Raw genomic sequence first — 72,089 nt, forward strand, 5'->3', positions numbered from 1 at the left:
GGTTTTCGGCTGATTTGCGAAGGGTTATAGGAGTTAATTGGGGCTGAGATGGAGGTTTTCGACCATTTTGCGAAGGTTAGAGGGTTAATCAGGGATGTGATGGAGGTTTTCAGCCGTTTTGCGAAGGTTAGAAGGTTAATCGGGGATGGGATGGATGTTTTCGGCCGTTTGTGAAGGTTAGAGGATTTTTTCAGGGCTAGCAGGTGTTTTAAGGGTGGTGGTTATGGTGGTTTCGAGCTGGGGGTAGGATTTGGGTTAGGGGGTGGTTTTAATTCGGGGGTAGGATTTAGGTTAGGGCCCTTAGGGGTGATCAGCGAGGTGGTTGTTTGTATTGGGGGTTAGGGTGGCAGCCGACCGGTTTTTTGGCGGGCCTAGGGTAAGGGCTAGGGTTTCGCGGTGGCTTGAGGGGCGGCTGGTGGGTGGTGGGTTTTTTTTTTGTTTTTTTGTTTTTTTTTTTTGTCTTTAACTTTTTTTATTTGAAGCGACATGTGGCTTAAAAAATAAAAAATAAAACATTTTAACTTGTTTAATAGGTTGTAGGTAAAAAAGTTCATTAAAAGAAGATGACATACAAAGGTGGGTTTGCCTCGTAAATATCAAAAGGGGGGTTTGTTATTTTCAGTTCGGGGAAAGGTAGGATTGTTTATTTCCATTTTTCCTTTTTATTTTTTTACTTATTTTTAAATTTTTTTTTTTATTATTTTTAGAAAAATTTAGTTTTAAAATTGTTAGTTAAAAGTTAATTAGTAATTAGTTATCTTTTCTTTAAAAAATTTATTTTCGACCAATCAATTAATGACACGTGTAAATTAAATTTATATATATATAAAAATTATCTATTCAACAGGCTAAAGGTTACTTGGGACCATTGGAAGAAAATGCACATTAAAGTCCGGATTATTAAAAAATAATCAAAAGTTGGGATTATTTTGGGCGAATTGAGCAAAGTTGGGATTATTCTTGTTAATTTTTCCTATTACTAATTCATCAATGAACTTTAGAAACTATAATATATTGTAATACGAAAAGCAACAAAGATATAAAATAAAAAAAGGCAAAATTTGTCTCCCAGGATATAATGGGTTTCGTTTCTTATAAAATGGTATTGTAATTATAAGAAACCAGTGAACAAACTAGTTTAGAGTAACCGCAACTATATGCATGTGCATTTAGATAGATTAATTAAAAACTAATATATTCAATCCCCATAAATCAAAACAACCAACAATTATATATAGACAAAGAAACATGGATGAAAAGGTGTAAGTAATGAAATGACACAATTATCCATTATAACTACTAAAGAGTTAATAAAATAACACAACTATTCACATTAACAATTATCAATGAAAAGTTACAATTATCCAAATATACAATCCGATATTCATACAAATTATCATACAACACGACTCTACATTAGGTAAGTAATTCTTCATTAATACAAAAAATATTTACAGAATAAATATCCAACAGTAAATACCAAAATAAGGTTTTGAACTTTAAAACCTTTTGAGGAAAAATTTCGTGAGATAATAACGTAGTGAAGGAAAAAGAATCAGTTGGGACAAAGGCAGGGTCAAAAGAAATAATAGTATAGCGCGCATTTTCTCCCCTTCAAACCACGTGTATTTTTTTTAAATGGATGAGAAATACTCTAACCGTACCTTAACTTTCACGGTTTTTTGATCTGATATTTGCAGGTCAGATATTTTAATAGTAAAAGGGGAAGTATAACAGATCCTCACCTATAAATTGTTTCATGTGAGGATTGAATCCCTAATCTTAAAGTTAAAAGGTGTATTTTTTCCCACTAAGAGCGTGTTCGGAAAAATATAATTGTGAAGGTAGCTGTCAGTTGTGTAGGTAGCTGTCACTCTCTCAATTGTCAACAAGCTGTTAGCTGTGAAGTTAGAAAATTTAGGTAAGAGTGTTCAGTAAAGTAGCAGTTGACTAGATGTTACATTTAAAAATCAATATTTCATATTTAATACTATAGATAAAATTTTCAATAGATACCTCAAAAGCTACCTCTAATTTCAAAAGCTAATATTTCTAACTTTTCTTAAAAACTACCATTACCACTAAAAGCTACCCAAACCACTACTTTGCTAAACACTTAGAGCACCCACAATGGTGGGGAGCACCCTCCCGACAACTTTCTCTCTCTCTCTCTCCTCCATTTGAGCTACCTCACCATTGTAGGAGGTGACTCATGGGTAACCCATAAGTTGGGGATGCCCTCTCTGGCGGGTCACTTGACGCCTCAACCCACGTGAAGTTGAATGTTGCGTTTCATATATTTTTGCCATTTATTGCTGAAAAACAATACCGTTTGATTGTTTTTAAAAAAAAAATTGAAATTTCTGACGTGCCTCAGGGAGGACGCAGTCCGCCAGATTTTCGCCATGTGTCCACTTACTTTTGTGTTGATTAAATTGAAGTCGTTGATTTTATAGTTGTTGGAGCTTATATTTTTAAATGAATTTTATCTCTTAAAAAACTTTCAACGGTAATAAAAAAAAATCTGCTCTGAATTAAAAAAAATAAAAATAAATAAATAAATAAATAAATTACCAACGACTTTCTTATATTTTTGCCTATAAAAAGAGACCAATATTGCCTATGTTATTCACACTCAAATTTTTTACCATCCCTCTACTAACCCACAAAAGATAAGTTATATATTATCTAAACCTAAAAAAATAATAGTAGTCCTAATTATGGATCCTAATATTCCTAATAATCAAGGAAATAATTTCTACTCCCCACATAACCCAAATAATCCAAATTACCAAATTAGTTCCTATTCTCCAAATTTTCAAGCTAATCTCCACTTTGATCCAAATGGTCTTGCTAATCCAAATGTTCAAAGAATTTTATATTATAACATTCCTAACCGACCAATTATAAATCTTAATTAGCAGTTTCCTAACCAGTTTCAACAACAATTTCCTAACCAATTCCAACAACAATTCATGAATCAAATTCCCCAAAATTTTTCTTCTGGTTTAATGTTCCCAATGTCTCAACACGTTGGAAACCAAGTGGAGAACAGTCCAACAACTCCCGGGGGAGATGGAAGTAGCAACAAAACTCCTCCTGAAAGAAATGTCAATGATGATGAAAATGACGATGATGACGTTGATGGTGAAGATCTGCAAGATAGCAACACCACCTCGTCAAATGCAAAGTGGGGTGCACAAGAAGACGATGCACTTGTCTCAGCTTGGATAGAATGTGCGAATGAAGATCCGGAGACAACAACTGATCAGAGATTGGCTATGATGTGGAAATCCATATATGATTTGTATGAGCAAGCTAGGAAAGACAATTCTTCCACTATCCGCCGCAGAACCTTGAGAGCTATGAAAGGTCGTTGGGGTAGAATAAACAAAGATGTAAGCCTATGGGTTGGGTGCTATGCTGCGGCACAACGTAGAAATGCAAGTGGTACCAACACTTACAATGTCATGACTGAAGCTCAAGAAATGTATAGTGCATCATGTAACGGAGCCCAGTTCACTTTAATCAGTATATGGGATGTGTTAAAAAAATCTGATAAATGGAGGCTAACAAACAAGCAAGTGCCGAATACTAGTGAAAGTGATAGCTCCAAAAGTTCAGATCCAGATACTCCAACGGAAGCAGGTCGGCGTGGACGTCCAGATGGGGTGAAAAAGGCAAAAAGAAAAGATAAATCTGTAGCTAGTTCTGGAATTAGTAGTTTAGATTCGTTTACTCAAGCCCTATTAGAGATGAATGTGATGAAAGAACAATACAAAAGTGTTGATGAGAAGCGAGCTGATGTAGCGCAACAAATGTTGGATTATCAAAAGGAGCGAGATGTTGAGAAGAAAAAAAGGAAAAGAGGTTCAAGTTATTTAGTGTTCTACTTGCAAAACCAAACCTCTCTGAGGACGACCAACAACTATTTCAGAAATTGAAAGAGGAGTTCAGCCACCTTTTAGGCTAGTTATTCATGTTGTTAGTTTAATATTATTTTAAGTTAGTTTAAGCTTCTTCAACGTTTGCCTTAATTTATGTTGTTGTTCATTTTGTATGATTTAACAATTGTTTTTAGAGCATATGTAAAACTTGTTTTAATTAATGTTATTTAAATATAATTGAAGTCATTGACTTGTCAATGAAGAAACTCTTTAATCTCATCTTCTAGAGATATGTGAACAAACATTGGTTTGCAGTGGGATGGAAATCTGCAAACCTTATCAGTAATCTCATCTTCTAGAGTTACGTGCCTATATAATAATTCATAATTGGATAGAAATTAGGATATATGATCAGAATGATCAGAACATCTCATCATCTAGAGTTGTGTGCCAATACATGCTTTGTTTTGTAATTGGATGGAAATCTGAAAACCTTATCAGAAATCTCGTCTTCTACTTTTTTGTGCCCATACATTATCTCATTTGTAATTGTTTTTAAATCATTTACAAATTTCTATATCAGGCCTATTCACTTTGTAGTTCAACACACAAACAAAAATACCCTTCCTCACAAAATAATCTCACATTAAACACTACTTTTACCATATATAAAAAATGAATTCTGACTTAAATTCATGTAGTTTATCAAGTTCAGGTATTTTCGATTATATGGTGAACGACTATGTTGAGTGGCATGAATCAATTACTCAGAGGCGTAAGGAAGAGGAATTAATTGAGGAAGCGATCAATTCAGCTGTTGTCCCCCTTGTTACCTCTACTTTTCAGGTCCCATTCACTCCCAATCCAAAGAAGCAAAGGTGGTACGTACCAAGAGATCGTGAAGATGATGATACACGGTTATATAATGACTACTTCAGTCCCAAACCACTTTATAATGACGATATGTTTCGTCGAAGATTTCGCATGCGTAAACACGTTTTCACGCGCATTGTTGAGGAGCTAAGTGAAAGTAACGAATACTTTCGACAAAGGGCTGATGCCACTAGAAGACTTGGTGCTTCGTCTTTTCAAAAATGCACTGCGGCAATGAGGATGTTGGCTTATGTTATAGCAACCGATGCAGTTGATGAATATCTCAAAATTGCGGCAAGTACAGCAAGAGATTGTCTCCAACACTTTGTTGAAGGGGTTAATTGTTAAATCATACAAAATGAACAACAACATAAATTAAGGCAAACGTTGAAGAAGCTTAAACTAACTTAAAATAATACTAAACTAACAACATGAATAACTAGCCTAAAAGGTGGCTGAACTCCTCTTTCAATTTCTGAGTACCTGAGGAGGGCAACACCTTTAGATGTAGAGCGACTTCTTTGTGAAAGTAATGTTCGTGGATTCCCCGGTATGTTGGGGAGCATTGACTGCATGCATTGGGAGTGGAAAAATTGTCCACGTGCATGGAAAGGAATGTACCAAGAAGTAAAACTGCGACCATAATTTTAGAAGCTCTTGCTTCCAAAGACTTGTGGATATGGAATGCTTTTTTTGGCACACCTGGTTCACTAAATGATATAAATATCCTCCAACGGTCGCCAATGTTCGATGATATTTGTGAAGGTCGAGCCCCAGAAGTGAGTTTTAATGTGAATGGAAATAGATACAATATGGGATACTACCTTACAGATGGTATATATCCAAAATGGGCAGCATTTATCCCAGCCATCAAGCTTCCACAAACTGCTAAGCAAAGATTATTTACGAGGAAGCAAGAAAGTTATCGCAAAGATGTTGAGCATGCCTTCGGAGTGTTACAAGCTCAATTCGCAATAATACAACCAGCTCTCGCATGGTCGACAGAAATCCTATGGGAAATTATAATGGCATGCATTTATCATGCACAATATGATTGTTGAAGATGAGCGAGAGAACTATTTGCATTACGATGCATCTGAATTTATTACTGATCAACCTCAAAATATAGCCGGGTCTTTAAACCAAGATATTAACCAACCATTCACTGTGAGAGAAGGACGACTACGTAATCTCAGTTTAGCGGGTTACATGGAAAACATAAATAATGTCCGAGACAGGGAGACTCATGTGTCATTGAAAAAAGACTTGGTTGAGCACGTATGGAGTCTTTTTGATAATGAATAACGATATCAAGTAGTCGGATAATTATTTTCTTATGTAATGTTTTTTTTTCATTGTTATGTTTTCCCATGTTCTTTTCAGTTCCGTAATGAATTAAATGTGATATTGTTATTTTACGAGTAATAATATTTAAGTCTTTAATATATTTTTTTAATAATATTTAAATTAATCATGTCATTATTACGAATACTTTGATAATTATTACTAAAAATTATTACGTAAACTAAATCAATGACAAATTCAAGAACTTATAGATGTCATTAGTTCGACTAATATGTTTATTAGAAGAATAATTAAACATAAACTCCATTGGTAGGAGAGACAAAACATGAAGAGGTATTGATAAAAGTAGGAGAGAGAATGGTGGGTGTAGACACCTAAAAATGTCTCCCCAAAACCAAACCCGATGATGAACACCTTTCATCACCATTATTGATCGAGTTGAGTATTTAATCTTTGGAGTGATTAAATCCATGTTCTATCCAATATATTTCATGAACCAATCCTATTTCTAGCTCATTTCCATAAACCATAACCTATTTTTCACTTTTCGTGTCCACATCGCAAAACCGAGAGAAATCGACTTTATGGCTATATAATTTTGATCAAATTATTATTATTTTTTATAGTCCTTGAAATAATCTTTCCAACCATATATCATAAGCCCAATTCCGAGCTATAACGAAAAAGATATGAGCAAAACTCTAAACTCGGCCCAAAATCGACACCCTTCCACTAAAACGGCCATATCTCAAAATATACAAATTATTTTGACCTGATTCTAATTGGGTTGGAAAGTAGACTTGATAAGATTTCCAATGATATATTATATGCCTTATTCTGAGTTATGGATCAAAAGTTAAAATGATTTTAAAAACGGGTAAAAAAAATTGGAATCACCGCGCACAGTGCAAAAGCACCGTGTCACGGGAGTGTGCCCCGTCTGACGGTGCCTTCCCCCTTCTGACGGTGGCTGGTGCCGTGACACGGTACTGTACATCGTGTCACGGTGCCATTTTTGAAGCTTTTTCGCGTCAAATTCCACCGTGGCACAGTACCTGTTACCGTGACACGGTACCTGCTGCCGTGACACGGTATTTCTCATGTCACGGTGCTTTTCCAGTGTAATTTCCGCATTTTCCCATACTGTGACACGGTGTACTGTACCGTGCCACGGTGCCATTTTTGAAGCTTTTTCGCGTCAAATTCCACCGTGGCACGGTACCTGTTACCGTGACACGGTACCTGCTGCCGTGACACGGTATTTCTCATGTCACGGTGCTTTTCCAGTGTAATTTCCGCATTTTCCCATACTGTGACACGGTGTACTGTACCGTGCCACGGTGGACACTGCCATGTCACGGAATTTTTCTCGTGTCTTTTCCGCGTAAACCCTTCACGCGTTTTCACTACCCGTAGGTCAAATATTTCCCATGTCACTCCAGTTGTCCACCGCGTCACGAGATTTTCCCCCGTCTAACGGTGCCTTCCCCCATCTGACGGTGCCTGGCACCGTGTCACGGTGTTTTCTGCCGTGTCGCGGTGTTAATTTTTAGGGTTTTTTTTTTTTTTTTTTTATCTTTTTAGGGTTCCGTGTGTTCCCTCTACTCAATTTCCCTATAAATAAGACCCTCATTTCTGCAGTTTGGGGCATCAAATCCTTCTCTCATTCTCTCTTTTACACCAAAAATTATTATATTCTCTCTCTCCCATATTCTAAGCTTTAAACCTATATTCCTAATTACACCATTCTTCCCTTAAGCACTCCAAGGAGTCCATACTTAACCCGAGGTTTCGTCCTTAAACCAAGGCATGAAAGGTACACATAACTGAGGGTTTGGACCAAATCAATTCTACTTTTTATTTAATTTAATTTCTGTTTGATTTATATATTTTATTGAAGTTACTAACAATTTATTCATGATGTAGCGATTTAAAGTAACGCGCGGAATGTGAGTAATTAATTAATTTAATTACTTATTTTATTTTTAATATTGCTAATATCATGATTAGGTTTATTATTATTTGATTTGACTAACACTATTATTGTTGAACTGCTTCCAATATTAATGTTTATTCTATTATTTTTATTGATCACCATATTGCATGTTTAAAGGAAATATGTAATTGAAAATCACGCCTAATAAGATAATTTGGACAACCGATTTAGGTTCCTTTTAATCTTGTTATTTAATTCAAGTGATCAAAAATATTTTAGAATTATGTGTTGCATTAATATTTAACCAATTTAGCCTAATAATAGTTTGGAGCAAATTCAATATTTTGTTTGTATGCCTTTGAGATTGTAGGAATCATTTTTCACTATAAGAATCGAGTAGAGGCCAATACGGGCGAATGTGACTCCATAACTCACTTCGTACCATCATCCTCGATCCTCCTTTCGTGCATCCGAACCACATGGAGTTAGTAATCTCATGGATTATGAATGGGGTGTAACCTTCACGGCTCAATCGTTGTTGTCTTTCGTTGTCCCTTAATCGTGGTTGCCTTTTATGATCCGTGAACGGTTTACAAGTTCCTTAAAAACTTGTTGGCGGCTCCCTACTTTCCTTGTCCCTAATCGTATATGTTAATTCTCACTTTCTATGAGTGTCAAGCATATTCACACATGCTTTAACGTAGGTACACTTCGAGCGACGCCTACAATGGAGTTACTCACCATTGTAGGAAAAATAAAGAGAGTGACTCAAGATAGTGGAATATGATGTGGAGGGGGAAAAGTAGGGAAGAGAAAATTGTGAGCCACCCCACCATTGTGGGTGCTCTTACATTTTTTTTAAGTTGTGGTTTGACCAAACCACTAAAAGCTACTCAAATGCTAACACCGAATATGTCCTAAACCAAGCTTAGCTTAATGAGCGGAGGAAGTAATTGTGTCCTAAACCAAGCTTAGCTTAATGAGCGGAGGAAGTAATTGCATATTTGCATACATACACAATCAAATGGACCAAATTTGAGTCTTTATCAATATAATCAGTGAAACTAATCCGAGAAGAAAAGAGTAAGAAGATAATTGGAGCCTTGTGAGCAGCTGTGGCCGCCTATATCCAAATAAAGGGATATACTTTGACGCGGTGACCCCCTGGTTTTATAAAGCTTTACTGTAAAAAAAAGAGATGAACCTATAAGCTTAAAGACAGATAGATGTGGGCCTTACAATTTGGACGACATTTCATTTCATTCCCTTTCATTCAAAATTGAACGCAACAATAATAAAGTTGGCAGTATCATATCATCACTTCTCACTCATTCACACACTCCTTCACTTTGCAATTATTAATTCATTATCCCACACGGTTACCCATTTCTTGTTTTTGGGTCGGATCCCATTTTCTCTCTCTTCAGGAACACTTCTTTTCTGGGTTAGTCTTTTCCTCACTTCATTTTTAGTACAGTACTAGTTTTGGCTGTTAATTTGTTTAATTTCAGATTTATGCTTGTTTTTGCTAATAATGGTGTTTGTTTTGGTTTATTTTTTCATATGTGTGTTTGAATGGTCACTGTTTTGCTTTGATTTAAAAGAAAGCTTTTTTTATTGTGGGGTTGAGGAAATAATTTGGTTTCAATTTTGTCCCCTTTAATTATTTGAATTTGATTAAAGTGATATCATGAATTAGAATTAATTTGAAGTAAGTTGGATAGTAATTATGTTGCATTGTCAAAGTTGTTCATTTGGCTCAACTAGTGAACTAGGTAGTAATTTCTGTTTGTCATGAAATGCCATTGAATTATTGATTTTGTCAAAGCTCGTTTTCATAATTTCATTATATTATGTCCATAAATTTATGGGTTTTACCAATTTGTTGAACTTGAATGCAACACTTTGAGCCCCTGGGTATTCTATTGCCTTTGTTGGATTTTAGGATATGTTCTGGTATGTTTTCGAAGAGATTTGGGTTGATAGGAATAAGTTAAATTCGATCCATTTTCGTGTTTTTGTTTATGAGACATGTAAGTAGTTTGCACTTTGTAGTTACATATACATTGGCCCTACAAGTAAAAACACCTGTGGTTGGTATTCTGCAAGACTGTGGGTAGGCATTTGAGTAGTTAATAAGGGTCATATATTGGCAAAGTGACTGTATTAGGGCATAAATCATGTTTTTTTATGCGTTACCTTCACATTTATGTTGTTGTTGCATACTAAATTCAATTTGTTTTTGGTATGCTTGTGTAGGATGGGAGGTGGAGTGAAAGAGTCCTGGTTTAGTAGTTTATGGGGGATTTCGCGAAGAAATGGTTCGCATTCTGAGAAAGCTGTAATGGGAATTCTAGCTTTTGAGGTGTCAACTTTGATGTCTAAGGTTGCTAACTTATGGAATTGTTTGAGTGATAATCATATATCGCAGTTGAGGGAAGATGTTATTAACTCGCCCGGGATTGTAAAACTTGTATCAGATGACGAAAACTTTCTCATGAACCTTGCTTTTGCGGAAATCGTTGAGAATTTGTGGTACGCTGCACACTCTGTCACTAGGTTAGGAAAGAAATGCTCTAATCCTGTATATCATTGTTTGGACCAACTTTTAAGCAGCCCTCTTGAGAACTCTACCGAATTGTATGGATGGGAATATAGATGGAAGAAGATGGAGAAGAAAGTTAAGAAACTGGAGAGTTTTGTTGCTGCTACTTCACAATTGCATCAAGAGATGGAGGTGCTGGTGGAGCTTGAACAAACATTGAGAAGAATGCAGTGCAATCCAGAAACCAGTCGAGTAAAATTGCTTGAATTTCAGCAGAAGGTCATTTGGCAGCGTCAGGAGGTGAAAAACTTACAAGAAATGTCCCCTTGGTCTAGGACATATGATTACATAGTGCAGCTTCTGTCAAGATGTCTAGTTACTATAATTGAGAGGCTTAAATTTCTGCTTGGAATTAATGAAGTGATATATTTGGACAGAAATCACACGACAGGGCTTCAGCCTACAGCTGGATCCCTGATACGGAGTCGATCATTTGTACAATCTTCTGTTTATCCCTCTGAAACTCATAGCTCTATCTTTTATTCAGGACCTTTGGTTAGATCGAGCTCTTTACTGGGATTGCCAACCAGAAGTAAGAGAGCTAGCAAAAGGCAACAGAGACAGACTCTTCAGAATGAACATAATCCACACAAAAAGTTCCCATTTTTAAACACAAAACGATTTGCTCAATCAGGGCCATTTAAAGGATGCATGATTGGTGGAAGTAATTCTCCAGTAGTTGAGAGCTGTATGCCAACAAGCAGTGGGCCTTCAAGTTCCGCAGCTATTGTGTTGAGTGATGTGGATGGAAAATTGAACAATTTGGATCCTTCTTCTCATGACAGCACATTTCCCACAAGTAGCTCGGTTTATCTTTCACAGTGTATATTGTCAAATACTCCTCCATTTTCTCTGGGAAGTGCTGCCTTAAGTCTCCATTATGCAAATATTATTATATTAATTGAAAAGCTTGCTTCATCGCCTCACCTGATTTCCCATGATGCAAGGGAGGATCTGTACGATATGTTAACAACAAGCATAAGGAGCATGTTGAGGGCTAGACTAAAACTTTACACCAAATCCTTTGCTTCCTCAGCCTATGATTCTGCCCTTGCTACGGAATGGAGTCTGGCTATAGCAAGAATGTTAGAATGGCTTTCTCCTCTTGCGCATAACACAGTTAGATGGCACTCTGAAAGGAATTATGAGAAGCAGCATATTGTTTCCCGTGGGAATCTTCTTCTAGTGCAGACTTTGTATTTTGCAAATCAATCAAAGGCTGAAGCTGCAATTATCGAACTTTTGTTGGGTTTGAACTATCTATACAGATTTGGCAGAGACGTGAATGAGATGGTTTTCTTGGAAGCGAATGGTAACCGAGTTTATGATGAATATGCAATTCAGGCAGATACTATTGCTTGCAATGCTTGATAAAATTGGGGCAGACCTTCTTGGTTTATCTAATGATAGTGGTACACATACAGAGAAGTGCTGTATTTTTGGAAGCTTCACTATAAGTTGGTAAAGGGCCATGCCGGACTCAGTTGTATGGAGAAACCTTTGTTTCACATAACGAGGAATCCATCAGAAATAGCAGATGAGTTAACCATCTTTTTATACAATAGCTATACATTGTTTAACTGTATCTTAGATTGCATAACTTGTTCTTCTCCCTTCTTCTTGCCAATCTGTAGCCATCATATTAGACTGTTGTAAAGCATAGTTTATATTTTACATGAGATGTGTGATGTGTAACCTCAGAATTTATGTTTGATGTCTTCTTCCTTTACATCCTTTACTTGTGTAAGTATCAGTCTGGCTTCTACTATGCAGATTTTCATCTTTTCTGCTCTTATCTTGTCAAATTCAGTTTATTTCTCATTTGAATATATATATTTTTGTTGGTTGAATGTTTTTAATGTGATGGGTAAAACAGGCTGATTTTTTTTGTTGGAAGGTGGAGATGGGGAGAAGGCCACATTTCATTTGATAGGAATAGAATGTCTTTTTAATTTTCAAACTCGGATGTTGAGTGGTGGTTTTTGTTTCTGTTGTAGACCTACATCATATAAGGCTTGTTCCACATGCCATCTCAGTTTTAGCGTTCAGTCCTTTAGTGGTTGTGCTGAGGCAAAAATGCCTTCTGTCTGGTGATGGTATAATGAGTTTTGTGAGCTGCCTTGTAGGTTTACATGTCCCAACTTTGACTGCTGTTTTTAGTACTAAGTTTTTGCTGATGAAGACCATTATGGTTCTCATTAAGAGAAGTGCATTTTTCAGATAGCTACTCATCTTTGTTGTTGGTCTCCTAGCTGTCTTGTTCTTTGGTTGGTTTAGTTTTGGATTGTCATGGACCTGAGTGTTTCTATAAATACTTTTTTTTTTTAAAGAATGTTTCTACTCATACTTTGTATATTATAATGTCTTTGGATAATTGTGCTTGAAGGGAAAGAAAGAGGAAGTGTATTGACAGATCTAAATTTCTGTATTTGGATATTTATTGGGGAAGAGAAGAAGAAAGAAAATTCAAGGGGAAATACAAACCTACTTCTCCCATCCTTCTCCTCCCTTTCCGTCAATTATTAACCAGACATACTATTTGTTTATGGACCTTAAGTGTATTAAAGTTTGTTGCAGAGAGCTCTGAAGCGGAAATGTCTTACAAAATTACTAGAATTACTACATGCCCCTAATTTTATCTTTTGAAATGTAAATGCCAACTTTCTTTATCTGCTTGATAATTATGTGAAAGATCACTTTTTTTTTAAGGGAAAGCTATAAGCCTAAAAGAGCATTATGTTTTTGCCTTTTACTTTCTTTATAAGGAAGAAACCGTAGACATGGTTTAATAGAACAAAGGGAGAGGAGTTGGTGCAAACAAAGTCTTATTATGTGGAATGAAAACTAGTAAATGTAGACCATATCAAGGTAGACGGATAATTCTCAATTTTTATTGTTATAACTTGCATCTTCAGCAATTTCGACATGTTTAAATTTGTAGCTTACATAACTCAATTAGATAGGCTCAGCACTTATCCCCTGTCAAACCTGTGATTGCCTAATTTATTACTCTTTTGATCCTAAATTGATATTCACACATGGAATTGTCACGTGACTTGAAAACCATTGTTAGAAGTAGAATTAAGATTGGATCGGGTAGAGAAAGAAAAGGCAAGAATGTTAGGAAAGGGTGTAAGAAGAAATGAGAAAAGTGTATATTTTGTTCTTTTTTGATGTTCCATACTCCTTTTGGGACTCGACGAGAGTTTGATCGTTACAGAAATGACTCATTTCCTGGTGCAATTTAGTTAGACATAATACTTCCTCGGTATCACTTTCAGCTGTACAAGTTTTCGTGCTGTCAACCTGATCTTATCCTCCCAATCAATTGTATCAGGGGGCTTTCAACTCTCTAGTTCCAGTCAAAATTGCGCAGTAGAGCACCTGATCTGAGATTTAACATTATTATGAGCTAGCAGATTCCTTGTACACATTCTTCTCCCTGCTCCAAAGGGTAGTAGTTCATATTGCTGCTCCTTTATTTTATTCTGTCATAATTTTACCCTATAAAACTCTCAGGCTTGAAGATAATGGATCATCCCAGCTTTCTGAGTCTTTCAATTCCGCATGTATTCACAAAAAACTTGTGTGCTACAGAAACCTCCTTTCTTGGTGCAAGCCTACAAGGAATGGGACTAGAGGATGTAATCAGAGAATTTCCTTGATCACTGCCTGTAAATATGGGAGATCGTTGATATCAGCCTCTTTCAACTGTCTTTGTTGTTCTACAATATGATAAAATTCCGATTACTTTAGGCATTGAATTGGGGTTTGCAAGGAGCTTTGTCATTGCCTTCTATTGTACTGGATTTTAACTCTACCAGCCATGAAATACTCCTGTAAGTCTTGTTTCACCAGTGTATAGTGGAACACTGAAAAAACTGAAGTTATGAAATTACAGTTTATTGAAGGCCTACATGTCTTGTGTATAAATGTATATTAAGTTGATAACCTTCCTAAGCTCCTAGTAATCTCAGATTTTTAGTACATGAATGTGTATAATTTTTTTTTTTTTTTTTTAACTTAACTTAGGATTTATAATTTCTATTTATTTAAAGAAATTGTAATGTCATTTTAATATTTTATGGCTCCGAACATAGTGTATATACTTTTTTCAAGGGTTAAAATTATATTGTACTCCATATTACTTTTTTTAGGTGTAAAAATTTTACTCCAATATATGCTTTTTCCTATTGCAAAGGGTCACTTTTTTTTTGGAGGGGTGAACATGTAAGAACTTTTTTCTTTTCCAAATCCAAGTGACCCAAATAGGGTTATTTACTAGTCCAAAAATGTATCGAATTAGACCATACTGAAGATTTATGATTTGAAATTTTAAAATTTAGAGAATGGACTAATTATGCTAGGATTAGATCTAATTGATTTGGATTTGAAGTAGAAATTCTATTTTGAATCTTTAAAAAATTACAACAATATGAAAAACCGAAAAAACAAAATGAAGAAAACTAATTGTTCAAGGCATATTTGAATACTTCATAATATAAAAACTTCCATGCATATTTGAGGATAAATTCACCTATTTTGAACGATTTGATACATAATTTTAATAAAAAAAAGGTCTAAAATTAGTTTAAAAAGATTTGGTATAGATTGGATGGAAGATAAAATGTTATAGTTTCAACTCAAGTATTATACATCCAATTTTCTAACTCCAATTGATTATAGCTCTATCTAATTGGTGAACACTTGCATTGCATTTATGGGAAGTTAATCTTCTGATTGATGAGCATGTTATATTACACGAAATACATACCATTTTTTATAAAGATGGTTGTGCGTCGAGTCCACATGCTTTGGGGTTAATTAGACCTTTCCCCAAATTTTTTAAAAGGTGAGGCCCATGCACAACTCAAACCCACATGCCATCGTACTAGGCAATGTTGTGCCTGCATGTCTATGTTGAATTATATTAATTTAGTTTTTTTTAGCGTGTATCTTATCAAGTAAAGGCGGCACATGCCTAACATAAAAAGCTTGACACATACAATAACATGTCGTGTCGTGTTGTGCCTACATGATATGAATTTTTTTTTACCATAAAATATGTTATGCTTTAGAGTAGCCTAACCTGGTGCATCTTTGATGTTACACGAATAATTACATTTTTTGTAGAATGGAATCCGTTTTTGTCCGATCCATTTTTGTCCGATCCATTTTTAGGTTTTCCGTTTGAATTGAAATTTATTGTAGTGGACTATTGAACTGTAGTCACTGTACACACTAACACACACTCATTCTTTCTCAAAGGTTCCTATAAAAATGAAACTTTTCAAATTCCAAATGCACAAACTGCATTTGCCCGAACACATTCTCTCAAAATTCAGAAATCCACATTTCATTACCGTTAATCTTCCTCACTCCCACACTCAAAATTCAAAAAATTGTCGGAGATGAAATCGGCGACGATGATGATGATGAGAGAGAAGGGAAAGTTCATCTATAAATTATACAGAGCAGTAACCTTTTCTCTAACTCCATTAATCCACCTTCATCTCCGATTTCGCAAATTCCGAGGTCTAGAACATTCTCTTCGATGGCCGGAGCGTCTCGGCCGCCCTTCTCTCAACCGCCCTCCTGGTCCACTTCTCTGGTTTCACGCCGTTTCTCTAGGTTTATTCTCTCCTCCATTGTTGTTCAAAGAATTAAACAAATGTTATTGTAATTGAATTTGGATTTTATTTTTTAATTTGTTGAATGAATGGATAGGAGAAGGAATGGCGGCGATTCCGGTGATTCGACGTTGTTTGACAGAACGACCTGATATTAACATTCTTATGACTACTACTACACTTGCTGCATTGTAAGTTTCATTCAAACCCAATTTATGTTTTGCAATTGCCTGAAAATCTTATTCTGCATAGTGAAATCTGATTTTGGTTATGATTTCAAGGTTAATTTTCTGAATTTTGTGTTTTAATATTCATTTTCGGAGTCTAATTGGAATGAATTTGTTCGAAATTTTGAAAGTCATTAAGAAGGAAACCATTTGGGTTACGGAGTACTAATTTTCTCAACTAATTAGTACCTTTTTTTTTTTTTTTCTTGCTCAATCAACAATAATGCAATACAAACTATAGAAATTGTTTGGAAATATACTAATACAACAAATAAAACTTTAAGTCATCATCTTTGCTTGATCCTGAAACCATTTGCCTTACAATATGTTTCTTGAAATGACAAAATTAACAAAAGTATTGGTCGTATTCCAAAGTCCAAAGAACTTGGGATACGATTGGAAGGATGGAGATGAAAAGGTCACAGGTATGAGTTCTTGGGATACGATTGGATGGATGGGGATAAAAAGGTCACGAGTAAAAATACCACGTAAACTATTTAATTCAAACCATTGGTCTAGAACTACAAGCAAAAAGGGGCTGGATGAAGGTGTGATCTAGGCCTATTAGCATAACAAGAGTCGGCTTTTCATGTGACATGGTAAACTTAAAATAGGAGAACACTTGTCTCTCTTTGAAGGAAGAGACTAAAGTGAACATGCTATGACCCCCCTACAAGAAAATTTGTCAAATTTGCTCATAGGTGATATGAATTAGATGATATATAATGCTACCTCTTCTTCTTCAATTTTTTTTTTTGGACAAAAGAGCTATCAAATAAAAAAACAACCAAAACAACAAATGTCAACCCAAAAAAAAACTAAAATAAAAAATACAACAACTGACGTCGCCGAGCACAACCAGCCAACCAATGAGCAGGAGTAACCCACATACGAGGAACCTTTTAAACATGACATACCAAAAGAGACCGAACACAAGCCCGCAATTCCTGGATAAGCCACCAAGCAGAAATTTCCATTGAGCCAGAAGGAGGAAGAAGAGTAAGGAGGGCAGCACAATCTGTATAAACCCGGATTTTTAAAAAACCTTTGCGAATAGCATACTCCAAACCCCATATACAAGCTTGAATCTCAGACTGCAACGTTGAACTTGCCATAAAAGCCCGACAACCACCTCCCAGAACCTCAGAAGAATGAAGATCACGGACTATCCAGCCTGCTCCCGCCCTATAAGTAGAGCAATCCCAGGCCCCGTCTACAATCAAACATGCCGTTGGAGAAATATAAGGTAACCCCCGCAGACACAACCACTTGACATCATGCCTAGCCTCCAAACTAACCGAACTAGAAGACCTCGTAAACCTCTTCCAATCTAGAGCCTGCATATTACGAATAACCCAATCTGACGCCAAACCAACAATTGACCCAGGCAACCAAACAGCATTCCTAAACCTCAAGTGATTACGAGAAGCAATGCCCTTCCAATTTCTTGATGACGAAAAAAGAGAAATTGTACCTGAGAACAAAATACTAAACGAAGGAAAGTGCATAAGATCCCATTGGATTCCCAACGCCCTAGATAACCAAAGACTACAGATAGCAGGACAATCCTGAATGTATGAGATACAGATTCCACATCCGCATGACAAAATGCACAAACTGGATCAACAGGGAGGCCTCGAGAATTGAAAGTAGTCGCTAAAGGAAGAGCGTCGTGCAGCAATTTACAACCAAATATTTTCCAACGAGGAAGAATTGGTTGTAAAAACTCCATCCCTAGTAAACTTCCAGTAAACAAAATCATCCATTAAACGCATAGGTCGATCCAAAGAAAGAATTCTAGCAGCAGAACTAGAATCAAACAACCCGTGAATAATAGTAGCATCCCACGCGCAAGAACGCGGATCAAGTAAAGAAGAAACAAGAGTCGGTCGAACCGACTTGGACGAAAGATTCTTAAAATGAATTGGTCCCCCCGGAACCCAAGAATCCTCTAAAATACGAACTCGAGAACCTGAACCAACCTTCCAACACAAACCCTTCGACACCAAGGACATCCTCGAAATAAGACCCCTACAACCCCAGGAGGGACGAGAAGTCGAGAAGGAGTTAGTAGAACAAAGAGTTGGATACTTCGCAGACGACAGAAGCCGAGAAACCAACAACTGAGGGCAGTGAATAAGTCGCCAACTTTGCTTCGCCAAGGGAAGAGTTAAAAGGGGAAATACTACGAATTCCTAATCCCCCTAAACCCTTCGGAAGATGGAGCAACGACGATGACCGAAGAGCCAATCCTCGATTAGAAGAAGAAGATTTCCACCTGGCTAACAAATTATCCATTCTGGAACATATAGATTCAGGAATTTTGAAAACAAACAGGATGTGATTAAAGGAGGCAATGAGCACTGAGTTAATAATAACAAGCTTAGCCGCCGGCGAAAGCCGGAGAGCTGTAAAGGCCTGTAGACGTTTGGCCACCTTATCCAAGAGGAACCAAACTCAGAGCATTTACTACGACCTAAATCAACAGGAAGCCCCAAATATGAACCCAATCTAGATTCAGATCGCATCTTTAAACAACCAGATAAGCTCGGTAATCCTCAGGAGTATTAGGACTAAACTTGACAAATGACTTTTGCAAATTAAGCATTTGACCTGAAATATCACAAAAAGCAGAAAGCACATTCAACACTTGTTCACAGGAGGAGAAACCTAGAAAAATAGCAAAGAGTCATCCGCAAAGAACAAGTGTGAAATGGTAGAAGCCCCCTAGCAATTTTAATACCCTGAAAAAGATCTTCCGATTCTGCCTTACGCAACATAGCCGAAAGAACCTCCATGCACAAAACAAACAGGTGTGGAGATAGCGGATCTCCTTGACGTAGACCACGCTGAGGACGAAAACCCTCTGTAGGTGACCCATTAACCAATACCTGGTATGACACTGTAGATACACACTGCATAATCAGATGAATCCAGTAGGGAGGAAACCCAAAAACCTGAAGAACCCTACACAGAAAGTCCCACTCAACTCTGTCATAAGCTTTATTCATGTCTAGCTTTAGGGCCGTATAAAAACGTTTCCTGGCTTTGGAAGCATTCATAAATGAAAGAATCTCGTGCACCATCGGGCAATTATCAGACATTAACCACCCGGAACAAAGGCATTCTGAAAATCTGAAACTATGTCTGGAAGTATCCAACGTAGACGACGAGCAAGACACTTAGCTATGCATTTATAAAGAACATTACAGAGTCCTATTGGTCTAAATTGAGAAACAAGTTCAGGGTGATCTACCTTAGGAAGCAAAACTAAGAATGTCCGATTCCAATCCTTAAGCAAATAACCATGAGCAAAAAAGAACTGGACAGCATTCACTTCCTGATCACCCACCTCACTCCAATAGGTCTTAAAAAAGGCTGAAGTATAACCATCAGGAGACTTCGCCTGCTGAAAAGGGGGTTAGCATGGACTGACGATGCCTATCAGACAAAGAAGGGAGCTGAAGGGAATCCCAAGGTAATTCAAAAGGTCGATCCAAATTCCTATTGTATAAGGACTTGTAAAAACTGAGAACCAAAGAACGAATATCCCCCGCATCCGAAACCCGGGAACCTTCATTGTCCTTAAGCCCCATAATAGTGTTCTTCCGATGCCGGGCCTGAACTACAGAAAAAAACAACTTAGAATGCTCATCACCAAACGCATCCCACTTCACTTTTGCTCGTTGTCTCCAAAAAAGAAATGCCGCTTCAGCCTTCTTTATTCTTTCCTTCCTAAACGTACTAAACAAACAACGACTATTTCGTGAATCAAGATTAAAAGAAGCATTAGTGACATCGGCAACCAAAGCTTTCCAATCAATGCCCCACGCCTTTTTATGAGAAACACACCAAGCTAGTAGACGATGACGAAGAACACAAAGTCTTTTTGATAAGGAAAACATAAGAGACCCAGGGATATGTTCAGCAAAAGTAGTCCGAACCATATTAACAACATCCTCAGAGTGTAGGCACCAGTTTTTAATTCTATAAGGACGTTTGTATCTATCAGAAGGCAAAGAGTCACTTAAAATAATTGCCGCATGATTAGAAAACAAAATGGGCTGATGATGAACAGAGGTAGCCGGCCAATTCTGAAGCCAATGGGAAGTAGCATATGCCTTATCTAATCTCTCAAAAGTGGGGTCCATAACTGTTCTCCCATTAGTCCAAGTAAAAGATGGTCCAGAAAACGGAAGATCAAGTAACCCATTATCCAATTTCCACTGTATAAAATCATGACGGCCAGGAATATCCAGATTACCTCTGGCCTTATCTGATAAATATTCAACCTGATTAAAATCGCCAACTAACACAACATTCGGGTAAGAGGCTAAATTATCAGAAATTTCCGACCACACATTCATACGATCAGAAACTTGAGGCGCACCATACAGAAAAAGGACATATTTTATAACCAAGTTCTCCACGACTCGACACAATATTATATGCGAAGAAACCAAGAGAGGGTCAATCAAAACTGGGGCAAACCACAACACACAAATCCCACCACTAAGACCCACCGAATCCATACCTACAAAACCTGAACATGACAAGGAAGATAATTTATGCATTACAGAATTTACAGACACCATAGTTTCAGCCAATAACATCTACACCACAAGAGCGGAATAAGGACGCAATGGAAGGAACTTTAGGGGAGTCCGCCTGACCCAAACCCCTACAGTTCCACGCCATAATCTTCATCTATTACCTGGTGGCCTTGAACGGGCGGCCACCGAACCCTCAGAAAAAGAACCAAAATGAGACACCTGTTGTGAAAAAGAAGTACCAATTCCTTTATGCTTCTTAAACGGGAGGCAGGATAAACTACTAGTAGCAACAATCTCCGAACCTTTTTCCCGAAAGCAGAACAGAAAATCCATAAAGGATCTTGAAGCCGATCCCTTCTTATAACACATTGATTCCATCCTCTGTAACGGCAAAGAGCATCGTGCTGCCTTTTTCATTGGAACTGACAAAGTACTAAATAAATTTGGCCGTTTAAGCGGGTAGAATCTCTTTTTGACCCTCGAGGGTCGAGGAGAGTGAGCAGGTTGGTAGGTTGGGTAGTAGTATTGGTGGGTGATGGTTGATAAGAGTCATAGCAAAGTTATTTTTTTCCTGGATCGTGTAAGGGATGCTTGTGGGTTGAGAGTTTAGGTTGGTTTGGTGTTTGGCATGATTCATTTGGAGTAAGGTCAATGTGTGTTGTTGTTTCTAATTGTGATTTCCTTTTTTTCACGGGTGAGAAAGATAGAGTAGTAAACTCACGAGGTCTTTTGAGGGGTTGACTACTCTGGGGTTAGGGTGGGTAAATGTTTTTAGAAAAGTTCTTAAGATTCACTATGGTTCTATTTTTTTTAAATTCTTTTCGGGCCAATATTTGAATTAGAGAGATTATGGGAATGTAAAATAGCAGGCTTACACAACCCATTCTTATCAACAACAAAAGGAGCAGGGCTATAATGATTCAAAGGGCAAGCATTCTTCTTATGGCCAACTCTATTGCAGTTAGAGCACAAAATAAACATATTCTCATATCTGAAATTAATCCATTTAAACCCAGAATGTCCAAGGTCCAAGTAAAATCCAGAAAATAATGGTTCCAAAACATGAAAGTGAAGTTTTACTCTAACCACACATCTAATTGATCCAGAATCAGGTTCATCGGAACACAAAATCTTTCCAGCCATAGTAAGTATTGAATTAACGACATTAATCTCACATAAGTTCAAAGGAACTTCATCAAGATGAACCCAAATAGCAACCTCGTCAAATTTCTCATCTCTGATTGACTTACCCTGAGTCCACGGAGTAAAGACCAAGAGAGCCGCTTGGTACGCCGCGGAACCTTGTTGTAGCATAGCTTCTCGATCACGAACGTCCTCACAAAGAAACAAGAAAATACTATTGAATTTCTGGACTTTAATTTCCCCAAAGGTAATCCTCTGGAAACCCACTTTTGGATTCGAGTCTCGGAGAAATTTCTGTAGTCTATGAACTTGCCCAGTACAAGATGATTGCGGAAACAGGGATTATAGCTTGTTGATGAGCGTCGCCGGCTCGAATGAGCGAATTTATTAACTGCAATCTTAAACAAAACAGGGGAAAATAAAAAAGGGGTTATGATTTTGAAGGAGGATCATCGAAAAGAACATGGAATTGAAGAACTAAAGTGGTTTTTTGTGAACTTTAATCTGATCCTAGCTTTTGTAATTAAAATTTGAGGTTTGTGAAGTCATGGAAGAGTTGAAAAACAGTGGAAGATGGTGGAAGGCGGTGGAAAAAGTTGGGGTTTTGGGGATGAGGCTCTAGTATTCTAGAGAGAGAAGCTCTCTTTTTAGAGAGAGAATGTTTCTTTATACTTTGAATTCTAGAAAAGTTGGTGCTTTCTTTATTAACTGCCTTCTTCTTCAATATTGTACCTAGTAGAATGTAAGGGCTAACTTTAAGGAGCTCATGTGATAAGGAGAGATTTAAATGTGTAGTGAGAGTTCATATGCGAAAAAAAGGCGTTGCTATAAACAAGAAACTTCCATACATAGAAATTTGCTACTACCTCCATTTCATATTATTTGCATCGATTTGACATAAAGTAAAGGGGAAAAATGTCTAAACATTGCAAATAATATGAAATAGAGGTAGTTATTAAAAAAAAAAATGGAGTAAGTGTTACAATCACTTTGGTAATACCCATGTAACTTGCAAGTATATTTTAAAATTGGTAGAAGTAACATTGCCTTTTTTTTTTTTTTTTTTTTTTTTACTTTGAGAATACATGTGTAACTTTCACGTGGCACAAATTACTTTAACATATTCACTTTTTTTTGGCTTATTTAACTTAACACTAAGATTGAATTTGCTGCTTGCTTGTGTTGCAGTGAGGTTTTGAAACACAAGCTCCCTCTAACCATAATCTATCAGGTATATCTTTTTATCCATAGTTTCATATGTGCTTTGTTATGTTTTAGATGGATGCCTTAAATAGTTTTTTTTTTTTTTTTTTTTTTTTTTTTTTTTTTTTTTTTTTTCAAAAAAGGTAAAAGTGTCTTTTAAATGACGTGGAAAAGAAACTAGATGTGGAGAAGATATATATTTAACAATTAACATCATCCATTGCTGTGTGATTTCTTTGATATGATGCATTACATAAAATGTTTTGACATATCTTAACTCTTGTTTGGTAACTTAATACTAGTAACCTTTACTATGGACAATTGTTTGACATTGACAAGCTTTAAAAAAAAATTCTATTCCTGGTAGGTTTGAACTTTTTTTTTTTTTTTTTTTTTTTTTTTTTTTTTTGACAAAAGCAACTAAACGAAAAGCTAAATAAATTGCTTCTACACCAACCCACAATATTATGCACTTTTGTTAGTTGGTCCCTACTTACTTTCCAAATAGTGCACATATCAAAGAGTCCTCCTTCCTTCAATAATTCCCCAATAGTCCAAAGTAGTCTCACCTCCCTACAATTAGGACAACGCAAAAGATGGATGAGAGCTATAGAGTCTGTGAAAATTGTAATGCGTTGATAACCTTTTAAGCGTGCCCAGTTGGTAGCTTTTAAGCAAGCTAACAATTCCGCATGTAAAGCCGAAAGAGCCATACCAAACTCTCCTCCTCCATCCAAGAAGTTGACAACATCAGATGAATATGCTCATCCAAAACTTGTGTGCCCCGTATTTTTCTTCCAAGACCCATCCAGCATAATAATCACCTCAAATATTTCCTTCTAGAGGGCTATGAGGGAGATCCTTCTGCTAAATCCTGCGGCTGCTCCCCCCTACTATCCAAATTGCGTAAGACCCCTTTAGATCGTATATTTGGTTTGAGGAAAGATTCAAGACTATTCATTGAGATTGAAATGTCTGTAGTAAAGATAACCCCTTTCATTTCTAAAGACTCTCCCATTCCTTGTTAACTAAAGACTCTACAATACTCTTTAAAAATATGTACCCGATCACTTTGTTTCCCATCCTCGCTATGAAAAAGCAGGATATGTTGCTGAATTCAGTGTCTCAAAGGAGTAGATTCATCAATTTTAGAGCTGATATGCAAAGCGCAATTCTTCCAAGCATACCTCGTAAAAGAGCAAAACCTAAAGATGTGTTGAATATCTTCTTCTTCCATGCCGCATGAGTCACAGTCTCCATCGATGTCCACCCCTCGTTGTATCAAGTTGACTTGATAGCCAAACCATTCATAACCAGTTTCCATAAAAATAAACTCCATTTTGGGGTAGGTAGGTTTGAACTTTGGAGTATAATCTATTAAAAAACCCTTCATTATTTTAAAAACAATTATTCGATGCTTTATCCTTGGAAATTTGTAATTGTAGGCAAGCTAGTTTGTATCTCTCATAATTAGCAGTCTAGAATCATTATATGTTTATTACTAAGAAATTTAAACCTTGATTAGTTTTTGTGGTCATTATTATCATATTAGGAAATCTTTGGATAGTTTCTTTAGCCAAAATGAGTTGCACTCTTGTGTTATGACAATATAAAGGGCTTTTTTAAGCACAGGAAAATTGTTGTAGGAGAAAAAGATAGAAGAGAATTGAACAAGTATTATTTAGATGCTTTTTTTCAAACAAAACTTCGATGACTTATGTTATTTCAAGGTCTCTAAGCTAGTCTCAAATGACGAGGAATTGCTGTGAAGGTAAATGAGGAAGACCAAGTACTCATATTATTGCTTTCATTACCAAAATCCTATGAAAATCTGGTTCCAACATTGATGCTTTTGGGTGATACTTTAACCATGGATGAGACTAGAACATCACTTTTAGCGAATGACCTTCGAAAGGTTGCTACAAGTAGAATGATGTCTTGTAATGGAAGAGAACACAACAAACAAGCTCATGGATTGTTTGCAAACAGAGGAAGGACTAATGATATAGAGCGAGGCAATGGAGGAAAGTTTAGATAAATATCTAGACCTCTTACCAAAAGGCCATGTTTCAAATGTGGTGAGCTTGGTCATTTTAAAGCTAATTGCCTAAATAAGAAGGTAATATTCAAGGAAAGAACAACGACAACTCCAGAGGAAAACAACATGAAAAACAAGAAGCTAGTTTTATCTCAAATGATGAGGATGATTATTGTATCTTAGTTTGAGAACAATGCAATGAGATATTCGGTAAATGGATCCTTGATTCAGGTGCATCTCACACCATATGTGCCCAAACAGGAAGTGGTTTATAGGAGTTTGGATGGTGGTATTGTTTTGATGGGAAACGATCATATTTTTAAAATTATCGGGTTAAATACTATCCAAGTCAAGATGCATTATAGAACAATAATAACCTTCAGGGATGTGAGACATATCCCATATTTGCGGAAGAACCTTATTTCTCTTGGATTATAAGAGAAAAATGGTTGCAAAATAGTCTTGGAGAATGGAGTTTTAAAAGTTGTCGGTGGTTCCTTGGTAGTGATGAAGGGAATTCGTCACAATAATCTTTATCCTCTTTTGGGGACAATTGTTACAGGTGATTTAGTAGTTGAAATTAGTGGAAGTAAAGACCAAACAAAATGCACGAGGATATGGCACATGCGTCTTGGGCATATGTCGAAAAAGGGTCTATCATTGCTTAGTGGTCAAGGTTTGTTAAAGAACATGAAAAAGCCATAAATGGAATTTTGTGAGCATTGTATGTATAGAAAAGCATACAGGGTGAAGTTCTCTACAAGCAAGCACAAGAGTAGAGGATTGTTAGACTATTTGCATATGGATGTTTAGGGTCCGGCTAAAGTTGCTTCCAAAGGTGGTTCCAGTTATTTTGTTACATTTGATGATGATCATTCTAGATGTGATTGGATTTATTTTCTTAAGCATAAGAATGAGGTATTCGACATTTTCAAGCGGTAGAGAGCAATGTTGAGAATAACTGGTCGAAAGCTAAAAACTGTACGGTTTAATAGTGGTACTGAATACACAAAGAGAGCTCCGTTTTATGATCTGGAAGGCATTGTGAGACACTGGATGGTCACAGACACACAACAATAGAATGGAGTTGCGTATAGATTGAATTGTATACTACTTGAGAAGGCAAGGTGTATGTGCTCTAATTCTAGATTAGGCTTGGTGGGCAAAGTCGGTTGCTACAGCTTGTTTTATAGTAAATCGATCCCCACATTCTTATTTAGATGGTGACACGCCTTATCGGGTCTGGTTAGGGGAACATGTAGATTACACGAGACTTCGAGTCTTTGAGTGCACGGTTTATTATCATGTTAGCTTGATGAAAGAGCCAAGAAAGAAGTTTTTTTGCGGTATCCAAAAGGGGTTTAAGGTTATCGTCTTTGGAGTGTAAAAGATTCTAAATTTGTGATTAGCATGGATGTGACCTTGGATGAAAGATCTATGGTAGCATTATTGAAAGCTATGGTACCTAATGCTGGTGATGTTGGAATGACTACAAATACTTAAGTGGTGGAGATAGAATCTAGAATGTTCAGGTGGAGCATCTTTGGTGTTTCTCAAGACGAGGAGGATGATCTGGAATGAAAGGTACTAAGTCAGTGGTGACTCCATGGGCTCCACATTTTAGGCTCTCTGGTAAACAATCTCCCACTACAACAACCTTATGCTAGTGCAGTAGGCAGTTTAATGTACGCCATGGAGAACTCGGGTAAAGCACATTGGGAAGCAGTGAAATGGATTTTACGGTACTTGAAAGATACCGTTGACACAGATTTTAGTGGAAATACATGTCAAACAAGCGGCTTTGTTGATTCGGATTATAGTGGTGATCTAGATAGAAGACGATCTACTATTGGTTATTTATTTAAGATACATGGTGTTCCAGTTAGTTCGCGATAACTGTTACAAGCTAGGCTACGGATAGTGTGAATCTAAATTATGACAACCATAGTGCTATTCACTTTGTCAAGAACCAGGTTCATCATGCTCGTACCAAACATATAGATGTAAGGTATCATTTTGTACGGGATGTCATAGAGAAAAGAAGTATTTCTCTTGTGAAAGTGCATACAAATGAGAACCATGCAGACATGTTAACGAATGTTGTGTCCGGAAGCAAGTTCCAGTATTGTTTGGAATTGCTTAACATTGTCCCATGTTAGGTTACATGAAGAAATAAGTGGAACTATGATTGGTTTGATCCCCGTCAAAGGTATGTAGTTAGTCATTGTAAAAACGGCTATTTCACCAAATGCCACCGAGTACTTAAAAAATTCATCAAATGCCATCAAGGTTTTCAAAATTCACCCAATGCCATCGAGCTTTTAAAAAATTCACCAAATGTCATTAATGACTAACGGCCGTTAACTCCGTTAGTCATTAAGATTAAATCATGACACGTGTCATAATATGATTGGCCATTTTAATTATTTATTTTAATTAATAAAAATAATTTTTTTTTTGTTCATTTTCGTGGCAAAAATTGTTCGGTTATAGTTTTGGGGGTCATTTTGTTCCTTTATGGATACAAATTAAGCTCGGAATTGACAAAAAAATAACGTAAATGCTCCGTTTTGTGTGTTGAAACATATTTTCATTAGCATGTCGTTATTTTTTAACCATCAAAATTGTTCGGGTAAGGTTTTAGGGGTCATTTTAACCCTTTATGGGTACAAATTAAGCTCAAAATTGACAAAAAAAAAAACGTAAATGCTTCGATTTGTGTGTTGAAAAATATTTCGATCAGCGTGTCTTTATTTTTTAATCATCAAAATTGATTGGGTAAGGTTTTGGGGTCATTTTGATCCTTTATGGTAACAAATTAAGTCCGGAATGGACTAAAAAATACTCTCTCCGTTTCATAATGTTAGTCCCATATGGAATCAATCATATGAAATAAGAAAAGAAATATATTTAGAATCTAACTTTAAAGTACAACATAATTCATAATTAGTTTACCTTATTTAACTTTTTTGATTTTTTATTAGGAAAGCAAAAGCCATAATTGCATAATTTAAGGTAAATATTTCCTTACTTAGAGTCATGTCATCAATTCACATCCAATTAATTCCAAAAAAAATCAAGTTATAAATAAAATATATTCAATATGGGTAGATGTTTTTGAAACGTCCAGAATAGTATATGGGACTAACAATATGAAACGCAGGGAGTAACATATATGCCCCGTTTGTATGTCGATATCGTAATTTTTTTTTTTTTGGAAAAAAAGCGAAACGGAGTATTTCCCTGTTTTTTTTTTATTTATTTATTTTTTCCAATTTCGAGTTTAATTTGTATCCATATAGGATCAAAATGACCCTAAAATCTTATCCGAACAATATTCATCACGAAATCGAAAAAAGTATTATTTTTCTTCATTAAAATAAATAATAATTGAGTATTAAATTTAAAAAGTAATGGCATTTGGTGAAATAATTTTCCTAAGTAATGACATTTGGTGAAATAAGAATTGCATTAACAGAAAACTAACGTCCATATACTATTAGTTGCACGGGGTGTCATTGTATTGTTTGTCAGTGGCATTTGGTAAATTTTGAAAACTTTGATGGCATTTGGTGAATTTTGTAAGTACTCAGTGACATTTGGTGAAATAGCTGTTGTAAAAATGGTGCAACCAGATTTGGATAACAAAAATTCGTTCGTCCAAAATTTGAATATTTTTCAAATTATGAACGAGGTGGAGAATTATGGTAAAATATGATTATATATTAATGACTACGGAAATGGTTTTTTCTTGTTTCAACAAAAATAGGATGGAAGTAAGGGAGAATTTTAAGGAGATGGAGAAAATTTAGGATGGAAAAAGAAAAGTGCGTTATTCATTCCTTTTGTAGCCATTCTATATTTAGTGCCTTAGAAATTATAAAAGGCTTAGAGCAACTCCAATGGTTGTAGTTAGGGACTTGTTTGCAATTTAGAAAATATCCTAGCTATTAACTTAACCATTGGAGTTAAAAAAAAAAAAATTAGCTTAGTTAATTAGCAAATGAAGGCTCAATTAAATCACAAACTATTAGCTAACCATTGGAGCAAAAACTAGCTACAAAAGATATTAGCTTAAAATCTTATGTGGCATTACAAGCTAATTTGCTAATCAGCTTACCATTGGAGAGCAACTCCAATGGTAAGCTACAAATGCTTGTAGCTTCCTTTGCCACGTCAATTTTTAAAGCTACAACCTTTTTAAGATACAAAGTACTCCAATGGTAAGCTACAAGAAGTTGTAGCCTGATTTGCCACATCAATATTTCAAGCTACAAAGTACTCCAATGGTTGGCTATAAAATTTTGTACCTTGCATGTAATACTTTATTTACGACACTATGTGAGCTGAAAATTTCATTGCTAATTTACTTACTTTTACAAAAAAATTCCAATAATATAATTTCACAAGTTATGCCCACTATTAATATTAAAATTTACTCTAATAATATAATTTTATATAAGTTGTATTGTACTCATACTATGAGATGACATGCCTGCGATTTGATTATTTGAACTTATACGGAGTATTAAATATTTTCATCAAGATTTTTGATAACTTTTCTCCCTAAATTTGTTATTTACATATTTTGTAATCAACATTTGACTATGCACTAAATGACACTAATTAACAAAACAACATTCCTTAAAAAAATTAAAATTAAAAAATATATAAATAAAATAAAATCAAACTTAACTAGGAGCACTTCAAGTTTTAGCCTTTAGCTTATGATGCATTTGTCTATCTCGGATTGTTGCATCTCTTTTAAGATATGACTCGAAATTCTCCTCATGTCCTTGATGCACATCATCAACAACACTCGGTGAAAATTCATCGTTAGAAAAGTTTTTGTTATAAGTGTGACGCTCGTCTTCAACAATCATATTGTGTAATATAATACACGCATCCATAATATTGTGGATATTGAGTTTATGCCAACAACATGCAGGCCCACAAACTATAGCAAATAGAGATTAGAGTACCTTAAATGCCCTTTCAACATCTTTTCTTGCACTCTCTTGCTTTTCCTTAAACAAAAGCCTTTCATTGAGGATGTGAAATTTTTTTAACAAATAGGATATGATAATATCTCGTTTCATACTCGGTGCCATTAATGGTAAAATTAACCTCCGGAGCTTGTCCTTGTAATTTCTCTTGAAACAAATTTGATCTACATAGCACATTAAGGTTGTTGTTTGATCCTGCAACAATGAAATATGCGTACCAAATCCATAGATCTATTGAAGCCAAAGCTTTAAGCATTATTGTTGGATATCCATAATCGCCTCGAGTATATTGTCCTTTCCATCCAGTAGGGCAATTTTTCCATGCCTAATGCATACAATCCAGACTTCCAAGCATGCCTATAAATCCATGGTATTCCTCATGCATTTTAAGGACATCATTAGCAATGGGACTTCTCATGTACACCTCTCGAAATATTTCAATAACACTACAATAAAATTTATAGACACTCCATAGTCGTGTTCTCACCAATTTTGATGTACTCGTCAAGTTCCATAAGCTAATATGCGGATAGCAGCAGTGCATTTTTGAAGAGGGGACAAACCCATTCTTTTTGCAGCATCAAATCTTTGTGGAAAATATTTAGTATGATTTTTTAAGGCCTCCACTATTCGATTGAAGACCTCTCTCCTCATACGAAAATGTCTTCGAAAAAAATGTTCCGGACTATTCAGAAAATTAATCTTTGTATCGCCCGATTTCTTCATGTGATTCATCAAATAAGTGCTCTTCCCAAAATTTATCCCAAACAAAGTTATTACCTTGTAAAATTAGGACTTTTAAACATTTTGATTTGGTAGAATATGTAAATATTAGTGGAGTAATAAAGGATAGAATGAAGTTTTACATGATGAAATTAAATGCAAGAAAATATAAACTTGATAACATACACGTTAATACAAGTATATATGCTACTTACTATTGTTTAGATACATTTTATGTTAGTTAATTTCCTTCAAATGTTAGTGCTAATTCAGCTCCACAAATCCAGGAGACAAAAGGGTTGGGAGGAATTAGTACTACGTAAATTCGTTCTCTAAACATAGTGTTCTATGACCCGATAATTTCTTTTGCATAACTAACACATGAAATGTATATTTCTTAAAAATTATACGAAATAATTAAAGACCATGTACTCTACTTTGGATTGGATGAGCTAGAATAATTAAGTACTATCCCGATCATTTTTACTTGATGACTTAGATTTATCGTGCATGATTTATAATAACAAAAGTTAGTTGAGCAATAATTAAAGTTGCTGTATACATCTTCACAAAAAAAATAAAAAAAAAATAAAAAAAAATAAAAAATAAATAAAAAATAAAATTGTTGTATACATATATAATGCTCTCATAAAAACATAAATGTGTCAACCGAAAAAGGTGTCATTGTATACATATAGCATACTCTCGTAAAAATATTATAAATAATGTAAAAGATATACTCGTGTTGTATATATATATATATAGTTATAGTTATAAAGTTTTGTATTCAATCAAGTTTTTGTATACATATAATTAACTTTTGTAAAAATGCATATAAATGATAAGTCAAAGTTAGTTCTATATTCCCTCCTATCACAATTTTAGCTTTATGCCAAGTTTGATACTTAACTCTTCTAATGATGATATGATGAACCATTCAATTTCTTTCTCCAAATTTTTGTGCTTTTCATTGTTTAGCCACGAGTGGTGTTGGTTCATTTATATATATACAAAAGTTTACTCGTTTTTTTGAAATGAAATATTGAAGGTAAAACAGAAAGTAGCAAATTAAAAACAAAGCTTTAACAACTAATGATAGAAAAATAACAAAGAGGTTAAGAATGCTACGAAACTTAATACATAACATTAATAATAAATTAAACATTGCATAATAAAAGGAAAAGTTTTGTTTATTGAGTTCAACATAATAACACCTAAATTACTCCCCTCTAATAAAAACAATAACTTAAATTACTTGACTTAATAGTCATCATATTTATTTGATTTGTGATTATGACATTCCATACTTGGCCTTAATGATTTCACAAACTTGCTCATGATTTATTTTAGCTTTTTCGTCCATATTAGATGTGTCCTTGCAAAGTATCACGAAATCTTGTTGTTGAATGAAAGTCTTTTTACTGCATTTCTTGATAATTACCCCATTTCTCGCTCAAGATGAGCTGTTTTGCCTTATACTTTACTTTTATTCCTCGCAACTGCTTTCGTTGCTTTTTGTCCCATTGGTCGTTTATCTCCCATTTCCACGTTATCAATTTCACTAGTATTAGGATTTGAGGAAGAGGTAGTGTTATCGGTAGGAATATAAATCTTTGTTCTTTTTGTAGAACTACTTTGTGTAGAAACATAATCCTTCCACTTTAGGGCATTTCGAAGAATTTTTCAGGAATGTAAATAAGTATTTTTTTTTCTTCTTGTTTTCACTTTTGCTAGTAAAAGGTTTTTGGGCATTACTAACCATTTGCGGTCATCGTCATTGCCACTTGGCTTGCTCAATGGTTATTGGAGGACCTTCCCTTCTCCACTTGTTATAATACTCTACAAGTTTTTTCCAGTAATCCGCCTTACTTTGACTGGTGCCTTTGATTGAATCGGTTGTAACCAACTATTACATAAATCTTCATCCATGTATTAGGTCCACGAAAGCTTATCTGACGACTTACTAGTAGCTTGTGCATTTACCTCTTGTATATAATCACTTTAAGGAGTGTTAGATTCCATTTGAGACCTTTGGAGTGATGATTCTTGGTGCATGCTAGAGGCCCCTACACTTTCTCTTCTTGTAGCATCATGAATCACATTAGATTCACTTGAAAATGGAGGTTGAGGATAGTAGCTTGACATGACGTCTTGCAAATTAGGCATTGTAGTATTGGGATAATAATAGCCAAGGTGGTAATGTGTTTGAGGGTAGGAATTTTCGGAGGTGGCTGTTTGATGAATTTCCCAAACCAAAATATTGTCTAAATGGATTATCCGTATCATCCATCTAAATTTACGGGGAACTAATCGTAAATATGAAAGTATTTTAAGATTATGTTTTTATGAAACAATATACTGATTGTATTCTTAAGTTTTAAAAACTTATTTATAGATGCATTAGCTAATAATTCAAAGCTAAATATGGTTACCAAATATTGTACGTTGGCTAAAATTTTAGAATCTTATGGTTTTTTTTTTTTTTTTTTTTTTTTTTTTTTTTTTTTTTTGAAGCAATTTTAGAATCTTATGTTGACAAAGTCAAGTTTGTTATTATATAAAGTAGTCAAAAATTTTAAATCTAACAAAAAAAAAAAAAAAAAAAAAAAAATCAATGAAAAGTGAAACATACAACATACATTACAAACATGTAATGTGTAAACCTATAATCTTGTAAACTACTATTCAAAATAAATAATCTTGTAAACTATAGTCAATTAAAAAAAATAGTCAATATCACCTACTTATATGTCAGTTGATAATAATGAAAATAATATTTTAATATTTATTTTATAGAAAAGATAAAAAATGATTTTTATAATTTAATTTATAAATGTTTAAAATTTCCAAGCAGTGTACTCAAGAGAACAAGTATTTCAATAGTGCTCCAATGGTTAAGCAACACTTGTATATTATTTTTCAAATTTGCAAGCAAGTCCTTGAAAACACCTTAGGAGATGCTCTTAGTATGCATGTATTATAATTCAATCATTATTCACGTCAAAAGTTTATTAGCATTAAGAAAGTTTATTTTCTTATATTTATTATTTCCTTAATAATGGTTATTTGTCTATCCCAAAATATTATTTGTCTTTGTGAGCTATCGGTTTCATATTATCTAGTAGAAGCCACATTTCCGTTGCGAGAGCTCTAACAGTAGTATTTTTTTTTTAAAAAAAAAAAACAAAAAATTTTGCCGTTTTACCCGGCCTCTAGACTTATCTCTTACCAAGGTTACATAATTACGCCTCTTCCCACTTACCTAGGATACATAGGCGGGCATGGGTCGTTTGTAAGAAAGGGAAGAGGGTTGGGGATTGAGGGTTAGGCGGCACTTTGGGGTAGGGAGGTTGCTGTTAAGAGAGGAGGAAAGAGAGGGGGTGGTGGTTTTTTTTTTTTATTATTATTAATTATAAATTAATTTAATTAAATGGATAAGTGAGGGTTAGAGGGTAATTAGAATAAATTAGAGGTTAATTGAGTATTATTAGAAGTACTAGGATACATAGGCGGGTCATGGGTTGTTTGTAAGAAAGGGAAGGGGGTCGCTGGGGTTGGGGATTCTAGGCGGCACCATGGGGAGGGAGGTTGCTGTTAAGAGAGGGAGATGTAGTTTTTTTTTTTATTAATTATAAATTAATTTAATTAAATGGTTAAGTGAGGGTTAGAGGGTAATTAGAATAAATTAGAGGTTAATAGAGTATTATTAAAAGTACTAGTTTGTCTTCAGCAAAAATAAAATAAAAAATTCACAATCGGGTTTTCTTTTACAATAAACCTTTTAATTTGTTTTATTTTGCGAAAAATGGTGCTTTAAATAGTTGTTTTGACAAATTTTCCTTTGAAAAATAGTACAATTCACGATTTACTATTTGGGTAAATTATAGTCACGTGGGCTCTTATTATATTTGTCTTTTATATTTTTACAATATCAAATTTTTATATGTTTTACTTATTTGTAATTAGAGATAGGGGTGTCCATAATTCGGATAAAAACCGAAATCCAATCCAATCCAAACCGAATTATCAATTCGGATCGGATCCGAACTTTAAATCGGATCGGATCGGATTGAGATTTTTTGGAAATTCGGATTTTCGGATTGGATCGGATTGACCCTAATTGGATCCAATCCAAACCAAAAACCGAATTGTAAAATTAAGCTTGTATATTTTGTATATTTTGAAGTTTAGCTCAAATACATAATACTACATAAAATAAATTAGAGAGACTTTGTATTAATTAATTAATGACTTAACGTTGAACTGTGTATTTTAATCATGATTTTGAAGACTTTTATTTATAGTAAAGCTTTATTTTTATAATTGTATTAGGCGCTAAAAAAATAATGTATTATTATTCGGATTTTCGGATCGGATCCAAATAACCGAATTTTAATTCGGATTGGATCAAGAGAAAAATTCGGATCGGATCGGATTGGAAAATTGAAAACCGAATTATATTTCGGATTGGATCGGATTTGGACTAAATCCAAACCAAAAACCAAACGGACACCCCTAATTAGAGATATCAATGGCTGAAATTATGAAATGTCGTGTACAAGTCAAACTATTGCAACTAAAAGAGAATGAAGAACTTTTTTTTAGCCTTGTTTTTATTATCAACATAATTAATCAGTATATTGCAATCCTTTTAATATTCTTGGTCAATTTTTATATTAAGTAATTGTTTGTTTTTTTCCATCTTTAGTTTACTTTCTAGAAGTCCAGAGACGAATATCATAATTCATCTTTGTTAATCAATGCCTACTCCTTATACCAGTTTGCTCCATTAGATTTACCTGCTGTTGTGGAAGCTTTTCTTGGCTATTGGAAGCCAAATGTTGTTATAATCATGGAAAGTGAACTGTGGCCAAATGTTGTAATGGTTGCATCTAAAAGTAAGGTTAGTTCATTGTTATTTGGAAAGTTTGTTCATAATCATTGGTTGGCAATTTGCTTTAGATTTACAATTTTTTTAGGGCTATTTGTAGTATATTGTATGCTAGTTTTCACATTTTTATTTTTCTTGCATGTTTTTCATAGAGTAAATCCAAGTTCATCTCCTTGATTAACGTTACGCATTGGCCTGCACGAAACTTTAAAGTAATTTCATATATCAAGGGTTTTAGTGTTAATATGTAGTAATTCTATGTGATAGTTCTACTGGTCCCTGTCCATGGGAAAGGAGAGGAGAGATGGGGGTATAGTTTCTGCTTGTGTTCATTTGCAAAAAAACAAAGATTAAACACAATTGGGAAACAAATTTAATTGCCCACATATGGTATCTTAGTTGATCATTATCTGGTGTTTACATGATGATGTCATTGAAATTTCAATTTATTATTTTTTTTTTTTTTTCTTACCAGATGGCATTAGTTTTGCTAAATGCTCGAATGTCTGAAAGATCTTTCAAACATTGGTCTGCACCCGCAGTTCTTCCGCTAATTGCCTTGATGCTGTCGAAGTTTTCCTTGATCATGCCATTGGTATACCATCAAACTTTATGTTTAAAAACAACTTCCTGCTCTCATTTTATCTCTCAAGTTTAACTTTGTTCACAGAGCACGGCGGAGGCAATTCGCTTTCAGCTACTGCAAGCACCACCTTTTATAGTCAACATATCGGCTGACTTGAAATATTGTAAGAATACTCCTGCCTTGATTTACTGGATTATTTGTCTTAAGGTAAATTATCTGTGTTGATATATATATATATATATATGCAAGTCTTGTAATTTTTCTTTAGCATCCTTTTGTGTGCCACTGCTCAAGAGGTATATTGGAAGCTTCCAAATTAATTTACCTAGTCGTAACTCGTGAGTGTTTGTGTTTGTCTTTTTTTTTTTCCCCTTCCTGTTTGCTTCCTGTTGGCCCCAAACCTGTTGGGTGGGATGTGGGATTGGGGGGGGGGGGGGTTACCACAATAATTTTGCAATATAAAGAAAGTAGCAGAATTATATGAAGCGGGCACTTAAATATGGGACAGGAGTGGTTATTTCCTTTTATGTGACGAATAAAAATGACGATTTATTTCATCATGTGCTTCTGACTAGAATGGAATAAATATTATAATTTGTAATAGATAAAAGGGGGCTATTTTAAGCTTTATTAGTGTTGATTGTGCATTTGTTAGGTGTTGAAGGAGTGGTTATTTTCCTTTTATGTGACGAATAAAAATGACGATTTATTTCAGCATGTGCTTCTGACTAGAATGGAATAAATATTATAATTTGTAATAGATAAAAGGGGGCTATTTTAAGGCTTTATTAGTGTTGATTGTGCATTTGTTAGGTGTTGGAGAAATCACAACTTCAACTAATGCTTTGAAAGGCGTTGAACAGTTTTTGGCACAACTTAATCATAGGGAGGTTTGGATGGCTTCTTCAGTACATAAAGGTGAACATGAAGGTTGGTCAGAATTTTCACTTCATCTCATATTCATTGTATTTGTGATATTATTCCACCTTTTGGAATGACTTTAAAGTTTGAATCATTTGGAATGAACTAAAGTCCAACCCAATCCCCCCAACCAATGGCTAGTGCTCCTAAAACTTAGGCATCCATTAATACTAAATTGGTTGAGAAGCATGGGGATGAAATGAACGTTTTTATAGTGGGCAAGTAACAAAAAACAATTAGCTTAAAAAGTTAGTAATTATAGGAGGTGATTTAATTTAAACTAAAAAAAAATGTTATGTAAGAATCCAATATTTTTATTTTCTAAAATTCCCTTTAAATTAATTTATCACTGTCTATAAAAAAAAAAAAAAAAAAAATACTACCTCCGTTTCATATTTTTTGCAACTTTGGGGTAATATTTGTGAGATATGAAATATTCCAAAATTGCAAAAAATATAAAACGGAGGTAGTATATACTTTATTGGCTAGCACAACCCCAAGCTAATTGAGAATATAACCACATGTCAATCTAACATGAATCCATCCTGAAATCTAACATGAATCAATCTAACATGGAGAATATGGTTTGAATATTATAAAGATAGTACTCCCTCCGTTTAATGAGTTAGGAAAGTGGAAATGGTAGATCTTGCATGTGACTACTTTTGCTTTTAAAGAGAGGAGAGATAGAGAGTAGGGGATTTGTTTAAAATAATAGGCCCCTAAAAAGTGGAGTTTTAATGGATAAAAAATGAATAAAAGGTTGTCATAAAAGGAATTAAGTAAAATTGAGTAGAATTTTTTTTTTTTTAATAGAAGTGAGTAGAACTTGGGAAAACAGAAGGAATATAAAAGTAATTTATAATTATAATATGAGCTTCTTATTTTGTGTTGTAGACGAAGTAATTTTAATTATTTAAATTTTGTGTCTTACTTCTGAGAAAGAAAATAAGTTAGTAAAAGTGGTTATTGAATGGTTTAGAATATGCTAAAATATTTCGGAAAAAGACAATAAAATAGGATAGTTTTACGGCAAAAAAAATAGAAACAAAAATTAAAAGGAATCCCAAGAATCGATCCTGGGATTTCCGCTTCATTGTACACTGCCTTTACCGGGGGTTCCTAATTTTTCAAGCCATGTGGCTGGTCACACCGCCCATGTTCAATATAATTCAAATGAATGATATTGATGCTACAAGCCAAACTCAAATATTCTCTAACATTCTCTGATGGATGAAACATATATCCTTAGTTATTGTACGATTTGTACCTCTTAATCATGTCGTGTGGTTGAATTGTCTTCTTCCATGTAAAAGTTACATGATCATGTCCTGTAGTGACATACTTGTACAATTACTTCTCCACATATTTACAGTAACTCTCACAATATTATGTGTGGGTTATATATAACACATGTCTTTAAATTATGTAACCACCAAACTATTATCTACCGCATTGATGGAATCCATATTTGGAATCCATATTTTGTGTACGATTATACTATACAGTCAATATCATCAAAAGTAGTTCTGTTAGAAAGTTTTTTTTGGGAATTGTTTAAAATATTTTTCATCAATTAAACATGCCTACATGATCCATTCTTAGTGGGGATTTCATTGCAAATGAATTCATTAATGTCCCCAACATGTAGGCTTGAATATAGGATCATGATGGTTTGCAGTTTGTGCTGTCAAATTTCAAACCGAAACCGTTTAACTAACGAAACCAACCGACCCAAATGAGAACAGAACCGATTAGAAACATTTTTTAAAAATCGAAATCCGACCCGAACCGTATTTAAGTAAACCCGAAACCGAGCCGATTTGAATAATGTCAAACTGCATAAGAACTGAACCTATTAAGAAACCGAACCAGTGCTAAACTGAACTGAATTCAAACCGAATCAAAAAAGAACCGAACCGTTTCTAACCCGAAAACGTTTCCAACCCAAACCGTTTGAATCGAGGTAAAACATTTTACATTAAATCGTTAACAAACTGCAACCTGTTTGCACTGAATCGTTTATAAATCGAACCACTTAAAAACCATACCGTCTATAAATCAAACTGTAATTTCGATGTCTCAAGAACTCTTCAAATCATGATTATGACATATCAATTGGATGATTAAATAAGAAGCAACTAATAAACTGATAGTAAAACAATAATAATACATCAATACACTAAACTTTTATAATCTACTTGGTAATAAACTAGTAAGATGAGTATGACTAAACTTGAAAATAACATGATATGTATTTATAAAATCAATGAGAATTTGTATGTAATATGATGCCTAAATATGAAGTGATGAAGTATTAGCTTAATAAAAGACTTGTTAACCAGTAAAAGGTTAGTAAGAGCTATCAAATTTCAAACCAAAATCGTTTAACTGCCCAAATCAAAACGACCCGATGAAAAACCGACCTTTTGAAATTAAAAATTGTTCCGAACCATAATTTAAAAACACGAAATGGAACTGATCCGAATAACGTTTAACCGTATAAGATCTGAACCTGCTAACAAACCGAACCAGTTATAACCCGAACTAAAATAAAACTGAACTGAAAAAAGAACCGAACTGTTTTTAACTCCAAACCGTTTCCAACCCAGACTCTTTGAACCGATATAAAACCAGTCTGCAACGAACCGTTAACAATCCGCAACCAGTCTGCACCGAACCGTTTACTATCTGAACCGTTTACAACCCAAACCGAATTAAAACCACTCAAGAATAAACTGGAACCGAATCAAACTGATAATTAATTAAACCGAACTGAAACCGACTGTAAGAAACTTGAACCGATTTCAAACTAACCCAATTTCAAACCGACCCGATTTCAAACCGAACCGAAACCGAATTGTCAAACCGATTTGACAGTACTATTTGCAGTGCATTTAATCCATCTAATGACTCGCATTTTTATGTTGCAAACATTGTTTGTATCGATTACTTGCATCCATGTCCATTTAATGTATACATTCACCATGAGAATAATTAATTAGTATGTTTTTGTTCTAACAAACATGAGACAAAAGTTATTAAAAATGTATATTAATTTATGTCTTTAATTTCATATCTCTAAATCTGGAGCAACTCATATATATTTTGTGAAAAAAATGTAAGGATAAAAAATTATAAATTTATGTAGTCTTAAACATTATATTGTTGAGCTAAAACATACTCCTAACGAACAATTTTGTGGTAGATCTTCATGACCCTTAAATTTATAAAAAGATTTAAGTGGTATTACCAGTGTAAAATCGAAGGATATTCTTAAAAGGCAATGACCTTTAAGTTTGACCTTAAAAGCAATGATCCGAAAACCCTAGTTAACAACTAATTCAAACCTTAACAAAGTTCTCTTCAACCAAAAGCTCAACAATCTAATTTTATCTGTAATTGCTAACATTAAACAATATACAAAGAATGTAGGGAACATAAATCTAAATTAGTTAATTAACTAATGAATTAATGTAGCCCTATAATTAGTTAAGACACCGCAAAACTTAAACTAGACAATCCTAATATATTTTTTATTAAAAACTCACATGTAAAATTCCTCACTTTAGATTTAGGAATAAGCAGCAATAAAGATAGTTATAAAAACGGGTTGTGAGTTGCAACAAATATGTATTGAAATTGGTTAATTAGCCTTGGAGGAATTGCATGGGAAATTGATTCAAACATGAGTTGAACTTGAAAGTTAAAATCAATACTCTTTTTAGTGAGTTTTTTTGTTGGTTTACTTATATTTAAATTTCCTTAACTACTTTCTACATGCATTTGAATTATATTTCTCCAAAAATGTCTTTTATCATAATTGTTTGTGTTAAGTCTTGTGACTTTTTGTTTTCAGTAATGCTTCGAGTTCATAAAACACTGGTCAAAAGCCACCCAAAATTGTTAACTGTTATCGTGCCTCGACATCCACATCATGGGTTAGACTTTTCCAAGGTGGAGTATTTATCTATCTGTAATTCTCTATCCTCCTATTACTTGTGGTTGTTTTATGTGACCACTTCGATTGGACCATGAATTTCAAGAAGTGCCCAACTCTTGTAATTTTCACATGGATAATATAAGACACTTGAAACATTGCATTATGTAAATATTATTTTCTTATATAAATCTAATTCTATATTTTATAAGGAAAATTTTGTCAAAAACCACCTACTTAAAACACATTTTTGTGAAAAACCACCCACAATAAAAAAAAAATATTGCAAAAAACCACCCAAACTAAAAAAAATGTTGTAAAAAGCCACCCACTGCCAGAAACAGGTTGCGGACCATATTTGCCGACGTTGACCGCCCTACCATGGCGTTGACCACCCGCCCCATCCCCTTAAAAACCCCTAGCTCACCGAAAAACATCCGACCGCCCTTCCCCCCTCCCCCTCATAAACCCCTAAAATTCACTTGAAAACAATGAAAAACCCTAGACCACCACCGGTAAATGTGGTCGGAGTGATTTTCGAAGTGGAGGGGGGAGTGAATATTAGGGGTTTTCAAGGGGGAGTGAATGTTAGGGGTTTTCGAGGGGGAGTGAATGTTAGGGGTTTTCGAGGGGGAGGGGGAGGGGGAAGGGCGGCCATACTTTTTGGGTGAATTCTAGGGGTTTTCTAGGGGTGTGGAGTGTGGTCAACGCCGGGGGAGGATGGTCAACGACTTGTTTTCGGCAGTGGGTGGCTTTTTGCAACATTTTTTAATTTGGATGGTGTTTTACAACATTTTTTTATTGTGGGTGTTTTTCACAAAAAAGTGTTTTTGATGGGTGTTTTTTTGACAAAATTTCCATTTTATAATGCACTACTCCACTACTTATTGTCCCGCCAAAAAACGGATTAACATAAGCTTTATTGGGGATCAAACATCATTGACTTTTCATCCAGCATTATCATGGTTGAGAATGAAAATTTTTCTTATGTCTGTTGTCAATTTTGAATTGCATCCATCACCTATTGTAATCTTTGAATTGCATCCATCACCTATTTAGACTGATTAACATTTTGTTGGTTTTAAATATAAAGGTTTAATTCTTGAGCTTAGTATTTTTATAGTTTGACTGATTCAATCCTTTGCTTTCTCAAATTGCATACCTATACAAGGTTTCAAATTTTGATCGATATTTGCGGAGTTGATTATCCTTCTGAAGTGTATCTACATCTTTTATCTAATAATATACCGTTGCTTCAATCATGTGCAGGCATCAAAGAAATTAGGTTTAACAATAGCTTTGAGGTCTGATGGTGGTAAACTTACATCAGCAACAAATATTTATGTGGCTAATACATTAGGTGAACACTTGCTCTCGCTTTTCCTGCTAGTTTTGTCAAAGTGATAGTGCTTCAAACTTACCCTAGAAGTTACATTTGCAGTCCTCAGTCCCTCCCCCCCCCCCCCCAACTCTGCTCTCAACTTCAAACGAAAAAATCACATTAATACATTTTTTGTTAAGACTTTTGATGCATCTTCACTAGCCAACTGGATCCTGTAAACCTTAGTTATAGACAATGAAGGGAATTATGCATTCGGTGTGGAGCAAATTTGGAAAGTCATAGTCTATCATGTAAATCACTTACAAAAAAAAAAAAAAGTAGTACTTAAATTTAAAGTTTTTCAGTTTTTCCAAGGGTTGTCAAGCCACTATCATCCACATAATCACATATGTCCTGTACAGCTATACTTGAATACATGCAATCATCGAACTTTTTTGTTGGAATCACCTAAATCAGGTCATTTATAGGTGATTTGAGTGTTTGTAAATTTCTTGTGTTGAATTTATTGAATAAAGGAAAATGATATTCAATTCATTAGAGTAATTAATTGAAATACAACAATCCACATTTGAGAGGTGGATTCTCTTCCAAGCTACTTTTCTCTACAAAAATTTCCAATGACTTATCACTAAATTATGCTATACTTTTATTTCATTTCCCACACATACCTCCATACTCTCAACTTTTGAAATCTCACTCTAGCTCCAATGATATCCCTGATAACATTATCATAATTAACACTGATTATGATGTAGATTCCCTTTGTTTCTGCTGATCACATTATCATAACTAACTCTGATTGTGAGTTAGATTCCTTTTTTTTATCCTTGAGTCTCCTCTTTGCATAAGTGAATTAGGTGCTTAGGTTGATTTGTTGCACTTCACCCACAGTATTAGATGGCCTCTAACTCCAAAGGATATAAAACCAACTTTTGTTGGAACTTTCTGGCTTATTAGGGTAAGGATTTCAATGGAGCGGGGTGGGGCAGATGTTAGCATTCACATCCCCATCCCCATCCCCGCGGCGGGTCTTAATTTCATCCCCATCCCCATCCCCGCCCCGGCGGGTACAATTTCAAAACCATCCCCATTCCATCCCCCACTTAGATATCCACCCCTATCCACCCCCACCTAATCCCTGCCAAAGACCTGCCTAATCCCCACCCAAGACCTACCTAATCCCCACCCAAGACCCACCTAATCTCCACCTTTCAAATACACATCCTACATAATTAATATAGATTATATTAAAAAAAAAAATTCATTCTTAATATTACACATTTTTTTGTATATTAATATAAGTGTATTACAAAGTATTATTAATTAATATTTTATTTTACATAAATATTTTATAAAATAGTATAAAAGTATATAATTTTGTTTTAAAAGATCTATAGATGTGGGTACAAGGTAGGGATGGGGCGGGTACGAAGTGGGGCGGGTACAACCTAAAATCCACCCCCGCCCCATCACCCATGGCGGGTATGGTTTTCATCCCCATCCCCGCCCCACCACCCGCTAAACCGAGACCCATCCCCGCCCCGCCGGGGACATCCCTAGTTTAGGGTGTTTGCCTCCACTACCCTTATTCTTAAAAGGCTTCAATATGTTGTCCTTACTCCTTATTTAATTACCATGAAATCATGAATAAACTTGCATGTGTTACAATAATTGTGCATGAAATTTATGATTCAATCCTACTTTTATTGATTTATGCTTATTATGTTGTCATATATTTATTTTGTTTGCAATAAAAGACATATATTATGATATAGCTCAATGGTTAAGGTTCTAATGCTTAAACTTGAGATCAAGAGTTCAAAACCATGTTTGCCTACTGTAGTAGTTGAGAGCATGGTACAACTATCTTATGTTAATTAAGTCTTTCTCAATCCATTAAGTGTTCAACCTACATAGAAGTCTTCCCCTTAAAGTGTAATAATGAGGTCCGTGACCTTTAATCTATCACCCACTCGTAAGGGGGAATTGAAAAGACATCAAGATTTATGGCAACAAGTAGCAAGCTAGTTACTTCTATATGCATTGGGCAATGTACAATCATGCAAACATAAAAACATATACTACGTCTGTTTTATATTATGTGCAACATTTACAAAAAGTGGTTGTTACACATTGTGTAAAACAAATGTTTTCTTTCCTTTTTAAGTTGTCATTTCTCTCTATCTTTCTCCTCATCATATGTATCATTATCAACACCTACTAGGAGTCCGTGCAAGCTCATTTGTTACACATAATATGAAACAGAGTTAGTAAAATTGTATCTAAAGAACATAAAGCACACAAATTTACAAGAGGAATTGAAAAAACTATTTAATATAAATTTGTTTGATCCTCCATTGGTCTCACTGTGCCACATTTCAAAATCACCTAAGATCACATCTCCTCCATGCTTATTAAATGGGTCTGATCTCAGTGTTGCTATAAGATGCCCCTTGGGAAACAATAGCAACATCCTCTCAAGCTTCTTTTCTACAACCTTTTTTGATTGAATTAGGGCCTAGGTTGATCCGTTGCACTTTACCCATAGTATAATACCATTTCCCATCTTCTACATAAATAGAAATGCAACCTCCTAGTCGTGCTATTATACCATTTCCCTCTTTCTCGTAAATGGAAATGTAGCCTGCTGAATCTAGCTTTAATTCTTTTTGTACAAAGCATACTTAATATTTAATGGTTAAAATCTGCTAATTATTCCTCTATTAGTCTATCTTGATTGTTGAATTCCTAGATCAGTTTTGCACCTACAAATTAGAGCTAATGTAACACCGGCAAAACCATAAACATTGCACACGTGCATGACTTACTTCTTTTGTTCTTCCACTCAAGTTCCTTGACTATGATAGTATTGGACATTTTCCTTTATGGTGAGTGTAAAATTTTTATGACTTACGGTTGGGATGGGAATGAGTGGGATTGTCCCATAGTTGAGATGATTCACTTCCTTTATTTGTCCTTACAAATAACAAAAATTGTAAATGGTAACTTTTATTTGAGAATCACTGGATTCTACTCGAACATCTTTGCTGGTGAGTTGTGATCATGTTCATCGTAAGGTTGTCTTACACTTAAACATTTTGCTTCTGGGTGATTTTGATCTCCTTTTTTGAATAAGTGAAGCAACTTCTTGCTTATTTTTGTTCTAAACCTAAAATCCCCAAACTTTGCTTCCCATAAGCTAAATTTTTGTCAAACATTTTTCTTTGTTTGAAATAATGAAATCACGGTAAAATAGAAGCAAAGGAATATTTGTCAATCTTCATTGAACTTTCAAGATTCCCTAGTTCCCTCATCACTTTACAGGTTTGTTTTATATTATGGAAAAGTTATACTTGATTTCATTGATTGGTTCATTCTTACACTGAGGAGAATGATACCCATGCTTGGTAAAGATTAATAATTCTAAGAGCAGAGCATAAGCAATTTAATAAGGGTTTGAAAGATGTAACAAATACTTCTTTTCTTAAAAGTGTTACACTTTGACTGTCACATAGTTTTAGGTAGTTTAATTTATCCTAATATAATAAGATCTAAGTGGGTAGTTGGGTGTAATGGATTCAAGCTCATAATCAAGATCTAACAAAGAAAATAAGAAGAGTTAGGAAGGAAAGATTGAGTCTTAAATTAAGCTTAAGCCAAAAGGTTTCTTACAACGGTAGCTTAAGGCTACCACTCCCCAAAAAGTCACTTGAGGTCAAAACTCTCCTAGGAGGTAGCTCATAATTGGCTTGCCTATTCCTTACCCCTCTTTCTATCTCTCTCTCTCTCTCTCTCTCTCTCTCTCTCTCTCTCTCTCTCTACATGGTTCAAACCCTTGGATAATTTTAGACTGAGCTTTTGCTTCATGTGCACAAGTGGCCTCTCTTATTTCATTGCATATTTTCCCTTATTATACTAATGCCTCTCCCCTAGGTCGTTCATTACATTGGGGTACTAAAAAGCTATAAGAATAAATAGTGAAGGTAATAGTTTATTTAAAAGTAAGGGATGTGAGGAGTGAAAAAAAATTAGTAGTTGTAGGTATGTTTGGGGACCATGAGAGAAGAGAGAGATAGTATTATAAGGTAGGAGTTTGCCAAAAAAAAGAGGAACTGTTACACTTGAAAAAAAACGGCCGCATTTTGAAAGTAGAACACTTTTAAAAACGGAGGGTATAGACACTTTCTCCATAGCTTGCAGTTTTTGCATGTCCTTTTGTGATTACGACCATGATGTTGACCATTTCACTGTTGAAATTACCTTCCAAAGCTTGTTGATGTAGTCCAATATGTTCTCATAAAAAGGAAAAGTTTATTTGCTTACAGCTGAGACTAGAGGGGTGTCACTCTGTCAGTAAATTTATATTTGTTTTCGAAATGATTGATTTTGCAGGTGAACTAAGAGAGCTTTATAGGTTGATGCCCATTTCGGTTATTGGGGGGTCTTTCTTACCAACTTCATCTGGTCATAATATTGCAGAAGCCATGGCAGCTGGATCTGCAGTTATCACAGGTTGATTCTGCTGTTGGTTACCCTATAGTGTCATGACATGTTTTCACAAATTGCAAAATAATTTGATTAGTATACTTTATTTCGCAAAAAAATATTGTTTGAGTCGGAATATGTGACTCATGATTCACCAGATTATGCGTCAAATTCTTGACAAACAAGGTTTTTGGGACATAGACAGTTGTTTTAGACTTTTAGCTACATCAGAGAAGCTTAAAAGTCCAGAAGCTATCCGAGTATCTGGGCCATAACAGTGTCAGTGTAATGTGGGATACCTTCTAACTATAATAAGTAATTAATTTCATTACTTGAAAAAAAGAACTCTTATTTCTGTGATTAAAGCATTTGTATTCTAAATCCAGGTCCTCATGTTGGTCACTTCTCACACATGGTATCAGCAATGCAGAGCTTCAATCCTCTGTCCATTCTACAGGTGTGTGTAACAAACTTGTTAGTTGCTCTGTGTCTCTTGAAAAATTTATGTTTATTGGCTGATGGCTAGAATTTATGATCATTTAAGGTGTGTGCAACATACTTTGTATCACTGTGTTACAGTGTTAATTCTCCAATTAGATCTAAGAGAAGCTAATTGAGGTCAGATATTGACTTCATGTGACTGGTTATCCCCGAAAAACAGAATAATCTTATTTGTAGCTTTTCATTGGATGAGCTTAATTTTTTTGTTATTTATTCAGCCTTATGATTGTTGGTTTTTTGTCTATTAATTGGTTACTTTAAGTCTCTCAAATGATAAAGATCAATGGATTAGGAAGATTTATACTGATTTATACTCCCTGTGTACCGTATTGTTTATCCCGTTGAGTTTGCCCATACTACAACCCACTACATTTTGACCCGCCACATCTCTCTGTCATCAACTCCTCCGAGCCAAAAATTTAAAATTAACTTCGCCCCAATGGAGCAAATAAAAGGGGCAGAGGAAGTAAAAAGTAACTGGAATGTGTACAGAAATGGGTTACCCCTTCAATTATACAGGTTTTAGTGACGGACATAGCTTTGGGAGAAACAGAGAAAAATTGCAGACATTGGAAGTGTGTTTTATTTCCTAATGTATCCAGTCAGGGCTACATTGTCTTTAAAAATCCAGTCAGGTCTATTGCGTAAATGTAGACTTTTATATACACACTGTTTTTCAAAGAGCAGAACAAGGAAGCATAATTTGGGATTCCACAAGTTGACTATGCTTATCAACCTCAACCACTATATCCAATTATAGAGTTTTCCACAAAACATTTACGCTTTGTTTGGATAGAAAACAAGGAAGGAAAGGAAGGGGAGGGATAGAAGAGGAAGGGAAGAGAGAAGAAAGGGATGGGGAGGTGAGCTCCATTGTCCCTCCAAATCTCTGCAATTTTGGAGGGATTATGCTTATTAAAGAGAGAGGGATAAGAATCCTACCCTCTCCACTCCCTTCCTTCCCCCAATCCTTTACCCAAACAAGAGAGTTTGTCCCCCTCTCTTTCTCTTCCTTTCTTTTCCTTCCATTTCCTTCTATCCAAATAAAGTGTTACATTTTGTTCATGAGCAATGAAGGGTGGAAGAAGTAATGAAATGAATCAATATCTATTAGATGTTTGGTGTATGGCATGAATGAAGGGTTTTATAAACACTGTTTTTCAAAGAGCAGATTAAGGAAGAATTATATTGGATTCTATTTACTACATATTTGTTATGCTTATCAACCTCAATCACTAAATGCAATTATTAGAGTTTTCCACTAAAACCTTTACAATTTATTCATGGACAATGAAGGGTGGAAGGAGTAATGAAATGAATCAATATCTGTTAGTTGTTTGTGTCTATCATTTTTTATCATACAGCTTAATCTTACTAAAATTGCATTAAGCTATTGGACCTATCTTCATTAGGACAATTCCTGCACTGCCTCGATCAATTATGCATTGAGAAATCTATACCGATGCATAATGCCCCATTCAATCTCAGATGAAGTATCTATAATTATGCATTGAGGGAAAAAAAAAATGATATCAGCATGATTGATGTAGAGACGGGTTAAATGAGAGCAATTGAAATTTGAAAATACTTATTTTATCTTGTGTATTTCATAGGTTAAATAGCTTGTCTTTCCAGTACATGATTGCATTCTTCTATCATTAGTACTGTCCTGACTCCTTTCTTTTCTCAATATATTCATTAGGAAGCTCACTAACTGATGTGAAGAAAATTATATCTGAGTTGAACGTTGCCAAGGGAAAATAGATCGGCTTAGGTTATCAAGATATTATTTTGTTTTGATGTCAATTATATAATTTCAGAAAAATTGATTTCTTGACGTTCCGAACTCTTTACATCTCAATCTTTTTAAAGCTTATTATGACGTCCACCCTTTTGAACCTACGATTGTAAAAGCTCGCTCATCTCTCATTGTCTTATGCAGGTTTCTGGAGAAGCAGAGCTAATAAAATCCCTCCATGAACTCCTAAGTGATCCCCTTAAATTGGAAGCTCGGCAGACAGCTGCAAAACAAGCATTTCATGCACTATCTTTTGGGATCCTCTCACGTGTGTGGATACAACTTGATTGGTTCATTCTTAAAAGGCTTCCTGTTTGAGCAGGAAATCTAAAAAGATATGTAAATATTCAATTCGAAGGAAGTTTCTGCATTCAAAAGATACAAAGTTTCTGCAGTTAAGTATTTTGTTCTTACTGAAACAAAGATATGTAAATATTGTAGTATTTTGTCCTCTCACGTTTTGCTTCTCATTATAATCTATGTTACTCGTACTCTTCATTTCACCTCAAATAGCCGTGTCGGACCCTCGACACTCGTATATGGTAGGACACTTAGACACTACATAAGCTATAAAAATCACAATTTTAAAACAACACTTCTATGAGTTTATAGGCTGGTTAAATTAGGTAATCACAAGTGCTGTGAGGTACTGTATAGACCACCTTTGGTGCCTTGTTTTTTAGAACCTCCACCATGGTTACCTCCACTATTACATAGAATCTTAAGCCCTTGCGCCTAGAGACTCAACTGCGCTGAGTGCCCCTATACCCCTACCCTGCACGTGGACACTGGTTACCTTGTGGGCTTTGACAAATGGCTGGAGAAGACCTTTTATTACCAATATAAAAAGAAAGGAAATTGTATTCTTCGTAATTATAAGAGCTTTCTCTCCTTGTATATGATTTTATTTTTCTTTCTTGCATATGATTCTATTTTTCTTTCTTCCAGTGCATCAGCTTGTTCATTACGGATCTTGATCTCAGAAAATTTCTCTCTCTAGAAATAGAGAGCCTCTCACTCTAGAAATAGAGTTCCACCCTCTTTAGGGGTTTGGTGGTGGAGGTCCGGCAATTAGCTTACTAGGAAAACAAAATCCCATCATTACTTGTCCTGGGAGAAAGAATTACCTACAGTAATTACTTTGCCTTGCTTTACCCTGTGCCGCCACGTGGCAAGCCTGGTTGGTGCCTTGTAGAAAGGCCAATAGCTTTCCACCCTACAATCATTACCTTAGTAACGTCAGTTCCCCAAGCTTCTTATTCCGTTATCCTAAATGATACCTCCGTTAACTCTTTCGCCTTTTCTCGTTTAATGGAGTTTCTCCTTCTTAACAGAATAGGCTACTCTAGTTTAACAGAGTTAATTTTGATCTTTCTTGGTTAAGTAAACCAACCAATTAATTACGGTAGTAATTCGCGTTTACCAAAGTTTATCTGCATGGTTTTGTCGCCAGCATTGAGGCAAGAAGCTGAAACGCCTCCCTGCTGTGGTGGTAGTTTAAAAGCACAACTTACCTCACAACCAGTGCATTCACTTCCCTTCAAATCTTACTCTTTCATCAACATAATCAATCTTTTTCAACATGAATAATATTCCTTATGTCAACAGAAACATTAATAGAGCTGCAGCCCTGGCAGAAATTGAACCGAGTAGAGTACAGGGAAACAGGGCATTTTGGAGTTTGTGTGTGTATGGCTATCTTATGGATTACCGCACTTTAAGCCCTGCTTCAATTCGAAATTTTGTTAATTCAAGGTGGAGGAAAAGAGGGTACATTGATGTTTTTAAAATGAATGATCTCTATCTCTTCAAGTGCTCGAACGAAGAGGACAAAAGAGAGATGCTAGAGATGACGAAAGCGAATTTTGATGGAGCATTAATGGTCTTCGCTCCGTGGCTGCCAAATCAGGTACCACACACGGTTAGGTTCAGACGTGCCAAGTTTTGGGTCAGAATTTGCGGGCTCCCCTGTGAATATTTAAATTCACACATGGCGAAAACTGTTGGGAAAATGCTTGGCATGCCTTTCGAAGTTGACTTTGAGCCAAACTTTGTGCCAAGGAACGACTATTTGCGGATCCAAGTCAAACTCACCCTTGGAGAGCCACTCGTACCGGGGTTCTTCCTCAAACTTGATGATGATTCGGTGATTTGGATCCAACTAAGGTATGAGAATTTATTTAAATATTGTGTTCGCTGTGGTCGAATTGGTCACAAGTAGGCCTGGTTATTGGGTAGGGCTACCCAATGGCAAAAGGGTCGGGCCTAATACTAAAGGGTTTTGACCCTTTATTTTTTTAATGGACAGGGCTTTTATAGGGTCTTATTTTATAGGGTTTTTATAGGGTTTTATTTTATAGCCCAATAATTTAATAATTAAACTAAAGAGCCCAATAATAATTGTAAGGGTCAGCAGTCAGTTACTACCTCTCTTCCATTTTCTCTCTCCTCCATTTTCTCTCTCCTCCATTGAAGCCACTCAGAGTTCTCCATTGAAGCGCAACTTCAGAGTTTTCCATTAAAGCACTCAGAGTTCTCCATTGAAGCGCAACTTCAGAGTTCTCCATTGAAGCGCAACTTCATAGTTCTCCATTAAAGCGCACTCAGAGTTCTCCATTGAAGCGCACTCAGAGTTCTCCATTGAAGCCGCGCACTCAGAGTCTCAGGTAACATCATTTTCTCTCTCTTAATCTGTTATTCAATTTTAATATCTGATTGAAGATCCGGTTTAGGTTATATGATGTGATCGAAAATCAATTCAAATTGGATTTTCTTCTGGGTGATTTTGCTTCTTACTTGAGCTTGGAGAGTGATAAAAGGATTGTGGGTAATTTTGCTACTTATGAGTCTGTTGTTCTTGGTGTTGCTAATGCTGATTTATTTTGGTGTTTTTAATTATAATTTGGGAGTTTTTTTTGCTTGATTATAATTGTGTTTGATCTGAACTCATGGATGAATGATTATAACCCTTAATTTTGTGTGCTAATCATGTCACATATTTTCTGCACTTGTGCCATTGAATGTTTTCATTTCTATATTAGCTACAATTTGAAAATACTTGAATTAAATCAAACCAATAAAGGCTTGATAAAGTATACTATTAATCCATCTATATATTCATACAAAGCCCATATTATCTACTAATATATGTAGTACTTTGAATGAATATAATGTGACTAAGCTGATGATTTAATTATAATTTGGGAGTTTTGCTTGATTTGATTATAGTAGTATAAGAATTGACTAAACTAGCATGATTATAGAACGAGAAAGCAAATGTGGTACTTATGTCTGACTTCTGTTTTTTTTTTTTTTTTTTCTGCTGGGGGCTGCAGGTCTTGTTTCTGTGTGCTGCTGGCTTTTTGGTTCTGTAGTTGCTTGTGTTGGTGTGGCTGGGAGGTGCTTTGTAGCTGCTGCTGTTGCTGGAGGCTGTTCTGAGTTCATGAAGCACTCAGAGCCAAAGAGCTTGTTTCATTCCTACTGCTGCTTCATTCTTTTGTGGTATCTGAGAACATTTGCTAAAATGTTGGCAATGAACTAGACCATTCTAGTAGTATTTCGTAAATCTAGAAACTAGTATATTACAATTGATGTAACAGGGTTAGTACTCTTGGTGAACTTATTTTGGCGTGCTGGTTTTCTCTACACAGGCTCTACTTCTGGTTTTATTTTGATGTGAAAGATTTTTATGAGACTTTGATCCTGCATATATCTTTGTCTGAGCACAAGTATACTATTTAAAGATTAGTATACCATTTAAAGATTAGTATGCTATTTAAAGATTAGTAGAAGTTAATGGCCCGTTAATGGCCCGTTTTACTTTTACCTCGACCCTGACCCGACCCTGACCCGCATTGACCCTGACCCGACCCTGACTCGCTAAATATTCATCATGACCCGCAACCGACCCGCCCCGCTAATGACCCGCACCGACCCGCCCAATAACCACCCCTAGTCACAAGTATACTAGGTGTACTAGGCATGAAGATCATATTAAACAAGATATTGATCACAGAATGATGTATTATTTAACTCGGGGAATCCCAACTCTCGAAACAGAGGAGGGATTCTCCATGTTTAACTTGGATATGAGGGCTACGCCTGCGTCCGAACGAACCATAACCACTAGAGCTAGCCTAATTGTCTCTGATCAAACCCCTTCTCCGAATTTCAGAGCGTCGGATATTATGGTTGATTTTGATTTAGGAATTCAGGAGGGGGGCAGAACAGTTAACCTAGGTGACAGATTCAATAGCAGGAGAGCCCCTTTCAGGGGGCCGGTGGTTGGGATCAATGGTGCTTCGTCTCAGGGCAATAATCACTCCGATGTTGCGGAAATGGAGGTAGAAGCAGAAGGTGGGGTTCATATAAGCCCAACAATCACAGGGGCTGAACAGGTCGGTGGCGGCATCAATGACAACAACCAGGGAGGCGGGATCGGAGAAGATCCGTTCAGGGCTGCGACGGCGGCTACTCCAATCCAGAATAACAATACAGGAATTTTGGACTTAGAGATGGTGCCCAGGTACAGCCCGGAGATTGAGAACCTCCGTTTTGACATCTTAATGAACACGGCGATACAATCGAGAGTGGAAGCTAACGACGAAATTGCTGGGAGAAGGGTGGACAATGTCGGGTACAATCAGAGATTCTTCATAGAATTTGATAGCCAAAGCTACCTGAGGGCTGTCGAAATTAGAGAACCGGATTCGCCGATTGGTGAACCAATGGACTACCAAGGAGAGGAGGAGGGAGATGCCTTTCCGTTGGGGCAAATACCGGAAGATCCGATGAGTCCTTGGGTGGGAGAACAACAGGTTGACATTGACGAGGAAGATCAATTGGAACAAAGAAGTGTCGAAACACGACCAGAGATTCAAGCTACTCCGCAACCCAGAATTGAGCAGGTTAAAATTGAGATTATGGGGAATAGAGAGCTCCAATCAGTGGCACCTGCCCCCTCGCAACACTCACAGCACAGAAATTCGGACCTCGAGAAAGCCCTGAGTGGTATCAAGACTTCATTAACAGAAGGATTTACTTTCCAAACCGTATACCAAGAAAGAGGTGAGGAATGCGTTATTTGCTATGAAGCCATGGAAAGCTCCTGGGCCGGATGGCGTGCCTGCCGGCTTTTACCAAAAAAATTGGAGCTGGATGCAAGATGATATCATAGAGGTGGTGTTATCAAGCCTCAAATCAGGTAACATTCTACGAGAATTAAATTGTACGAACATTGCCTTAATTCCAAAATGCGAAAATCCAGAAACAATGGACAAATTACGCCCAATTGGGCTTTGCATTGTGGTATACAAAATTATCTCAAAATGTATCACTAATAGACTAAGGAAAGTGATTAATGGGTTAGTGAGTCAATTCCAAAATGCCTTCATTCCAGGGAGAGCAATTTCAGATAATATACTCTTAGCTCATGAATTGTTGGAAAATATCAGGAAAACAAAAAAAGGGAGGAGGAGGAAATTAGCAATAAAAACAGACATGAGTAAAGCATATGATAGAATTGATTGGGATTTTTTTAGACACATGTGCTCCTAAAGTTTGGATTACCAGATCTTATGATCAAAACTATCATGAGTTGTGTAAGAACGGTGTCCTTCTCTGTTATCATCAATGGTTCACCTCAGGAAAAATTCAATCCAATCCAAAATGTGGGCTGAGGCAAGGGGATCCTTTGTCCCCGTACCTCTTTATATTATGCATGTAATGCCTCTCAGGGCTAATTCACGAAGAAGAAGCAAAAGGTAATATCATCGGAATTAATATTGCACGAGAAGCTCCGAAAATTAGTCACCTTTTTTTCGCGAATGACTCGGCCTTTTTCCTCCAAGGAAAGGAGGAAAATATCTTAACTCTTAAAAGAGTACTAGACATTTACTGTAAGGCCTCAGGCCAGGTGATTAATAAGGAAAAGTCGTTTTTCTAGCTAGCCCAAACTCGAATGAAGAGGATTTAGAGAAGCTCAGTGAGATTCTTGGTATTATTAGAAGCAACAATTTTGGTGTTTACTTGGGAATACCTTCGAAGTTTGGAGTCTCGAAACAACAAATCTTCGGATACATAGTGGACAAGGTGAAAGAGAGACTGAATGCCTGGAACTCGTTCCTTTCTCATGCAGGTAGACTAACTTTGATAAAATCAGTCCTCTCGAATTTAGGAACCTATGTCCTCTCGGCTTTCAAGTGCCCTGTTTCAATTTTAAAGAGGATTAACAGCATCGTAGCACGGTTTTGGTGGCTAGGCAATAAAAATGGAAAGGGCGTGCATTGGAAAAATTGGTCTCATCTTACTCAGAAAAAGGAGAAAGGGGGTCTACGCATATTGGATGCGCGTTTCTTCAATCAAGCCCTTCTTGCTAAGCAAGGGTGGCGCATCATTTATGATAAAGATTCACTTATCAGCAGAGCTTACAGTGCCAAATATGGCATTGACAAACACTCTTTTTGAAGACTCGTGGTGTAGGAAAAGTTTGGGCTCGTGGGGTTGGAATGGTATCAAATGGGGACTGCAGATGCTAAAGAAAGGTTGTGCTTGGTCCATAGGTGATGGTCGCTATGCTAAGATTCACCATCCCTGGGTCTATGGTACTCCCCCTTCTTGGAGGTATCAGGGCTGTTCAAATAATGACTACGTTGCCAAACTAAGAAAAAAAATGGAGATTGGGATCTGGAAGTATGCAAAGAATGGTTCAGTGATGACTCAATACAAAAAATATCAACTATAAAAGCCATGGATGAAGGCTATGATGATTTGATCATTTGGAAGGAAGATAGAGGTGGTTCATACTCTGTCAAAAGTGGCTATAGAACCTTCCTTGAGGAAAATCACAGGCAGATCAAGAAACAAGGAACAATTGTAAAGCACAACATCAACTGGAAGCAGTTCTGGAGAAAGGGTGGTAGCCCCAAACAAAAGATTTTCCTATGGAAAATTTTGAAAGGTGCACTCTCAGTGGGCAGTGAAAGGAAGAAGAGAGGATTGGGGGTGCATCACCATTGCATTTTGTGCTATAGAGATGCGGACTCTAGAAGAGGTGATCTAGAAACTTTGGAACATTTATTTCGAGACTGTAGCTTTGCTAGTCATGTCTGGAAGGGCTGCAGATTGGGGATTAATGTGAGCAATCAAAATAACATTCCAATAGCAGAATGGATCTTCAACTGGATGAGAATTCTAAGTGATAAGAGCAGGGATTTAGGGGTGAGCTATCAATTTTTCTTAGCAGGTCTCGAGAGCATCTGGGAAGCAAGGAATAATAAAAATTTTAAAAATTCAGTGACAAGTCCAGAATCTGTCATCCTAAGCATGGAACGAAGAGTGAGCTACACACACAACAATATGGGGGATATGGACAGGAGGACTCTGCAAAGCTCTGATGAGAGACATCTCGAACCACCGGGGTTTGAAAGGAAAAAGGAGACGGGTACAGGGCAGGATGGTCACCACCATAAAAGTTTGGAATTAGTAGCAGGGAATGGAGTCTGCAATGCTGCAACCTTAGAAATCTTTCGCAACAGGAGCAAAGGAAGAGATTTGAATTGGTATTTGGTTGTGAAACATACACTAGAGAAAAAGGAGTTACAGCAGGCCAGACAGAATAAAGAGGCAAATTTTCTACAAACTGTTTCTGAAGGACTGCAAGGAGCCATTAGACTGAAACTATGGCATCTAGGAATTGAGTCCTCTGATCGAAATATCCTAAAATGGATGCAACCTGATTACAAAAGCATTCAAGGAGATAGGATGATAAAAAGAAGAATCAATGAGATTATGCCTATTTTTCATTGTATTACTGTTAGATTTATAAATTCTAGGGGTTAACCTCCCCTTTTCTTTTGCTGTCAAAAAAAAAAAAAAAAAAAAAAAGCTTGTTCATTACGGAGTATTAACTAAAATGTTTTCAAGGCATACTATTTTTCATGCACCAGGGAAGATGCAAGATTGGCTCGCTCGTCAATTTACTTTCTCATTTGGTCTGATTTGCTTTCTACACTGAATCTCAATTGCTAGCTTACAGAACAGTCCTGTAGTTTTCCATAACATGCGGCATGTGCTGATGCGCATTATATGACTCGGATGAATCTATTCATTGGTCTAACCATCTGTGTATACTACAACACTTGGTGCTTACACTACTCATAGATAACGAGTTACATTAACACTTGGTGCTTACACTACTTAGCATAGATAGCGAGTTACATTAACACTTGGTGCTTACACTACTTAGCATGGATAAAGAGTTACATTCACACTTGGTGCTTACACTACTCATAGATAACGAGTTACATTAGGCCAGTTATATGCAAATTGGAAATGGAAGTCATATTTTTACTACAGTATGTTTATTGTAGTATCTGATTATAAGACTAAAGCCGTGTTTAGCTCACTTTATTTTTACTTATTTCAGAAAAAATAAGTCCAGGTTAGAAAAAATAAGTTCAGATTAGAAAAAATAAGTTCAGACCAATACGATCAGAAAATTAAATTCAAATCAGATCATCTTTTTATGTGCAGTTTTTTATTGCTAATTATTTTTAATTCTGTAATGAAAAAAATTATGAAATACACATTAATAAAATACACATTATTACGAATCTAACCAGACCTCACTTGATATATTTTTTCCTTGTATATTATCGTACACTTAATGTCAAAGTTTGGTCAAATCAGACAATCAGATGAGATCAGATCAAATCTAATAAGTTCAGATAAGCAAAAATAAGGTGAACTAAGCAAGCCCTAAGTGAATAATCAAGCCTTAATATGGATTTTTATCATATAGAATATTTCCTAACTAGGGTAGCAAGTATATAGATTTAAGTGTTACTTTACCATTTATAATATTTTTTTTTATCATGAAATTGTCACTGGATTTATTTTTTACTATTTCTGTCCCATAATATAGTTTTTGTTTTCCTATTTTGGAGATTCAACATGTTACTTCGATTTCCATTTTTGGATAGTATGTAAATTCTATTATATTCTTTTTTTTTTTAACTTTATTCAATGTACTTCCTAACTTACCCTTGAATTTTGCACATGTTTTGTACTTTTTTCACTTTTTCTCTCTAATTTTTGTATATGATTGTACTTTTCACTTTAATTAATTTATTTCATCCACTTTCTCCTCCTATTTCTTAAATATTTAGAAAAAACACAAATAAGAACTATATTATGGGACGGAGGGAGTAAGGAGTATTACAATTGTGGCATTCACTATTTTTATCACCAAATTGTTGCCTACTTTCATTTTTGATTTTTTTTTTTTTTTGAATAGTAGTGTTACGAATGTATAGAAAGTTGTGCATTTGTGCAAGATTTAATAGTGAATAACTGAATATGTTATAAATAGACCTTGTTATTAGATACGAATTAGTGTTCCCATCAAAAAAAAAAATACGAAGTAGTGCAACGAGTATAAGGCTTGGGCTAATATTAATGGGTTTTTATATGACATGGTCTTTCAAACCAGTACAAGGCCTTTTTTCTTTTGTAGATAAGTAGGTTAGAAAAAGGCCATATCGAATTAAAACATTGCAAATTCTTGGTTGCATTCTAGTGCAGCCAATCTAGCTGCAACACTATTAAATGTGAACATATAGTACATTAAAATGAATATACGTTTTTTTTTCTTCCTTATATCTTAATTCTCTTTCTTCTTCATCCTTAGCTCTATTATTTTTCTCTCTCTTCAGTTTTCTTCCCAATTTAACATTTTCTCTCTCCTCTTTACCTCATTTCCCTTCAATCTTTAAAGTTTTCTTCTTCTTTATATATATTCTTGAGTTACTAATTCGTGTTTTGATGGGTATACTTCTTTCTTTCTAAATCTATGAGTTTCAGATTCAATCATTTGGCTTTATCAAAGAGGAAAGAAAAAAAAATTGAGGAGAGAGAAAGTTGAAGGTCAAAGAAAACAATATAGGTTAGATTTTATCAATTTGTAATTGTATTTTGTATGATTTCATTGACCATGCATGATGATTTATTGTTTGATTGTTTGAAATTATTATGAGTTTGTGATGAATATCAATTAAATTGCTTAATTGTTAATGAATATCAATTGTATTGCTTAATTTGTAGTTATTTTCTCTCCCCCCCCCCCCCCCTCTCTCTTTTTCTTTTGATTTTTTTCTTTTGATTTCTAATCATGTTACAAATCAATAATTAATTTCTCTATGATGAATCAAGATTAGATTTAAGGTGTATATTCAATTTTTTTAGAGTTTCAATAATTACAATCGATCTTGAATATAATTTCTGTAAAAAAAAATGAACACGTAGGAATTTAAAAATGAACAACTTTTACAAAATGAGCATTTAGTACACCGAAAATGAATATTAAATACATAAAAAATGAACATATTTCAACAATTTATTTTATCATTATTTTTCATTAATAATTATATACAATGAATTTGAACCTTTATGAAAATCATGTTCATTTTAATATCCTATATGTTCATAACTTTTTGTTACATATTCATTTTATAAGTGTTTATTTTTTAATACTAAATGTTCATTTTTTTAAGTTGAAAGTAAAATATAATACGTTGAAAGTTAAATTATCTGAACATTTAGTGCTGAAATTATGAACAATTTATTATGAATATATATGTTTCGTTATTCATTACGAACATATCTGTTATTGATTATGAACACATATGACATATAGAGTGATAATTATTTATATTTTTAACTTCTGTATTGATGATTATATATTATTAACATTCTAAATAATTATTATGAATATATGTTGTGATGGTTATGAATTTTGATTATTTGTTATATTTTAGTGAGTACAGATTAATTGTATTTGTAGAACACAAAGACTCTGAATTAGTGAATAAAAAAGTAAGAAGTGATGAAGAAGTATATGATATTACAACGAATTTGCCTTTAAGTTGGAGAATTTCTGATGTATATGATCCCAATTTTATGGTTGTATGATAAATGTTCATTTCTAATATATTAAATGTTCATTTTTTTTTCTTTTGACATGTTACTAAAAATGAACATTTAGTAATAAAAAGTGGAGGGTGAAAACCTTATACTAGAAAGGTTAGACAAAGGTTACGCAAATTCCCCTTGGCTTACTAAATTCCCTCACGCTTTTATTGTGCACCGACCAATACAGATTTCTGACCATGCGCCAATCTTGTTTCATACAACCCAAAAAATCAAGAGAAAAAAAAACCATTTATGAAATAGAGCAATGGAGTCTAGATTAATGTGTTCATTTTTCTAACTAAATGTTCATTTTTAAGGTCGTGGTCTAGCAAATTTATGATTATATGATAATCAGATTCATTTTTAATAAATGATCATTTCCTTATAACATATAAACTTTTTAGTATTAAATGTTCATTTTTTTAGGTGTTCATTTTTTGTCATTAAATATTCAGTTTTTTTTCATGTTCATATTTTTTAACTAAATGTTCATTTTTTATATGGACCGCGCGTTTTGGGCCTCACTTGTTGTAGCTATCTTGGCTGCACTAGAGTGCAGCCAAGACCAATTGTTAAAACATCTCACATGTCTACTTCCTCCATACTATTATATGAAGTAACGTATAAGACCAAATTGGGTAGTCATATTTGATATGTATATGTGTATTTATTATTTATTTTTGTTTTTCATTGGCCTGTGACCTGTAATGGCCCAATCCGTTTTTGTCCATTTAAGATGGTCTTGTTTTGACTTGATCTATTATCAACTCATGGTCTTACACTGCCCAATAACCAAGTCTAATTTATTTTTTTTTTAATTATATAACCAAGTCTAATTATAAATTGGGGAGAAATTCTCTTTGGTAAACCTCTAGTTTTTAACATTCTCAATGGTGAATTGTAAAAAAAGTTATTATCCTTGGTAAACTTTAATTAGTTATAATTTTTCAATGGTAACATTAATGAAATTATAAGCCTAGCCCTAGTTAACTAAACACTTAATGACTAAATTGACCCTAATCTTAAACTCTAGTTTTCCTACCAAAAGCGTTCAACCACGAATAGCCCCTCCCTTACGCCGGCAACCCTTCTCCTACAATCACCGGCCTTCCCAACCCCTCATCCTCCTCCTCTCTCGCAATTTGTCATTCGTCGTCGAAATCCCCACCCAAAAAGTGGTTTCTGGGTTTGATGTTCGTTCGTTAGGGTGTTTTTTTGGTGGGGTTTAAGGTTTGGTGGGTGGTTTTAAGGTGGGGGAAGGGAGGGACGCCATGTAATACCCCGTGTTTTCATACATATTTTCTAATTAATTAATTAGGAATTATTTTATAAAAAGGGTATTTAGTAAATTTAATATTTGGAGCCAAAATTATATTTGAATTTTGGCGCCAAGAGTATTTTGAAAACTAATCATTATTTTGGATAAGATTTATTATCCATTTATCTTATTTTAAAAACCAGATTATTTATATATTTTGGATAATTTAATTAACGCAAAATAATATTTTATTAATTACACTAGATGGCCAAAAATTCCCAATATTTAGCTAGGGATTTCAAATTTTCCATGTATGGAAAATTTGATTTTTCTTAGTTATTTATTGGTGAATAATTGGTATTTAATTAATTAATTATTCTATATTATTTACACAATTATTTTATTCCTTTAAACCGAACTAAATCTTCCTAAATACTTCTAGAGAAATCCAAAAATCTGAGCTATGGGAAGCTCAATAGCTCAAGATTTTCGACCCTCTTGAATTATTTTGGGGGAATTTATTTTGGTAAAATTGTATTTTTAATTATATCCCAAAATCTCTTTTTTTCCTTAATTCTATTTCTACATCTTCTTAATATTTGATCATCATATTTTCTTATCTTTTATTCCTCTTAATTATTCCCCAAGTAATTCCAATTCCAATTTAGATTCAAGCTAAATTCTGCGGATTTTGTTTGAGGAGGAGAGATTGAGGATTTGAGGGACATCGACTGTTTGGTTGGGGAAAGGGTACGGTGGTGGTTCATAGGGAAGGAGAGGTGCGACAGGGGTATTGGATTGAGGATATGTGGCAGGTGGTGTTGCGAGCTATTTGAGTGAGAGTTGGTGGCAGTTCGAAGGTGGTTTGGTGGTGTGGCTGAAGTGGTGTAGCACACAACAAGGTGTAGCAGGTGGCTAATTGTGGTGGCTGAATTGGTGGTTGTTCGGTGTTGGCGTGAGGCGATGAATCTGGTGGTGGACAATGTAGGTGGGTGGTTTTAGTGTATTGTGGTGGTTGTTGGAAGGGTAAGGAATTGAGGATGACGATGATGACAAGATGAAGATGATGAATTGGTGATCTTGATGATGATGATGAGTTAAGTGAGGATATTTTAGGAATTTTTTTTTTATTTTAAAAAAATGTTAACCATGGTTAAATATTAACTAAATTGCTTCATTAAGTTCACCATTAAAAAAATATAAAAAAATTAAAGTTTACCTAGGATAATAAGAATTTTTGCAATTTACCACTAAGAAAAGTAAAAATTAGAGGTTTACCAAAGAGAATTTCCCTAATTGTGCTTATAATTAGCCCCTCTTAACCTTTATTCCAAACTTCGAATCTTACTATATATGTTTTTATAAAAATTCTAAAACCACTGCTTCTCTCTCTAGAAACTTGATACCCCTGTTCTTAACCTCCTACTGTTTCCACCTTTCTTCTCCCCTGCTCGCCGACGATCGGCGCTATTCTCTTAGCAATCGCCGGCGAGTCTAGCTCTTCTCCTTTCGGTATTTTTGTTATTTTTTTTCGGTTCCTTGGTGGAGAAAGCACGGAAGATTGCAGTTTGGTTTGGTTCTTTTAAGTTCATCGGAAGTTTAAGCTAGTTTGTGTTGGGGTTTGGTGAGTCCGACTCACCGCAGAAACAACCCCGACCCAAGGAACCACTCGTAATTAATAAAACCATAAAGCATAAATAAATAAGCACAAGAAAAGGAAGAACGAATCATACCCTTGAAGCGAGCTTCGCCCTCTCAAAACAGGCTCTTACTTGAAAGCCTTGAGCACCGCAAATGCCGTGCCTCCAACGGTATCCACCCACAAAGGACGAACACGACTTTTTAGGTCCGCTACCTTGGATTTAGCAAGGTCCGACCAAAACCCAAGTGTTAATGGAGTTTAAGAGTTTTTCCCAAAATATGGAATGCTCTTTCTAACTCCCACTCATGAACTTTACTCCAAATCCCAAGGTTGGTATTTATAGAGGAAAGTATGAGTGGGAATTTCTATCCCATCAATGTGGGATCATGAAATTCCACAAATTCATTTAAAGCTAAATTAAATTAAAATTGCAAACTAATAATAAATCTACAAGTGGCATTACCATGTGAAATGGGTTGGTGAGGACCACATGGAGAGTAGGGGACCATACTTGCTCCCCACTCAATACTCTCCTTGTTCCACATGTCCTTACCCACTTGGTCCCATATTCCTCAAGCTTCCCCATAGTGACCGGCCCTATGGCCCAGCCACGAGCCCAGCCCGCACCAAGATGCGGGCTGCTAGTGCGTGCGCTGCTAGCACGCCTAGCTTGCGGCTGCTAGCTGCTGCTGTGTGTGGCTGCTAGCACGGTGCGCTAGCACGCACCTAGCCAGCCATGCTAGGCTCGGCTTGGTGTGTTTTCTACCCACCTATGCTTGGACATTTTTGCCCCTAGCATTCGGATGCTCGGGGCACTCCGATGCTAGGGGTATTTTGGAAATATGGTCGATTTATTATTATTTTGCACGTCTCGTCTTTTTATTATTTTTGACTCGACTTCCGACGATCGGTTTCGACGCTCCAAGCTCGAATTACCGACGTCTAAATATTGAACACTCGGGCGACGAATTAATTTCTTCCGAATTAATTCGTCGAGTCGGTTCGTATATTTTGCTTGGGTGTGACCCGTAGGGTTCAGTCAAGATTACGTTGTAATATTAATTATATTAATATTACTGATCGGAAGCGGCCTCCACCCAGGCATTCCGATCACTTGACCTTACTGAATATATTAGCTTTCTAATATCAGAATAATACACTTGTTCGAAGGACACCATTCCTTTCAGTTTGGTGGTGTCATCAAGTGTTTTGATTCTAATTTTCCAATGATTCGAGGAGCCAATGCTACTCTTAATGCCGCCGTTGAAAGGAATTTCGTTAATTGTTCCCGACGAAAAAGGTGAAGTTAAGACTAGGGTTTCCCCCCTTAATCAAAGGTTAGATTTAGGTGAGGGGGTCTTCTTGCGTTGGCCTTGATGATGGGTGGTAGTGGTCGGTTCTGGTTCTGCCGGTGACGTTGTCCGTTGGTACTTTGCTTCTTCTTAAGTCTCACTGAGTTTGCTTAGTAAGTTTGTGAGTATTTGTTATCTCTGCTTTGGTTTGTTATTTAGTTGTTTTTTCTTAGTTTAAGTATGTTTTTACCGCTTTCTTTGCTTTTGTTCTTGTTCGGGTCTCTAGTTTTCTATAATTCCCTTGCTCTATGTGTTTATGAGTTGGGGTTGCTTAGGTTAGTTTGTTTGGAGGCTAATGAAGTGTGTATGTTGTTTCCGGAGTCTGGTTGGTTGGTCAAGCCCTTGGATTTAAAGGGTAGTACGGTTTAACAATACTTGGGTTTTGGCTTGTTGGTCCTTATGGTTGCTCTTTCGGGGTGGGTTTGTGTTACGAGGAGTGGTCACACTGAATTTGTGGCTCCTCTCATTGGCAGTATGGGTATTGTCCTCTGTGTGTGTGTGTGCTAGTTTCTAGAGGCTGAAGTTATTTGTGTAAGTAGAAAGTGTTCCTTGCTTTTGGTGTTTGTAGAGAAAAGGTAGTTTTGAGGGGGTAGATTTGTTTGCTTTTCCTGTTGCTTCTTGGTTGCGGGATAATTTGGGTATTCGTTCTCTTCCTATCATACTAGTGTCGGTGTTGGTGATGACAAAGTCAGTCATCATTAAAAATTTCGACATTGAAAGAGGCTCTTCATCTTTAATGTTTGAGGTAAGCAAAGTCCTCAATTTTCTTGAATACGTAGAATTGCAGGAAAGTAACCTGCATAATGGTGCAAGGCTCCTCATAGCAGAGTCGTAAAAAAATATGGCTCTCTTGGTTTGGCTCTTGAACTCTTAGGAGGTGGCTATGCTTTTCGATCCCTAGAAGTGGAGTCGTGTTAATTATGGGTCTTTTTTTTGGCAACAGTGCGCTTTCGACTTTCGGGTGTTTTGTCTCTACATAACGTCCTTCGTGAATTTGCATTGGTGTCATTGCAAGTTTCGGTTCCCTTCTTTAGTGATGGCTTGCACGACTCTCTGTCCATCTATGTGGTTTTGGTCCGGGCGACGATTGGGTCTAAGAAAAGGTTTTGGTAGGAACTTGTAGGTTATCCAGGTTCCATGGGAATTGGTTTGATGCGCGACTTCTTAAGTCTACTCTTTCACTTCGGTTTCCCTCTTAGGGTAAGTGGCAAACCCTATACATGGGTTCGGTTGGGTATGTGGGCTCTGCTTCAGTTTTTAAGGTTTTTCTTGTTGTAGTTGTGTGTTTAGCTAGATGTATTTGGTTGTCTTTAATTTCTTGTTTTAGCTCTATTAAGTTGTAATTGCCCTTTATTTATGAAGTTCTCATTGTAAAAATAAGAAAAAAGAAAAAAAAATATAGAAAATAGCCCCTCTTATTTTAGTTTTTACAAGAACTACCCCTCTTTTTACCAACATACAACAATGATTCACAGTTTCACACGGGTAAAGATTGAGCATGAAGCATGTGGTAAAATTGGACGTATAGAATAACAGTGATTCTTTTGTCAAGACTCAAGACATGCAATCTTTTTGGACGCCAATCCCGCCTTGAGTGACTCAATTTCAGTGTTTGATCACAGTAGCAGTAACAATAACAGTCACAGTCACAGTTGGCAGATGTTTAAAGATTACAGAGAATCAATTTTAATTTGTCTGCTTTTTGTAAAGAAAGAAAAAGCTGATTTATGTCTTCACAATTTTTTAATCATGCTTTTCCCGGCATCTCGTGGAACATTCATCTTATACCATTGGTTCTTGCTTCATTCCTTTGTTATTTTGTCTCTTGCCCTCCTGCCTCCATACAATACTTCATACGAGTACATAGTACACTTCATGGTCTATTGGATAACCAATTATCACTTCTTGAATAAGCTTATTGGAGATTTGGATTACCACATTCGAGTATTAATCGATTAATGTGATACTCTCTAATAATCTCATATTTCCACCTTCTTTATTTTACTTTATTTTTGTTTATCGAGCCTAATCTGAACTTATTTACTCTGATCAATTTTTTGACTTTATATGTACAATAGTCTATAAAGGAAAAAAAAAAACAGGTCTGATTAGATTCATAATTGTTAAAAGACCAATTCTAAGCTAATGGTTGAAGCACTAAATCAATTTATATACTCTATCATGTCCCTTCACATGAGAATCCTTATACGGAGTATGACAACTTTTTATTGTACCCACTTTTGCTTTATTCCTTATATGACAACTTTTTATTCATTTTTTTATCATCCATTTTGTGGGGGGGGGGGGGGGGGGCTAAGTATATGTAATACTCTCGTCGTATTTTAATAAGTGCTCTATTTCTCCTTAACATGTAATGCGATACAAATCTTTGATCAATAATATCTTTAACTATCAAAAAGTATATAATATAACATAAAATTCTTATATGTGACATAAATTCTGATATGTGGTTGGCTATACAGTGTGGCCAGCTACCATGGAAGTTAATTCGTTAGTGTTATAAGGATTACTCGGTCAATGTTATAGGCAGGGGCGAAGCCAGGAATTGATAAGTGACTTTTATGTCACTTTTAGGGTATTTATTGAGTCGCTTTCCAGCTTATTTTACAATAATTTAGCCCATTTTGTTCTTTATTTCTTTTATTTGCTTATTCTCGTATTTTATCTTTATTTTGAGTATTTTAGTAGTTTTTAATAGTTTTTTGTTTATTTTCGTATTTTTAGTTAATAATTCCTAGTTTCTCTCCTTTTATTTATTTTTCTTTTAGTTTCTAGTTTGTTTTATTTTATTTCATTTCATTTTATTATTTCTTTAGTTTTAGCATTTTATTTTAATTTATTTATCTTGTTTTATTTTATTTTATTTTATTTTAGTTTTTGTCCCTATTTCTCTTGTTTTTTTGGTTGTGTAGGTATGTTTTCAGGTTGAAGCACGAATTTCAAAGTCAAATGGTTTGCATTGGAAGTTCGGGACCCGAGTCAATCAAGTTCAACAAAATTCTTACAAGCTGCTGCCCCTAACCTCTTGCTGCTGCCAACACCACCTTCAGCCACAACCAAACCAGCACCACCTTCAGCCACAACCAAACCAACACCACCAACATCACCAAACAACACCAACAGCCTCCACAACCACGCAAAACTGCCAGCAATCACCACCACAATCACCCACCAATGCCGCAACAACCAACCCTCTGCCCCCTCACAACAACCCAGCCTCACCTCCCATTTCGCCACCAAAATCACCACCAACACCCCGCAACTCCAATCAACCACCAACCTCAATTCACCAAACCACCACCAAAATCGCAACCAATCTCTGCTCCCATAAACCGCAACCAACACCACCTATCAGCCCACCACGACCGCACCAGCACTCCACTCCAATCAAGAACCACCTCCGTTAGCCACCAATCAACCACCAACCTCAATTCGCCAAACCACCTGAACCACGCCCTTTCCCTGTTTCCACTCGCAACAACAACAATCAGCAGCGCAACTCGAACCACCCCACCTCCAACTCACCTCAAATTCATCTCCATTCACCACGTCCAACCAAACCCACGCAAACACCACCCACCAATCAGAGAAGCCGCTTCAATCCAACCTCCAAATTCGCCCAAATCAGCATCTGTAGCAACCCAGACCACCGCGGCCGTGCAGCCCTGTCAGAAAGCGCGCAATTGGAATCCAAAATCATAGTCGAGGCAGTAGCTTTGCGCGACTTGTTGTGCGTCTTATGTGCGGGCGCGCAAATGTGGGTCAATCATGAGCTTTTCACATGATTTTAATGAAGATCGGACGACCACAATTTTGGATGCTAGATGATGATGGTGATGATGAACGGTGATGATGGTTGTTTGGGATGATGGCTGATGGTGTTTAAATTGGAGCAGCCAAAATCGAAAGTGAAGGGGAAATTGGGAGGTCTAATTTTTCGTGGGTTTTGGTGGGAATTGTGGGTTTTGGGATTTCTTTTTTCCTTTTCATTTTCTTTTATTTTATTTTATTTTATTGTAAGTTTTGTTTTTATTGGTTTTTAGTTTAGTTATTTTATTTGTTTTATTTAGTTTTATTTCTTTTTAGTTTCTTTCTTTTATTTTATTTTTTATTTAACTTGTATTATAAATACCCCTTTGGGGTTATTTTCTCACTTAACTTTCAATCAAAATTTTATTTTAGATAGATTAGATTAGTTTAGCCTATATTTTCTCTCTCTTAGGGTTAGTTTAGGAGTAGTGTAGAGAGAGAAAGCTTGGATTTCCATGGAGTTTTTGAGAGGTTGAAGAAGAAACTTTGTGGAACTTCTTCTCATCTATTCAATGAGCATTTTCTAACTTTCTCTCATCTTTATTTCTTGCTTAATTCTTAGTTTTTGCTTTTTGTTTATTGATTTGAGTAGATTAATTAGTTTATTTGTTTAATCTTGTTTTTATTCTTATATTACCTTGTTTTTCATGTCTTTCTTCATTATGTTAGCTTAGATTTTGTTCTAGGGAAATGGATGAAGGTTATGTTAATAAATTGAATGATTGATTGTGATTAGTATGGAATTGTTTCTTGATTATTGTGTATGGATGATGCTTTTATGGATTAGAAACTTTCTAGCTAATTGATTCTATGTTCTTAATTGTGCGTTCAATCGATTGTGCGAGAGTGAGTTGGTTGAGAGCCCTAATTTCTTCCATACCTTTGCTAGGCTAGTTGGACGAGAGTGAATTAGTTTAGTAGGATAATTAACATGCTTAACTGTGCGAGAGTGAGTTAAATGTGTTGATTGTTCCTAATCAAGGTCATTTTCATCTAATTGTATGATGTTATTGAATGTATTGATGTAATTAGATTTCACTTTCCCTAATTTTAGTTATTTGTTCTTAGTTGTGTTTAGTTGAACCTCTCTCTATCTCACAAGCTTTCCTAGTAGTCTAATTAGCACAAATTGATACACTTAGTCCTTTTGGGTTCGACCCTTTACTTGCCACTAACTAGTTTAGTGTAAGTTTAGGTATTATAAATTTCTAATTTGGTTAGGGTTAGTAGTCCCAACGACCTACTTCCACCCTCAATCAGGAATAAAAATCTATGGGGGCCAAGAAACGATATTGTTACCCCCAAAAAAAAAAGCAAAAAAAAAAAATGTTCAAAGTGGGGAATTGAACCTGAAACCTCTCTCTCACCAAGTTGCGATGAAAAACTCCAACAAACCAACTGGGCTATCACTAACATCATGATATGTAGGACAAATATTAGCTATTTATTAGTTATTTTAGGGGGGGTCATACTATATATTACATATATCACCAGTTGGGCCATGGGGGGCCGGGCCTCCACCTTCCCCCCCCGGTGGCTCCGTCCCTGGTTATAGGGGTTATTTCGTCAAGATTATAGGGGTTACTCGATCAATATTATAGGGATTACTTGTTTAGTGTTTTAGGGGCTACACGCTGATAATATAACAATTGAAAATAAATAATCTATTTTTTGAGACGATTCCAATAAATACCAACAAAACTATTGGTGAGCTAGTTAGGCCTTGTTATTTCCACTTATTTTAGGAAAAATAAATTTAGATAAGATAAGTTTATGAAAAATAAGTTCATATAAGTTGTGACAAGGGTTAATCATAGCTACCAAGTTTAATTTATAACTAAAATAAGTTCTAATAAGGGTTAATAAGTTCAGATAAAATCAGATAAAATTAGATTAGCTCATATAAGTAAAAATCAGGTGAATCGAACGCACCCTTGGTGAGAGAAAGTATTTCTCAATTTAATTTAGGTTTTTAATTTGTACCCTTATTTCTCAATTTAATTTAGGTTTTTAATTTGTACCCTTCATGTTCGTCAGTATTACAAGGATTACTTGGTCAGTATTACAGGAGTTACTTTGTCAGCGTTATAGAGATTACACGTTGATAATATAATAGTAAATGTGAATAAAAAGTGAACAGATTGAAAGAGTATTTATTATTTTGGTTTGTGTTTCAGGGGTTGAAGATAGTACAAAGTATATATATTTTAAAATTACAATCTATGTTCTTCAATTTTTGAGAAATTAATTTTTTTTTTTTTAATGATTGAAATATATATATGTTCTATTACTTTATTTTCATTATGAACTTTGTTCCTTTATAAATGGATTTAATTATGTTCTTTAAATTTAAGAATTTTTTTTTGTATACACCCGATTTACACTAATATTAGTGTACATCAAGCAATATAGGGTAGGGGTGAGCGTAGCAGGGTACCCTGTAAAATTCTCAGGATCCAAAACCGAAACCTGTTGCAACAGGTTACTAAAGATGGGAACCAGAACCGGAACCTGTTCAACAGATTCCTAAAAATTGGGAACCATAACCGGAACCTGCAGGTTTCGGTTCCTCAACAGGGTACCTTGTCTTTCAAAGTAAGGTTAATAATTACTTGATAAATTTTAACAAAAAAAAAAAATGGATGTTCACAGTAAAAGCTTACAACTTAAATATAGTACAACAAATATAACAAACTAATACTCATAGTCTAGAATATTTTATACAATATTATAAATACTTGTATTAATACCATTAACTAAACCTTTTAAAGAGGTATGTAATGGCTTTTATACAATTTTGATGTAAGGCATTATATTTGGGTTTAAATGATAGGTTCTGATTTTGTGTATCCTATAGGGAACCTGTACTAACAGGGTACCCTACAGGTTCCAGGTCCAAAATTTTATTACCCGGAACCGGAACCTGTTGCAACAGGTTCCCAATTTTATTACCCGGAACCTGATCTACAGGTTCCGGGTTTGGAACCTGCGGTTCCGAATAGGTTCCGGTTCCAAGTCAGGGTACCTTGAATTTTTACTCACCCCTAATATAGGGTAACTTTTAGCTAATTTTAGGGTAACTTTTTGCCTTTTTTTGGATAACTTTAAGCATAATACAATTTTTATATAAATAGACAACAAGAAATTTTTTATAAAGACAATTTAATTACATTCAATCACTAATAATTGTTTTTTAGTCATTCAAAATGCGATCCTTTACTTTTTTTTTTTGGTGAAGAAAATGCGATTCTTTACTAATATAATAAAGCGTAGAATTTTTTTACATGTATAGGGTTTCATATTGGGGTAACTTTTCTTCATTTCAGAGGCAACTTTTGCTCATTTTAGGGTAACTTTATAACGGAGGTACAATATTTTATTATACATCCGATTTTTTTTTAAAAGTTTGTCTAAATGTAAACTATCTATTATTTATACCTAATAG

The 72,089-nt window shown here is 35.4% G+C and overlaps 4 protein-coding genes across 4 annotated transcripts; all 4 read left to right on the forward strand.

Annotated features, from left to right (window-relative positions):
• The first annotated feature begins 3,020 nt into the window (after positions 1 to 3,020).
• LOC110709309 (glutathione S-transferase T2-like) lies at positions 3,021 to 5,108 on the forward strand. The gene is made up of 2 exons (XM_021887521.1): positions 3,021 to 3,870; positions 4,603 to 5,108. The coding sequence occupies exons 1-2, from the start codon at positions 3,021 to 3,023 to the stop codon at positions 5,106 to 5,108; spliced, it is 1,356 nt and encodes a 451-aa protein (XP_021743213.1).
• Positions 5,109 to 5,365: 257 nt separating this feature from the next.
• Positions 5,366 to 5,821, forward strand: LOC110709310. The gene has a single exon (XM_021887522.1). It carries the CDS (start codon positions 5,366 to 5,368, stop codon positions 5,819 to 5,821), a length of 456 nt encoding a protein of 151 aa, XP_021743214.1.
• A 3,418-nt stretch (positions 5,822 to 9,239) lies between these two features.
• On the forward strand, positions 9,240 to 12,397 carry LOC110709250. The gene is made up of 2 exons (XM_021887464.1): positions 9,240 to 9,445; positions 10,261 to 12,397. Exon 2 carries the CDS (start codon positions 10,262 to 10,264, stop codon positions 11,975 to 11,977), a length of 1,716 nt encoding a protein of 571 aa, XP_021743156.1. The 5' UTR covers positions 9,240 to 9,445; position 10,261; the 3' UTR covers positions 11,978 to 12,397.
• A 3,446-nt stretch (positions 12,398 to 15,843) lies between these two features.
• Positions 15,844 to 52,579, forward strand: LOC110709251 (probable 3-deoxy-D-manno-octulosonic acid transferase, mitochondrial). The gene is made up of 12 exons (XM_021887465.1): positions 15,844 to 16,237; positions 16,334 to 16,427; positions 23,348 to 23,390; positions 35,910 to 36,032; positions 36,496 to 36,615; positions 36,691 to 36,769; positions 37,420 to 37,536; positions 41,387 to 41,484; positions 42,737 to 42,827; positions 47,202 to 47,321; positions 47,681 to 47,751; positions 49,738 to 52,579. Exons 1-12 carry the CDS (start codon positions 16,018 to 16,020, stop codon positions 49,909 to 49,911), a joined length of 1,350 nt encoding a protein of 449 aa, XP_021743157.1. The 5' UTR covers positions 15,844 to 16,017; the 3' UTR covers positions 49,912 to 52,579.
• The last annotated feature ends 19,510 nt before the right edge of the window (positions 52,580 to 72,089 follow it).

The sequence above is a fragment of the Chenopodium quinoa genome, unplaced genomic scaffold, assembly GCF_001683475.1.
Source record: "Chenopodium quinoa cultivar QQ74 unplaced genomic scaffold, ASM168347v1, whole genome shotgun sequence".
NCBI classification, from domain to species: Eukaryota; Viridiplantae; Streptophyta; class Magnoliopsida; order Caryophyllales; family Amaranthaceae; genus Chenopodium; species Chenopodium quinoa.

Bases quoted from the DNA above. Each gene is read 5' to 3' on its own strand.
- LOC110709250 (XM_021887464.1), top strand. From the start codon at position 10,262: ATGGGAGGTGGAGTGAAAGAGTCCTGGTTTAGTAGTTTATGGGGGATT.
- LOC110709251 (XM_021887465.1), top strand. From the start codon at position 16,018: ATGAAATCGGCGACGATGATGATGATGAGAGAGAAGGGAAAGTTCATC. The intron at 36,616-36,690 runs GTATACCATCAA...CTTTGTTCACAG, and splicing joins TTTCCTTGATCATGCCATTG to AGCACGGCGGAGGCAATTCG. The intron at 36,770-37,419 runs GTAAGAATACTC...TGCATTTGTTAG, and splicing joins ATCGGCTGACTTGAAATATT to GTGTTGGAGAAATCACAACT.
- LOC110709309 (XM_021887521.1), top strand. From the start codon at position 3,021: ATGTCTCAACACGTTGGAAACCAAGTGGAGAACAGTCCAACAACTCCC. The intron at 3,871-4,602 runs GTTCAAGTTATT...TATCAAGTTCAG, and splicing joins GAAGAAAAAAAGGAAAAGAG to GTATTTTCGATTATATGGTG.
- LOC110709310 (XM_021887522.1), top strand. From the start codon at position 5,366: ATGGAAAGGAATGTACCAAGAAGTAAAACTGCGACCATAATTTTAGAA.